Genomic DNA, 72,089 nt, shown 5'->3' on the forward strand with positions numbered 1-72,089 from the left:
ATACATCTCTGCCTAATTGCATTTATGAATAAGTGCCAAGTCTACAATGAAACTGAGAAATAAAATAAATAGTCCCTCTGGATCATCCACCACTATTTAGCTATAAACTTGTTTATGGAGTGGATATAAGTTTCTCACAAACAGGGGTTTAAGAAGGCATTGTTTTCTATTCTGCCCTGTTATTTGTTACATAAAGCACCATTTCTGTTGTGCGAAAGTTTATCTTCCACACAAAAACCCTTTGTTATTCATTACCCTGTCTGTTGTGGCAAATGACATAATTTACAGTGGTGCCTCGCGTTACAGACGCTTCAGGTTACAGACTCAGAAACAGTACCTCGGATTAAGAACTTTGCTTCAGGATGAGAACAGAAATCACTAGGCGGCGGCAGCAGCAGGAGGCCACATTAGCTAAAGTGGTACCTCAGGTTAAGAACAGTTTCAGATTAAGATCGGACCTCCGGAACAAATTAAGTTCTTAACCCGAGGTACCACTGTATGATGTTAATTACATAACTTGTGGGTGAAATTTTCAGGCAGGCATAGCAGCCCCTTCAGAATCAGAAATTCTGTCAACTAAGTCCAGGGACTTTTGTCCTGGGGACATTTAAAGTATTTTTTTAATGGGAAACATCTACAACATTTTAAACTTTAGAGCAGAAGTGGATGAAATTTGCAGGCAAATTCAGCCCTTCTAATTGCATGAAGTCTGCCAAATTTTAGAAAGATCGCTGTAGTGGTTTTCTTGGAACACCAACCACTACAGTTTTGTGATAGGTAAAAAAGGAATCAGTCCGCCTCCCTCAGTGTTTTGTGGGCAATGTATGGGGGGGGGAGCAGGCATAAGAGAGGTGCCCAGTTAAAAATAAATAAACCTTCTAACTTACAGAATAAGAATTCCAGGGGATTTTGTGCTAAATACATTTAAAGTTGATTGGTAGAGCAGAACTAAAAGGGAAACACCTTCCAGGTAAAACTGTTCGTTACAATTTTGACCAGATATTCACAACAGAGTTCTCTTTCTGTCCTATTCCCAGTCTAGTGTTTACTCACTCTTTCCCCATCACTCCACCCTGCTGTTATTGCTTATATGATCAGCTGCTGCTTTTAGTAGACACTTGTTTTCAGCTATTTTGGTTTTTAATAACTGAAGACTCACAAAGCAAGGGGCCTTGCTTTGACTTATGCCACTTCATCTCTGTCAAGCCTCACATCCCTCCAGGGCCCTCTGCTTCAACCCAGGATTTGGGATTCATTTGAATCTGATGCATTTTTTATTTATCTAATTATAAAGTTTGGCATACATGCATGCAGAAAAATAACAGAACACTTCTCAAGGTGTGTATATTAAATCCACAGTTCTTAATTTATGAGTACATCCTGAAATTAGAACACAGCTGAAAATAGGCACCATGCACAGTATGAGTCTGGATTATAGTTGGGGGGAGATGCTGTTTCTTTCTGAATAGTGAAAAGCGTAAAAAGCAAACACACATAGAGAGAACTCCAATGAGCCATTCTTCTGCTCTGCAATACCTGTCAGCTTAGATGTGTGGGTATTATACAGTGCTAATGAGAAAGTGACTACAGACTATCAGTGCATTAATTTTCTAATTAAATATGAGCTGTTAACAGTTCTTCCATAATTATGTAAGGCACGTGTCAACCCTTGCACTTCACGAACATTTTTTTTTATCATGGGGGAGGGAAATGCCATGAGGTCAGAAGAGTGGCAATTGAGCACTAGTTAGATATTTTGTGCATTAGGTTGAAGGGAAACAAAATATCTGTATTTTTTTTTCTTTTCTTATCCAGAGCTCTTAGACTCTATTATTCACATTATATCAATTATTAACTAGAATTATGTTTATTATTTCTCATACCCGTATTACCTACCTTTGAGAATTTGCAGTATTCAGTACAGCTCGAGATATGCTATTGTTTTCTAAATGATCACATCCCTTTAGTGCTGCATTTACTTGGCCACATCTATTTGACAGATGCAGCCTAATGTACCAGCATTCACCATTATGGAAATTTAGCTTGTGGACAAATGGTTTTGTGCCTGGAAGTTTGCAGTGTATAAATGCCAGATCTAAGGACATATCTATTCTACAAATTAGTTTACAACTCATTCCCTCTTTCCAGGGAGCCCTAAGAACTGCAGTTCCCCTATAGCAATGGGCAATCTCCTCTATTAGATTCAGAATTGGCTTGCTCTTTTAGAACATTCTTGGAGAACTCTCAGACAGAGTTTTTCTGTGATTTTGGAAAGACTGAGCAGCTGCTGGCTCTTCCCTGAGGTTGTTTCCAACTTTCTAAACTTAAACTGGTGAAAAGAAACCTGAGGTAATGATGGTTGAGAGAAACCTAGGCTATGATGGTTGAGACTGCATCTTTTAAGTCACAAGCTTCCAAGAAGCATTAGATACATGCTGAGAAGCTTTGAAAAAGCCCAGGAAGTGAAGCTTTTCCATTTCTCCTGGCTCAATCAAGCTGGAATGGAAAACTCCAGTCTTTTGGCTTTCCAGTCACAAGGGACTGGGCCATTGCTGCTGCAAAAACCATTTCATTCCAGCCCAGTGAGAGATTTGGGTGGCACTAACTTAGGGACCTAGGACTTGCTGATCAGAAGGTCGGCGGTTCGAATCCCTGCGATGGGGTGAGCTCCCGTTACTCGGTCCCTGCTCCTGCCAACCTAGCAGTTCGAAAGCACATCAAAGTGCAAGTAGATAAATAGGTACCGCTCCGGCGGGAAGGTAAACAGCATTTCCGTGCGCTGCTCTGGTTCGCCACATGACCCGGAAGCTGTACGCCAGCTCCCTCGGCCAATAAAGCGAGATGAGCACCGCAACCCCAGAGTCGGTCATGACTAGACCTAATGGTCAGGGGTCCCTTTACCTTTAACTTATGCCCATTACAAGCCAGGCCCAAACTTTGGGTAAGGGTTGGATCTTGGTTTGCAGTGGATTAAAGGAGAAAACCAAGTTAGCCATTTAACCTTTCCCCATAATAAAACTCAGCACGAATGACAGTTATGCAAGGTAGCTAGGAATCAGTCACATGGTATTCTCAGCATCCAGAACTAAAATGACAACACCAGGCTTTCATGGAGAAAGTCACAAGAGTTATGGTGGTATAAAAGCAACGTAAGTTCACAGTTTAGATATATTATATTTTACTCTTCTACGTATAGACCGGTATAGAAGTAGAGAGCACTGGAAAAGGAAGAGGGGAACTATAGAAAGAGAAAAATGGAGGATGAGAGGTGGAAATACTGAAGCAATGAAAAGAAGCTTCCTTCAACGTTACTGACAATCATTCGTAGTTATCCTTTCTTACACATTCCATTCTTACATATTGCCATTTTTCCTCCTTTCTTTCATTATTTCTAATAGACAATACTTATTGGGTCTTTACAGTGCCTCTTTAAAACCCACTAGCGTTGTGTTTACATCACAGTTATTTTCCAGATAACCCACAAATTTCTCCCAGTCTTGAATAAACTTTTGGTCTTTGGTTCCATAATGATAATTTTACTATTTATACCCCACACATCTTACTGGGTTGCCCCAGCCCCTCTGGGCAGCTTCCAACATATATACAAACATAATAAAGCATTAAACTTTTTTTAAAACAACAACAACAACCTTCCCTGTACAGGGTTTCTTTCAGATGACTTGGCGGTTGGATAACTCCATACTCTTCAGTGAAACTAGGAACATCCTAAGGAAAAGTGGGACATTCCAGGATCAAATCAGAAACTGAGATCAAATCAAAATCTCTCTAAATCAGAGACATCCCTGGAAAATAGGGACACTTGGAGTGTCTGGTAACATTGGGTACCACATAGAGATGGATGACTTGGCTGTAGGAATCCCATGGTCTAGATGTTAAGCAAACAAACAGCAGGTGGTAGGGGGTTAAATTCCTCTTAGCGGAGATGTCCAAGAGGAATGAATTTTAGTTATTATTTTGATGTTAACTGCCCTGAACCCAGTCCTGGCTGGGGAGGGTGTGGTATAAATAAAATTTATTATTATTAATTATAATTATTAGTTACTATTGTACAAATGGAGCCTGCAACAAAATGTCACAGCATGAAGTGCTTTTCTCCAGGATTATAACCAGCAAGCCACATTTTCCAAGGATATTCCATTCTGACCTTCCACTCCCCAGCTTTACATACACACACATACACATATACACCACACAAACACACCACACAGAGTGTTCTGTGGTTCTTGGCTTGCTCAGTCCTCATAGGTGATTTTTTTACACACACACACACCGTTTTCATGTACATCTACAACTTTGGATGGTGATTCAGCACTCAGAAAATGATTTTGCTATTAGTATATAAAGGTAAAGGTACCCCTGCCTGTACGGGCCAGTCTTGACAGACTCTAGGGTTGTGCGTCCATCTCACTTAAGAGGCCGGGGGCCAGCGCTGTCCGCAGACACTTCCGGGTCACGTGGCCAGCGTGACGAAGCTGCATCTGGCGAGCCAGCACAGCACACGGAACGCCGTTTACCTTCCCGCTATAAAGCGGTCCCTATTTATCTACTTGCACTTAAGGGTGCTTTCGAACTGCTAGGTGGGCAGGAGCTGGGACCGAAAGACGGGAGCTCACCCCGCCGAGGGGATTCGAACCGCCGACCATGCGATTGGCAAGTCCTAGGCACTGAGGTTTTACCAACAGCGCCACCCGCGTCCCCGCTATTAGTATGTAGGATGTTTTAATTACTTCTACAGCTAAACTAAGAAGCTTAGAAGTTTAGCACAGGAGGTGGGAGACTCAGATGCTCAACACATCTGCCTTGCCATTGGTTTCGAGATTCCAGGAGAATGGATTCAGCATCTTAACTACAGAATTGGTCCAAATGACTATAAAATCATAAACCACTTGATTGCCAAGTAGTTAGCAATACAATGTGCATGGCAATGTCCTCGGCAAAATACAAAAAACCGCAATTAGTTCTTCTGTGATATCTAAGAGAACCAATGAGATATTTCTTAAGTTTTTTGTATGCTGCAGAATACAATGCAAGCCTTCTACTTTCATTACAGTATAACTGCAGGTAAAAAGCATAATGGAGTCAAGTACAAATAGTTCAGCTGAAATGATGAATGAAAGCTTACTTCTTTCACAATGAAGAGGAACAGCAATCAGAAAATATTGTTCTATAAATAATGAATGAGAGGCCTCTTGGGAGGATGAAAATTCACCCTGCTATTATTCTTTCTTTGTCCCATTTCAGTGCTGAATGGCAGTTAAGTAGCTACCACCGCTAGTTCCAATGGATGAGCATCCTCTTGCAAAATCCATTATCCTATGAGACTTAATTGCTCTGGGGCAGTCCCAGTAGCAAAGTAATGAATGCCACATCAGAGCCCCCAGAGGTAGAATATAGCTATAGGGTAGTACATTCCCACTATATCATGAGCTGTACCTCAGCTGCTCCTAAGACAGGAATCCCTCAGGCTTTGCAGGAACACAGTTTTATTTGTCATGAAACCGAAAATGCAAACAAGGCTGAACAGAAAGGCTGCGTATACACTACACAAAAATGCAGTTTTTCTCAATCCAGAATTGTCTGTGCTTGTCCTCAATATGCTGCTTCCAATCAAGACTGATTCCAGATCCTACCACCCACCAGGGCAACTATGGTTACTTGATGTGCATTTGAAAACCCTCCCCATGATTAGGTTGTCCATTTCTTTTCTTCCGTGCACATGTGAATGAAGAAGCAAATGGTGATTCAGATCATGGTATACACTCACCCATGTCATTGGGCAGGGTGGATATCCTCACCCCACCCCATTGCAAAAAATTTACCAACAACTGTTTTCAAATGGAGACAGTACAGGGTAACACAGAATCAATCTGCAATGAGCTTTTGTTTTTGGGATGAAACCACTTTATCAAGAACCAGTTTCCAAGGGCAAAAAAGTATGCTTTGTAGAAAAACAACAACAACTAGTCACTCTCCACTGATTCTAGAATAAAATGCCATGTGCAAAAGGCTTCATGGTGAGGAGCAATGAAAATGGATTGCATGAAGTCTCATGGTTATATTTTTTTTCTAATTTTCTAGTATCAACAATAAATGTGGCCTGTGGCCAACCAGAAACCTGTGGAATGAGTCATATGCAAATCATGGACAAATTTTGAGTAAACTGTGACAAGCAGAAACTGAACACAACATCACTTTCCCCATTTGTGATTTCCAGCAACTGGGAATTAGAGGCATACTGCCTCCAACATTTGCCTTAGAACACAGCCATCATGACTAATAGTCACTGATGGACTTTTCATCCAGGAAAGGTCAGCAGAGGCTAATCTGTAGGTCTCCAGAGGTTGCTATATTCCAAATGCATTCTGCCCAGCCAGCATGGCTAATGGTAGGAAATGATCAGAGTTGTTGTCCAACAACATCTGGAGGACAACAAGTTAACCATCTTGGATTTGTGTAGCTGGTCTCATTGTAGTTTTCCTCCCTCAGCTAGAGCTGGATGGTGGTGTGCCGGCTCAATCTTCTGCTGAAATGCTTTTGGTCATTGCTAACCCAAGTTCTGACTAGTGTTGTCCTTGGTCACTAAGTCCATATATAGTAGTATTGCACCAGTTCTGTGTCGTTCACTCGGCAAAGTAACACACACACACACACCTTTGCACTACTCTAGTTATACTAGGTACAACATTAAGTTAGCAACATTAAAGTTTTCCAGATTCATACACCTTGAATTTAGCTGTTAGTTTCTAAGTGCACTTTGGCGGCCTGACTTCAGCTGGATGTCAGTTTACTCAAAATATGTCCATGATTTGCATATGACTCATTCCACATTCTTCTGTAGCATTGCATCTGTAGCTGACATATTTTTTAATTAAACAATAACAATCAAAGCCAGCAGTATTCCCCAGAATTAATGACTAGCTGGGAGAGCCAATTGCCTAAGGCAAACTAACCAATCATTAAATTCTCATCAAAAGTGCCCTGGGCACTGGTCCCTTTGCTGTTCTAATCAGTCTGGATTCAGAGTCAAATTGACTGCTTTACTTTCTTTCTTTTTTTAATTCAGTGCTGCCTCTTGCATTGGAGTACCAAGAGCTCAAATTAATGTCCTTAGAGCCACTATTGATTTTATTGACTTTATGCACTGGGCACATACCATTTTTCACATCGAGCTCTTGTCTCACCAGATAAAGTGCGCACTCAAATAAAGGAACAGCTCTCCTTCAGCCACCTCTTCTTTGTCCCTTACTGATTTCTCTAAAGAGGCACCCCAAAGAGCTCTATACCAAAGTGCAATCAGGCTGCTTATATTTTGTTTCATAACGTTCATGGATCTCATTTGTGGCTATCAGTGCCACTTGGAAGCTGCGGTCATGCTAAGGGTTAAGGGACATCATGGTCAAAAGTAATCCTCTTGGGAGATTGGTTGCCACCAGAGATGCCAGCTTGCAAGGGCGATTGGTGGGGACAACGTTGTGTACGTGATGTCAGGACATCGGTCAGAGCCTGGGGTAGAACTGAACATGGCAGCCATGCAGCTTCAATGGCCAGCAGCTCCTTCACTGTCTCCTCTTGGCGCTGCCACCAACAGGGGGGGCTACTTCAACTCTCTTTGCCCTCTGCGGCAGGAGGAAGGGGAGGAGCCAGCCACTGTGTCCACACTGCATTCGGCTGTGCGCTTTGCCTTCACACTTTTTGGACATGGGAGCCGCATCCCCAAAAATATTGGGCGTTGCCACATTTGTTGCTATTTCCCCTGGTTCAGCAAGGAAGATCCATCATGTACAGAAGCAGGATATCTGTGTGAATTCCTTCTATATACCTTTTTGTATTATCTCGCTTTCTCTTTCCCTGCTGAATTTAGCTTTCTTTAAAGGGTTTTAACCCCTTCATGGATCACTGCCTTGCCGTAGCGAAGGGGCTTGAATAATTCAGAGAAGCTATGAACTATGCCGTGCAGGGCACCCAAGATGAACAGGTCATAGTGGAGAGTTTTGACCAAATGTGATCCACCTGGAGGAGGAACCGACAAGCCACTCCAGTATCCCTGCCAAGAAAACTCCATGGACAAAGACAACAGGCATCTCCAATACTTTGGCCACCTCATGAGAAGAGAAGACTCCCTGGAAAAGACCCTGATGTTGGGAAAGATGGAGGGCACAAGGAGAAGGGGACGACAGAGGACGAGATGGTCGGATAGTGTTCTCGAAGCTACCAGCATGAGTTTGACCAAACTGCGGGAGGCAGTGGAAGACAGGAGTGCCTGGTGTGCTCTGGTCCATGGGGTCACGAAGAGTCGGACACTACTAAACGACTAAACAACAACAACAAAGGGTTTTATATCAGTTGCAAGGGAGCCATTCACAATAACCGCAGTGGATAAGCAAGAATTACATTTTAAAATGAAATTTCACTGCTATGTATGATCATTAATATGATTCCATCTATTAATCTGATCTTCTTCCCTTCCACCTCTGGTACCATTCCAAAAAGTTTATGCCTGTCTGTCCAAGGCTCAGCCCCCCCCCCTTTTCTATTATTTTCTTTTTTCAGTGGGGCATAGTCTCCAGAGACCTTACAACTCTTTAAACTCATCTAGCAATTCTGACAAACTTGCCTTTGGCAAAGCAGAGGTGATGATGCAATAGAGAGAAGCAATTAGAACAAGTTTAATGTTTTGTTGCAGTTCATTAGCTTTTGAAGATAACTAAAAGAAATCTACATGCAACCAAACCAAAGTGAAAGATTGAAGTTTTTCCTGTACTGGGCACAATCTACACACACTTTTCCTAATTTTTTTCTACACAACTTTATTAACCTACTTAGATTGTCTTGTTAGAATCTGATTAAGAAGTAGGCAGGAATAGACACAGATGCAAAAAAAAGTCTAAACACATAGGACATATGCTTGCACAGGGCCAATTAAAATGGATATGAGCTTTTACTAGTGTCAGACTAGAACCGGCAAGGTCCAGGTTCAACTTGCCACTCAGCCATGAAATGGTTATCATGGGCCAGTCACCGTCTCACACCCACAGGAGACACACAGGATTATTGTGAGGATAAAATGTGGGGGGCAGGACAGACTATGTATGCCACCGAGAGCAGCTTAGAGAAAAGACAGTATATGGATATAATAAATCGCCATGATCATAATTTCCTAAGCATGCATCCTTGATGTTAAGGCATTAATTGGGGTTTGAACAAAGGTGTAGCCTCCCCCCCCCAACAGGTTCCAAACTACCTTCTTCACTGTACATAGAACCTTAAACATGACCTATGTCCACAACTGGCATCTATCAATCTTTTCTGTGGTTGACAGATTGTATGGACAGGGCTTATTGATGCAGGTATCTGCAGAGGAGTTGTGTAAGGGAATGGTTGGATGCAGAGGAATGATGGAAGGAAACAGCTGGGGAATCACCAAGGGAAGAATGCTCAGATCCCAGGAACTGGTGGTGGGATGACAACGAGTAGTCAGAGAAGACTAGGAAGAGGAGGTGTTGGAAGCTGGAGAGGTAATAGGGTTTAGTGAGCAAGGATAGTCCGTGGCAGGGAAAAGTCCAGAATCTGACTGGTGTCTCTCCCTCCAGCTGCAACTAGCTCCCCTCCCCCCTGGTCTCCCAGAGTCAGAAGAGGCATGACACGGGAGGAGCAAATACAGACACACAGGCCAATCTCAGATTGCTTGGGGGGGGACTCTGAAGAGGAGGGGATTTAAACAGTTGTTGTGAGGCAGGGAGCTTCAGTCTTCGCAACTTCTTCATGGGGGCAAGAGATGTGTTGTGGTGCTCCTTTGGCTTGACACTCCTGTGCAGATCCTGGTTTAGCTAATAAAGAGTTAACTTCAGCTTGCTTGGGTCACATATTGCTGGCTCATTCCTGTCATCTTGGTTCACACACATGCTGTGGGGATAGCAAAGAAGCTCTTGCATCCCATCATCTGAAAAATATACATTTTCAGACTGTGGCTAAGGATGGATGTTTATTGTCACTTTTGCATGCCTCATTCATAAGTCCTTTTCATTCAATTTCTGCATTACTCCACAATTCATTTTTTTAATGCACAAAATCTGCATTTAAATAATTTTTCCTCTCATATCTCAAAGAGAAAATGCTTTTTCTTTAAAAACACACATTTCCAGATACATTTTTTATTTTACTTTAAGATGAGTACTCTTGAAAACATGAGAAATCCAATGGATGTCCATCCATTTAAGATCTGTGGATCAGATCAGTTCATGTGAGAATTTGCAAATACCAAAGTCCCTAAGCATTTTTAGCTGTTGGTGACCTGGACCTATGATAACTGCCTATCCTTTTCATTTAATCCATAAAGTGTAATAAGCTCTTTATGCCAACAGATGTTGTCAGTGAAGTTTCACTGTGATTTCAAGCACTGGACAAGCATGAGTGAGTGAATGAAAGAAAGAAAATGTCTGAAAACTGGCATACTAAAAACATTATGTAAAATTCTAACACTTCAACCATCTCTCCCCCCATCCTCCATCCACCATGAGTACAAAAATATGATAAGCAATAAAAGGAAAATATACAGAACTGAAATAGAGGCAACAGACAACGGCAGGCAGAAGAGAAAAATGCATTTGTTCTACAAACAGAAAATATAATTGAAAATGAACAATGGAGAAAGATGTTCAAATCAGATAAAGAAATGCTAGCCAGCTGACAGTAACTCATTGGAATCTTACACATATTTACTCAGAAGTAAGTCCCACCATATTCAATGGGGCTTACTCCCAAGTAAGTATGTACAAGCATGCATCAATGTGAGATAAACTTTAATCTTAAACTGTAAAGTTTTTTGATAATTGAATATAATACATTAATACCATATGTTCCAGTAGTCAGTTAACACTATCACCGTATGTTGGTTTTGGCAAAACATGTCTTACAGAATAAAAAAAAGCCATGGGGCTTCCATCCTCTGTATTATGTGATCCTTTCTTTTCTGTAGAAAGTAAGGGCTATATTTTGATAGGTTATGTCTAACTAGGGCCAACTCTTCTAACACCTTTCACAGCCAGTCGTGATCTATTTTTAAACATGTCAGCAATCTGAATTCTGCTGTGTAAAAAATAACTATAACATATTTCTCACTGTACTTTTTGTTGTTATTTTGCTCGTCTTTCTATCTGTCTGCTAAACTTGTTTTAGTCTAACATGGACACAATTCAAAAATAATTATCTACTGCTGCCTGCTTGGAAAGTACCTACACAAAAGACAAACAAATAAATCTGAAACCCAGGTACAACCAAAATCAATGAAATTAGTTCCTGAAAGCTACCTTCTGGTCATGGCCAAGAGCGAAATTCCGATATCCAAGTCAAGCATAACTGTGTCATCCCTGTTGATTTGTTGTTCCTCTGATTACCCTGAGGCAAAAGGCTGACAGACATATTCATTCACAGAGTTTTTTTCTACAGAGAGGGCTTTGGCTCCAATTTGAGCAAGGGCCTCTCAAAGTGTACACTTTCACTGATACCCTAGGTCTAGATGAAATGGGAATGTTAAAGAATAAAGAAAAGAAAAGGGACAGGTAGCCTAAATTGCGTTATATTTGGTCTTTCCACCACACACGTTCTGCATTTGAATTTCAAATGTAGGCTCAACTTCCCCACAGGCTTGAAATATATGGGGGGGGATGGAGTCAGCTTGTTATTATGAGGCGGAGCAGTTATATTCACCCTGTTTTAACAAAACCAAAGCAGCCTTTTAATGTAGGAACACTGCTGGCTCATAATGAATAGCTCTAAATGCTCAAAACTAGCACTCCCCTATGTAATTTGTCAAAAGTGAAGCTGGCATCATTCTAAATCATGTGTGCGGGACCATTCAAAGGAACAATATGTTCTGCTTCATTTCTCAGAGCCATGTATATGCAGGAATCATTGTCCCTATAATTTATGGTACTGCTGTGTACACAATAAGCAGACTTCAGGCTAAGGCAGACAATGGTGTCATGAAGAATGCATTCATTTCTTCTAGAAATGGCATCTGCTTTATCTAGTTCCTTGCAGATTCTGTTTGAAAAAACATGACACTTCAATACCACTGATATAATGTCTGGGGATGCAGCAGGGAAAGAGAATAAATAAATAAATACTGTTTCCATGGAGCATAATTAAGGGTGGAGGTAAGTTGAAGGATGTTGACAAAATTCACCCCCTCTGGGCAGTATATGGCAAGATTTGGGGGTGCTGGCTGGGAATTACTGATTTCCAGGCTTGATCAGGAACTTGTTAGATTCTGATGGGCTCTTGATGAGTGGTAGAGCACATGTTCAGCATGCAAAGTGTCCCATTTCTTTGGCATCTCTGATCTGAAACTTTGATGAGTCACTGCCAATCAATGTAAATAATAATAAACTAGATAGACCCTGACCAGATATGTGGCAGCTTCCTATCTTTCTGTGAGAGCTTTTTGTCCAGGTCTGGAAGTTTTTGGGTCATATTTAGGATCCGTGCATTTGTACATGAAAAGTGTTGTGCCATTGTTGTTGTTGTTGTTTATGAAACAGCTTTTACAACTGTCTCAAGGCAATATATAAAGCCAGCTAAAATAGTTTTAAGAACAGTACAAAAATAGCCAAACTAATGTATACGTATGGGTGGGATGCAGGATTTTCTTCTTGTTTGCTTTCCTTTTGTTGTGTCTGAGGGGTGTCTATGAGTGTCCTTACATACTAGAAATCATTTCGCAAGTGGTCTGTGGTCTGTAGCCTCCCTGTGCTTCCGTCAAAGACATTATGAAATATCTCCCTCTCTTGCTCTTTCAGGGAACCAGGGAGGATGCAAGTCCTGGAGAGGAATTTGCTGGAAAGAAGAAAACATAGATCACGTTTGGCCACCTGACAATGATAATGTAAGTTCAAAACCCCACAGTGACTAAAATGCCAAAGGAATTCTTAAGTTCCCTGAGAATGAAGCAGAAAATGGATGCTTCTTTCAACAGAGAAAGAAAGCTTTTGAGAAACTAAAGGACAGAGTTCAGCATAGCTCTACTTTTGATATTTGGACAGTTGTTTTACCACATCTGAGACCTTTCTATTAATTTACCCTTGGTGTGACTCATGATGAACAACACCTAGATACTGACAAAAATGACACTTCCTTATCAAATCCCACATCCTTATCTCCTCTGCTGGACTGTGATGACTTTGCGTAGCCATGTCTGCATCTCACTGAGAAATGGCAGTCCTGCAGATTATAGGAGAAACTGGAATGGGGATATCTTTTTGGGTGGCTTCCCAGTGTGCCATGTAATATATTATTAAGAAATAGGGGAATGAATTCATTTGCTCTTGCACAAGTCCACAAAAAAACTGCCCCACAGCCCTAAATTCTGCTAGACTTACTCAGCCCTTTGACATACCACTTTTTGTGAAACATCCTACCTCCATTGCTATAATGATCCCACTCCACAATATAATGTAAATTGAATTTTCCAATTTCCATTTCTTGCTTCTTCATTTTGAATGACATGAATAACCATTCTTGTGCCTCTCTCCTTTCTCGGCGTAACCTTCCACAAACAGTACAAATTCTGACTATATATATATATATATATATATATATGCAGGTTTTGGTGTCTTCGGGTGTCTTCCCGTGTAAGAGTCGGGGTGTCTGTGCGACGTTTCGACGAGGTCTCACTCGTCATCTTCAGGCTGGTGCTTTCGGCTTCTTGTTACTGGAACAACGTTGGAGGCTATACACCACACCCCTCAACAGTATTTATAGGAACTCAAACACCAGACTCTGCTCTGTTCCAGTAACAAGAAGCCGAAAGCACCAGCCTGAAGATGACGAGTGAGACCTCGTCGAAACGTCGCACAGACACCCCGACTCTTACACGGGAAGACACCCGAAGACACCAAAACCTGCATTCCTATACCCGTGAAAATCTACGAAAGCATATATATATATATATATATATATATATATATATATATATATGCTTTCGTAGATTTTCACGGGTACAGGAATGCAGGTTTTGGTGTCTTCGGGTGTCTTCCCGTGTAAGAGTCGGGGTGTCTGTGCGACGTTTCGACGAGGTCTCACTCGTCATCTTCAGGCTGGTGCTTTCGGCTTCTTGTTACTGGAACAGAGCAGAATCTGGTGTTTGAGTTCCTATAAATACTGTTGAGGGGTGTGGTGTATAGCCTCCAACGTTCTGGGCAGAGAGGAAGTTCCTAGATTAGTGTGCCTTTTCTTCTTTTGTTCCTTAATTACTTGAGGGATATCTTGGGTGATTTCATGAGTGATATTCTGAATACCACTGGGTGGGTCATTAAGTGTAGATTAGTTGCTAAAGCTTTTGTGTCTTGACCTCTTGAGCTTGTGAAGAGTTTTTCTGAGAAGATGGCTGTGCTGCATTTAGTTGTGCTCTGGCTTGGCTTCGTGTATAGGGGCGAGCTGTGGTTTTGTGCCTTGTGCCAGCCAGATCTGTGTAGGGATTGCAGGGGGGTGCAGCATCCAGAGGTGCCACTATAGTTTGGCTACTGGATGGAGTGTGTAATATGTCTGTGGAGAGGGTCTGGGTTTGGGTCTGGTGTGGTTGATTGGTGACGGCGTTCTGTGTGCCTCTGGTTCTGGTGTCGGTTTTTGTGGGGAGGGCTAATTTCCAGATGTCTAACTAAATGCAGCACAGCCATCTTCTCAGAAAAACTCTTCACAAGCTCAAGAGGTCAAGACACAAAAGCTTTAGCAACTAATCTACACTTAATGACCCACCCAGTGGTATTCAGAATATCACTCATGAAATCACCCAAGATATCCCTCAAGTAATTAAGGAACAAAAGAAGAAAAGGCACACTAATCTAGGAACTTCCTCTCTGCCCAGAACGTTGGAGGCTATACACCACACCCCTCAACAGTATTTATAGGAACTCAAACACCAGATTCTGCTCTGTTCCAGTAACAAGAAGCCGAAAGCACCAGCCTGAAGATGACGAGTGAGACCTCGTCGAAACGTCGCACAGACACCCCGACTCTTACACGGGAAGACACCCGAAGACACCAAAACCTGCATATATATATATATATATATATATATATATATATATATATATAGTTTCACGCTGGAGATTTTAAACTGCCATTTGAAACGTGGCTGATTTTTCTCAGCAAGTATAGCCAGCGATAGTGCAACCCCCGATAAGATCAACATTACATTAAGTATAAGTTTAAAGGAAGAGTTTAATATGATTTAACAGTTGTAGCACAGAAGATAAGATTGCAATCAGGTACCTGTGGCACTGAAATCTTATAGAATGATAAACAACAAGGAGCTGCATGCTGTATCCAGCAAAGTTTCTGAAATCTAATATTTTATAATAATCTCATTAACCTATCAAGTTTTACCTTCTTTCTTCTACTGATTATTTCATTGTAGATTATTTGCTCTGATTTGATCTCCAACCTGCACATTTGGTGTGTTTTTTTGTGAGATATAATGGCAAGGATACATCACTTCCATAAAACTGAGGCACAACCCAGAGTAGCTTCAGATATTCTAAAAATGCAATGAGGAAAGTAGCCAAAGTGAGTCAGTGAGATAGAAACCAAGCATCAAGCACCACGTGTGTGTGTTTTAAAACCTTATTTCCTTGTATTGCACACAGCCAGTTCCCAGAAGATCCCAATTAGGCAGGCTGCCAGTAATGGAACGACAAGAAGCTCTTACCAATGTCTTTTATTCAATATTCACAGAGAGAGAGATAGAAATGCCGCTTCTTGGGTAATGGCGTTGTTCCGAGTAATCTCCCCACTTCCCTTCTCAGTTGTCAACAGCCCCACCCTTATGGTGTCTGCTTAGGGACAACTGGCTCTGGGCTCTCTGCTCTCCTACTTTCAATGCTTGCCGGGTTCTGGAAGAAGGGAGGTCTGGAATATTCTCTAGTGATAATGTGTCAGTCAGCTGTTCCTGCTCTGCTTCTCTCATTATTTCCCAGCTCTGCCCCTCTTCTGTCCCTGAGCTGTGACCCTCTGCAAACCACTGTTGTAAGTCTTTACTGTCCTCCTCTTCTCAGGAAGGTTCAGGAGAAGGGGGAGGCGGTCTCCACCATTCCTCCTCCAACGTCCAGTACCTGACAATCAGCCACACTAAGATGCATTCTGGACCACATATGTGCTGAGAAGCAACCTGAGTTTCTGATCCTCACTGACCCCCACACTGGCAGGACAACACATTAATCAGATCTAATTCAAACTACAGGTGTATTTGCAGTCATTATTCTGAATGAGGTTGGAAGGCTGAATGAGCACCCAGGTTATTATAAACTGTTGCAGAGTAAGTTTTTATCTCACCAAATGGAAGACCAGAACAGCTGTAAAGTTTTAAGCAGTATCTTTTACTTAACTGCACTAGCCAATAGTGCTTACAACATAAGCAAAGTGGAAGCATGAAGCAAGGTGGAAGTATCCTCGGGGGCCTAGATACATTAACACTTTAGTTAATGTATCTAGGTTATTGTTATCATCATCACCACCACCATCAATACATCACCTTTCCCCCAACAGACACAGATAAAAGAAGAACAGCTGAAAAAAATGGGAAGGAGAAAACAACAATTTTTAAAAAAAACATTAATAGAATTAAAACTATACATATGTATAAGATATATTTAAAAAACACAGAAATAATTACAATAAAAACAACACAGCACCAGCCCATAGTACTGTGGTTATTAATTAAAGGCTGTTGCTTATTCCAGCATAAACTAGCCCTAGCTTACATACCCCTCAAATGTTAGGAGAAACATTTGTGCCAGTCAGTGAAACAAATACCAAAATGTCATCTGATTTGAAGTGGCTGTAGGCAAAGATGAAATGTTAAAGGAAACATTAAACGAGAACGCATAAACTAAAAAATAAAAATGTTCTGTAAATCTGTTTGGCATTGAAGAGGGATAAAATATGACTCTAAACCCATATTTATAATAGATAAAAAGTTTTTGTCTGCCAATATGAGGATTTGTAGAATTGGTGTGCAGCCGGTTGAGGAGCGGGGGAGGGGGGAGAGACTTTATTACAGTTCAATATATATTCCTCGTTGTCTGTCTATTAAAGCTGGAAAACAGTATCATTTCCAGATTCAATTCAGAAAAAAAGCTGCACTAAACATTGTGCCAGGATATCTCTGTTATAACTGAAAGATTAATGGCTTGAAATATATACCCAAATTTTATGAATTTTAAAGGTATTCATTATGGTACAAAGCCACATCAACATTTAAATTAAAATCTTTGAGCCTCAAGGAAAGTATAAGAAATGTGGTCTTGTACAGCTAAGTCTTTTTACATGGCTGTTTGTTGTAAGTAATGAGTTTGCATTTGCATGCAAAACATTCACTATGAAAAAAGAACCAAGCTGCTGTGCTTACCTCACAGGCCTGGCCCCAGTGCTAGGAACTGCGTCTCATCAAATTGATGAGATTGCTGCCTCTGAATATTATTAGCTCTGGCTGCACCTACTGGCTGCCCTGGTTTCTAGCCTATTAGTCCCAGTGGGCTTGGAGTAGAGGGAGGAAAGAGGACAATGGCAGCAGTGCTGCTGCTGCAACCAGTGGCAGTGAGGGACATCAGTTCCTCACTGTGCCAAGGACCCCATGGTGACTGACAGACCTGTGACCCCATGTAACCATCCTTTGGTTGGTCCACAATTAAGATCCCTAAAGCTAGTGTTTTGGTACCCAAATTAACCAGTGATGCTTGTTTGATTTCAGACATGGGAACTATCTAGTAAACAGACAAGTTTAAAAGCTGGGGAAATGGCTAACTTTTAACTTTAACTAGTTACAGTGTTTACTTTATCCAGTTAAATTTTCCAGCATTAGAACAAGTCAAGATCACAAACCTACTTCAAACCAAAGTTTAAAGGCCTGGTAATCCTAGTTTCCTGGTTTGGATGAGATGGGATATTATGGTCAATTATTAGAGACTTCCTGACCAATAGTGAGGGCATGCTGAGAAGAAGGCACAGTTTACATGAGGAAACTGGTAATTTCAAATCTTGCCTTGGTAAATCAACATATCTGAAGGCAGCTGCAGATTAATGGCTTTAAATGCAATCCAAAAGTTTGGAACTTCATTCTGTTTCCCTCACACTAAAGGTCAACAAAATTTATGATGCGGGTGTGATACTGGTAGCGATATATTTTATGAATGAGGCCTACAGAGCATGTTCAGGGCAGTTTGGCAACATCTATTTGGTTCTTGCTTTTTTAAACTAATTGACCATACACTATCAATAACAAAGCCATCACCACTTGGGCAATATTAATTGCTTTCTTGCTAGGGAATTCTATTATCATACTTTTAATTAAACACAATGCTCCTTTTTTCATTTAGAATAACACAACCTCTTCCTTGCCCTTAATTCATAGAACAGCCCACCCACATGGATACAATATGATAATGCATGCAATAATAATTCATACTTTAGTATGAGAAGCAACCAAACCAAGGAGAAAATGTGCCCCTTTGGTTCCTCTATTTGTATAGGTATGAAGTGGGGTATACATATATCGGATCTCTCCCCTCAATTTATTCAGCAGTTGGGGGCTGCCCCTGCTCTAGGCAGGCCAGAATATTTACTTCATCTAAGTGAGATCAGTGCAGCAGCCCTTTGAGAAACTATTGGAAGAGTGGTATGCTGCTGCCAGATTGGTTTGTAGCCTAGGTTTGTAAAGCAAGCCCTTATTTGGTAGAGGGTGGGAAGTTAAAACAAGATAGTGCTTTGTACTGACAAAATACTAGAGAGACATAGCCGAAATATCTCATAGAAAAGAATGGAAACACCATAAATAGGCCCTGTGTGCCTCCTCCACAAATGGTCTGGAGGGTGGCAACATGAGAAGGGGCCTTTTCTGCGGTGGCTCCCTGCTCACGGAATGCTTCTCCAGGGAGGCTCACCTGGCACCTTCATTACATATCTTTGGGGACCAGGTGAAAACCTTTCTCTATAACCAGGACTTTGGCTTTGGCTAATTAACATTCTACTTTCTCTTAAATATGTTTGTGAGGGGGGATTATTGGTTTGTTTTTGTTCTTGTTTTTGCTATATTTTGTGTCCTCATTTTTTGTTTTTATGTTGTGAACCACCATGTAATCTTTGGATGAAGAGTGGTATACAAATTTAATAAATAAATAAACAAACAAATAATAAGAACTTTCCTAGAACCATTTGCCTTCATTAAGATTCAAATGTTTGTCCTCATATAATCTAATTGCAGAAGGAATCAAATCACCCTATTCCTCATACATAGTTTTCAAAATGATACTTGACACAGTTCCTTGAGAAACATACTAATTTGCTGTAGGAGACTGCTGTGGATATTATATTGTGTGTTGAAGAGTGACCATTAAATAATAGAAGCCTCTTTTTTGTTGTGAAGTGAAATTTGACAGCAATAATTACCGCCATTAAATGCTGCTCTCTTCTTGTTTTTAAGGTTATTTGCCACCCATGTTTAGATGTTAATTTCCTGCCATTTCTTCTGTGCTTGTTCTTTAATTAAAGTTATGCATCATTGCATTAAGTGAATTCAGACAATTTTTAAAATAGAACAGAGTTGTTAACCTCTAACATTAATGTGTAGAACCAAATAGAAGTTGAATAACTTAGGGGGAACAGACTCACATTTTAATGACCTAATCCTTGTTTAGCCAGGCATACTAAATAAGTGAAGTTTAGAGTTTGGTGTCAGAAGAAAATATATTCTTGCAGCAAAGTAAAAATTCTCTTGGGTTAAAGGAAGGCCAAAGTTAAGCTGTAACTTATGCAATAGATTTTTTTTAATTGCTAGACAAAACTGAACATTGTGCTCTTGCTCCTGTATGGTTTGGGACATAGCAGTCTTCAGGCCTTCCCCCAGACATCACTAAACATGTGGAGGGCAGAGGGCTAGGAGATTGACCCAGGAAAGGGGGCCAGCATTTTTTTTGGGGGGGTGGCACCCACAGGGTATGAGTCAGGGTGGGGGGAGGGGTCAGAGAAGTCTGAAACAGAGGAAGGAGTGCAGGATGTATCAGAGGCAGAGGGATGGGCACAGGATTTGTTCAGGCCAGTTTGTTGTGGCAGGCCAGTTGACTCTCCATCATCCCCCATCCCTCTGTCTCCTAGAAGAGGGAAGGGCAGTTACTGCTTCTATGCAATAGAAGCCTCCTGCTGTGTATGCACACCCCATCGGATGACAGTACATTAGCTGATGGGGAGAGTGTGGTCCCACTGTTGCTGCAACTGCTCCACAGACCACAGACCTGGAGACTGCTGCCTAGAGGCTAGAAGCATGTGCGTGTTCTTCTGTCAATACAGAATTAACTTTTATATGTGTGCCTTCCTTGGCTGGGGTTCCTAGGACATTTATCATTTGGTGTATGCAACATGTATTCAGGGGGGGGAAATCTCTAAAAGGGAAATATGTGAATCATAGAATTGTAGAGTTGGAAGGGGTCATACTATTAAAACAGGTAACCCTAGATCCATCTCTGTCACTAGAGGCCCATACGGGAGTGATAGCTTGGCCCCATGACTGTGGGTGCCCAGGGCCACGGGTGCCATGCAGGGTGCATGGCCCGGCACTGAAATTTGTGGGTGCCTGGCCCCTTTCTGGGGAATTTTGTGGGTACTCAGGCACCCAGGGCCCCAGGGAGTTGGCACTTATGGGCTCATATGACCTCAGTGGCTAGAGGAGTACAGGAAACTTTCTTCTCATGACCATCTTTCCATTCATATATCTTTGGATCCAAAACAATGTATCCAAACTGTTTTGATTACTTTAAAGTGACATAAAAACCCTGAATGTTACGGTTTTTGTAGGGTTCTTATACTGCTACCCCACACCGAGTATTCTCTATGCAATTCCACAAGCCACCTTTGTCCATTAATTGTGGCTTTTTGGTGCTAATTAAGATAAATTAGCACAAGAACTGATTAGTGGAAGCTGAATCACACATATTATTGTATGAACATCTTTTAAACTCTTGGAACAATATATCACTGATATGCTTAATAAAAATTGACTTGCCACTTGAATAGTATGAATGTGGTAGAAAGTGCAAGCTTTCTGACATCCAGTTTTATAGATTGAGCTTTAACTGCAGCAGTACAGTGACATGCAGCTAAATCCTGATCTGCACTCCTAGGAAACAGGCAGAACTGGCTGATAAGGATGCAGAGGTTAACAGCTTCAGGTCATCATTAAAATGTCATATGCTCATCTGCTAAAATTCACAAATGTTATACAAACTGATGATAAAATTATTGAGCAAACTGTGGTGTGTTTGTTTTTTTAACGTTCTGTGGATATATTTCTCAATGTCAACACTCAAGATACCTAGTGAACAAAATGAATGAGAGGTTCTTTTCATACCTGATCCATTTTAAATAATGTGTATTATATTAAAATATTATATGAGTGTGGGTGGGTGTGCATGAGGAAAAAAATACAGTTCTTGAAGTGGGGAAGGATGTGAATGGCATCCCTAAAACCATCCCCCCTTTCAATTTATATAATTGAATTTGACCCAGTTTGCAATGGACCATCCCCTTTTCCTTTTACTCCCAAATAAACCCAGGGGTGCACAAGTATCCTCCTGCTTACTCCATAAGGAATATTCGTAACAAATTATCACAATAATTGGTTTAAATAAAGCTTGATGGAATTTTGCCAGTTGTTGCTTCAGAGCACGCATGATTTTTTTCAATTGTCACTGGGAGGCAAAGAAAGCTAAGAGGTAGTGAAGGGCAATCTGAATTCCCCGTATTGATTTGCTGTAATCATGAAATTCTGTGCTTGCTACTTCGAGTCTAGATTGTATCTTCTGAACTGGATTTGCCTTTTCCCTAAACATGCATTAGATATTCAGGTGAAAGTTATTGGCCAGGGCAGCCAACATTAAGCTTAAAATGCTTCTTTAAAGCACATGCACACATATTGAGATGTTCAAATAATTTGCTTTTTTAAAAAGTATACAGAGATATTCTTTCCCAATGTGAGCTCCAATGCCTCCCTCTCAGACACAAGCTGTGGGTAGAGAACTATTATGGGAGAACTCAATTACCATAATTTTGCTAAATGCGGGGAGTACTGATTGGTGGAAGTAGCAATATGGCAGATCTCCATCTCCTCTGTCCCCCATGGAGATTTTATTGTAGTAGCCCTGTTGATTAAACCGACCACAGTAATAAGTTGAATTTAATTATGGTTGCAAAATTGCTTCCATTTATTAACACGCTAAGTACTTGTAGATCAAAGGAAATTTCATCTAATTGGGAAGAGCACACTATCATTTGTTAAGCAGCACTCCCCACTGAGCTCAACAGGAAGTTCTGCTTAAAAAGTGATGGCATGATACAGTGACATATTGACGCCAGATAATGCTTCCATTAAGCAAGGGAACGCTCCCAGTCTTCACAACGTACTCTGCAAGTCATTCCCTTGTACAGAGCAATGCTCCCCACTTGCATAAAGGATTTCAATATGTACAGTGATTCCAGGCTTTAAATCTGTCCTGTGTAATTCTCCCGTCTTCAGCCATAGGCACTTACGGGGAGAGTCCACTGAAATTATTCTGTCTCCTACCGTTCTACAAACATAAATGAAATAAATGTGAAATAGAGAAGTGGAAATGTGGACCCAACTTTGCTATGGGGAAAGCAAATGAACCAGGAAAGAGAAAAGGCTGCTTGCCGATTTCCTATTTCACAAGTTTGGGGAAATGCAGGCAGCAGAGAAAAAGGAGAGTTGGGAGTGGACACAGCTATTACCTGGCCTGCGGTAGGAGGAAGAGATAGAGGGAAGAAGCTGGGCTTCTTCACTGTAACTTTGGAGTATACTATGGAGATTGAGGTAGCAGCATGTTGGCCAAACCAATTTTGACTTCCTTATGGAACAACAACTGGGGACAATGCTTGCTGTCTCCTTCTACCTGCTGGAACCAATTAATTCACCAAGACTCCAGAGAAGCCAAAAACAAAAACAGGAACACCTCTTTTCAGTGGTTTCCTTTTTATTTTATCCTGGGTTTCTTTCAGCTGAGAAGTTTTCAGGAAATGCAAAAAGAATATAAGTGACCAAATAATGTAGCTTATTCACAATGTGCTCTTGTCTTTGTTAAAATGGAAATGGGCTAGAACTTCATAGGAAAGGGGGGTTAAATTTAAGTCAATTAGGTATGCTTGCCAGTTGAAATTCATTTATTCCCAATAGGGGATCACTGGCTGAATTGCAGATGTTGCTTGCTTTAGATGTGGTACTGTATTCTGTGTTGGCTATTTGCAGTATGGTAGCGCTGCAAAGAGCTTGCTGGGGAGACCATGCATTTAAAAGGGACTCAAAAATAACTTAAAGAAGGTTTTAATAAGAAAAACAAAAACTCCATTTACACTAAATACATCAACAAACCAAACCCAACCACCAACCCATCCCCCAGGGTAATGAGAGAGCTAGGTGCTGCTCCTTATATACTCTACCCAATTGCTGACATAGTTTTAATCAGTACAACTCAGCAGCACCTGCTATGTTTCACAGCTGTAAAGCTGGGTCTCGTTAGTTTGCTCTGGCCCTTGCTCCGGCCCCTTAAAGACACACACATCAGGTGGAACAATGATGAACCTTTACATTTAAACAAACCATTCAACAATCTGGGCTTAATTGAGCAACCTGTTGCTTGTGACTGGCATTGTTGACTCACACAACAGGCCCTTTCCCTGTCCTCCACAGTGGGACTGGGACTCTCCTTGTGTAGAGCAGAGTCAAATTACACTTACTTTCTTGGGTCAAGTGCAGTGCTGAAGCTGAAGTGAACTTGTCTGTAACACTCCCCAAACCAAACCAACTATCCCAGGCTTTCTCACAGAGGTCTCCCCCCTCACACATTCCCTATTTGCATAGTTAATTGACCCACTTTGGGGCTGCCTCCTTAGCTCATGTGGCCATGGTGGCTGGGGATGATTATGGGGAGATGTAGTCTAGCCATATCCAAGGTGGGGAAGGCTGCGCTAGCACTTGTTCTAAACATACAGAAAGGTGGGATTACTACCCTATGCTGCTAACAAATTAATTTCTATGAAAACAAAATATTTTCCAAAAGTTTCAAGGCAATGTCCAACTAAGTACTTACATCAGCTCGACTTCTGGCAGCATAATGGAACTTCCCCTCCATCTCCTTGTATCTGTTCTGTGGTTTTCCCCAAATCTCCAGAGCACATGTAGGGAGGGCATAGGTGGCATGCGGAGAGAGGAAAGAGAGGGGAAGTTTCCTTATACAAACAGAAATCCTTGAGCTAACAGAGCTATTTCGTGTTATATGTGTGTGTGTGTGTTATTGGGTATTATATACATATCTATATCTATAGCTTAGAAGCCAATGTTAGGATGTTCCAAAGCAAATATCCACTTTCTTCTTATATTTATATCCTGACTTCTAGTTCAGTTGAGGAGAACATACATGGATAACCTTTTCTTTGGCTGCAATATTTTAAGGCAAGTTAGGTGCTGAGTTGGCTAGAAATTCAAACACCAATCCATCTTTCCATTCACTTTCATCATCAGTTATTAGTACCCATCTCACATACTGTATCTTATTTTTCTGTCTCTGTTATGTCAGCAGCAGAAAATTGATCATGGGATTGCATGATACCATAGGCTGCGGAGTAAACAATTGCACTGCCAGAAGTACAGAAACAAGGAGTTTCATAGAGGGCGGAATGAGAACAGTGATCTTAAAGCTCTCTACAAACTGCATCAAAAGTAGCATGGAAGGCAAGTGAAAATCTCTCTCCCTGGGCCCACTCAGCTAGAAGAAGCCTCTCTTGGAATCTCTTCTGTTCACAGAATGGTAATTTAGGATTCAAGCCATTGTTTCACAGGATCTGCATACCAATTCTAAACCAACTCTAATAAAAGTTCTGTAGGGCATTCCAAGAACCCACCATGAACACCTCTAGTTCTCTGTGAGAGTAGCTACACACTACCAACCCTAGCAGGGAAGGCATTTTAATTGTGGCTCTGTGGTAAGGGCACATGCTTGGCAGCTCAGTGGTTCCAAGTTCAACCCCTGGTATCTCCAGGTAGACCTTGGAAAGACTGGAACCCTGCTTGCCAGTCAATGTAGACCAGGTATAGGCAAACTCCCTGACCACTGGTCCTGTTAGCTAGGCATGATGGGAATTGTAGTCCCTAACATCTGGAGGGCCAGAGTTTGCCTATGCCTGATGCCTTTGTTGACTAACTGGGCTACATTCACCCTTGTCCAACCATCCAGGAGCCACGTGCCAGCTATGGGGGAGGCTACCCCACCCAATCTCATGCACACTCTCACAAGCACACAAGGACCCATAGTCCCCTGTGCTCAGTTGATCCATACAGATTGGGTTGCTGTGAGTTGCTGCCCCCTCTTCTTTTTTTTCTTTTTTAAAAATTTATTTATACTTTTCAGATATTGAACATTTAAAAACTTGACTTCCTTCCCCCTCTTCCTGCAGTTCCTTAAATTTATTTTTAATCCAAATTAACTTAATTTACTCATTTATTTATCCTCTTTATATGTATACTTTTATGTAACTGCAGGTTATTACAATAATCCTGCCAGTGTATCTGTCTAACAATTTATCTGTAAATATTCAATAAACCATTTCCATTCTTGTATAAAATGTTTGTTATCTTGATTTCTTATTCTTCCGGTAAGTTTTGCCATTTCTGCATATTCCATATGTATTTGTATCCATTCTTCCTTTGCTGGGACTTCTTTTTGGGCAAGTAACATTCATGCTTCCCTCTCTTCATTCATCAAATGATCGATCTGACCAGGAAGTGGGGGGGGGGGTTTGAATCCTTATCAGAGCTCTGGGCTCAGTGCACCTGATGTCTACTTAATGTACATACATATATATACAGCTTCCTGCATATATTTCAGCTATATTTATGTCAGACCTGACTCCAAAAAGTTTTGTTTTAATCCTTGCAAAGGAAGCAAGATAGCTCATATATGCTGCGAAAGACAGGTCAGAAAGCAACAAGAGGACAAATGTGCCACTGGAATGTTCAATATTAGATGATGATGTATGCAGATACTAGGATAATACTAAAAATGCAGGCATGTTCCTCACCTGTCATTAGCTGGCTGTGCTGTAACATTACAAATAACATTTCGACATGTAAATACACATAATGGCTTATTAAAATTGTAGGTTAGATTGTGATGGCAATATAAATAGATAAATGTCTGCACACACCAAACATACACAAATCAAAGCAGAAAGAGAGCTCTAATGGACAAAATCCTTGCTACGCCAGCCTATATTCAGATAAATTTGAAAAGAAATGGAATGCCTTTCATTTTGGTTTCTTTATTCAAGCTTTACCAGCTAACGATGCTTGCCCAGTATATCCTGCCTTGTTAATTAGCAGTTTCTGAAAATCCAACCGTTAATGTGTTAAGTGTGTTGTTCAGAATATCTGAGGGGTGTGTGATTCACGGAGAGATTACAGGCTGCACACTAAAATGCACTCAGGTAGGAAATGCAATATTTGGGGGAAAGGTTTGTATCACTTGATATTCCCGTGGCTTATTCCAGGCTCTTAAGGATTCCAGGAGATCTTAAGCTCTAGCTGCCAGCCTACTCTGGATAAAGGCTTCGTTTTTATTTTATTTTGTATTTTGCTTAATTTTCTATGGGAATGACAGGATGACAGAATAACCCATCACTCCTAAGAGAACTTACTCTACCTGCATTGAAAACACAGCAGCAAGCGGCCTCATGCACTGACTGTTCAGGTTGTGGGTGGCTGTTAGAGATGGGATAGCCTGGGAAAAACTGGAAAAATGGGGAGGGGAACAGGGCTATCTTTCCAAAGCCATTCCCCCCCCCCAAAAAAAAAAAGAACTGGGGGAGGGACAGTTTAATATAGTTTGAATATTCCACACACTTTTTTTTACTTTTTTTTTGGGGGGGGACAGAAAAAACCTGGTTTTTTCTGGGGGTTTTCCAGGCCTTCCCAAACTCTAGGCTGGATATAGAGTTTTAGAGCAAAATCAACCAATAAAATGCTGCAGGGCTCCCACTGATGGAGTTCATTAGATGAACCCCACCTTCAGATTCTGAATGAATCTGGATTAATCATGAACCTATATCTTCCCAAAGTGAGGGGAAATGTCAAACATAGCACCTACCATTTTTGAACTATTCATTAGATGTATTTACTCACAGCCTGGGTCCATGTATTCACACTGTATTGCATGTGTTTTAGTGAAAAATTAGGTCAAGGGCCAAATGCAAGAGGAGCATCCAAGAGTTCCCTTGTGTTTACATGTTGACTTCTGGGAAATCTTTCCCAGAACAGGGGTCAACTGAATTGCTCTCATAATAAAGGGATGTAAAAAGTGAGGTCCTCCAAGGATTTATATTTTGGATGGTGCTTTTTAAGTTGTCCATAAACAATCTAGAGATATTTTATTTTATTTTATTTTATTTTTATATACCACTTAATCAAACAATTGCTAAGCAGTACCCATAAAACAATATAAAATAATTATCAATAATATACAGATAAAGTTAGCAAATACTAAAAGCAGTGATGCATAACTAAATTATGTGTCTGGGTAGACTTTCTAAAATAGAGCAAGTATCTAAAATGATAGCTAGGATAGCTGCCTAACAGTAGGGAAGGAGTTCCAAGGCTTAGGTGCTTTCACACTGAGAGATGGACTCCTAACGGATACAGAACGGACATAATATGGCACTTCTAGATGTGTAAGTTTCACACAGATCAAAGCACTTGTGGGGCAAGGTGATATTTCAAACAAGCTGCTCCAAAGGTGTTGTGGACTTCTTATACTAATATTAAAACCTTGAACCTTTTTTTACTTTCTTACTTTTTTCCTGCTTTATTATTCATTATCACATCTGTACAACGTAAACGTTCATTCATTATTCTCCATAAATCAAAACTGTCAAACATCACAACAACAACGATAGTAAAACCTTAAATTTGACCCTGTAACAGATTGGCACCCAGTGCAGATCGTTGCGTAGAGCTCAGTCGGTAGAGCATGAGACTCTTAATCTGAGGGTTGTGGGTTCAAGCCCCACTTTGGGCAAAAGATTCCTACATTGAAGGGGGTTGGACTAGATGACCCTCGTGGTACCTTCCAACTCTGCAATTCTGTGACAAAAGAGCCCGTCTTAAGCTTCTTTCTTTGCCTTGGCTTGGTGGGTGCTTGGCAGGTGCTCTTCTGGCTTGACCTGTACATCTGGGTAAACACTGGCAGTGAGGCCAGGCTGGTACATGCATTGGCTTCACATACTCAGTGCTCTCTTATCAAGGAGGGAACCATTTGCTCCTAATTCTTGGCTCTGGGGTGTCACAGACTGTGGCCGTGAACCTGCAAAACCTCACCTGCCCATAGTTTCTGAATCTGGCTAAATAGGTTGCATTTCTTTTTAATATATTTTATAAACATCACCTTTCCGCTCCCTCTTTGCCTCTCAAGTCTGCTTTAGGGGTGGCATGGGGGGGCAATGTGTAAAAAGCTCAAACTAAGGATCAGAATTAACCTCCAAATGCATTCACTCGTTGACCTGTCTACCACGACCACCTGTATGAATTCCAATTAGTGTCAACTGTCATGGGATTTTCCTTTCCTTTCCTTTCTGTTATACGAGCCACTAGCAACTGGACTAATTTGGCAAGTTCATTCACTAGAGTTCACTTAAAAGCTATCAAGTGGTGACAATTTTCATTTACTGCTTGTTTGCACTAGATTCAGACCATTGCCCTGTAGATGAAATGGCCTGCAGCTAATTAACTGGCCCAATAGCTGTATAGTTCTTAGACCAACCTATATTAGATTTGCTTTAAATGGGTTGCCAAATGTATGTCACTTAAGATTCCATTATTATAAACTTGCAGGAGCAGTTGCATAGTTACTTTCCCTTTTACTCCTTTTCTCAGAATTGTGCCATGTCTTCCATTGGACTCTGATATTTCCTATTCTTATTTGGAGCTTGGCAAAGTAGTATAATAAATATGATATGATATATGATATGATACTGGAATGCTGGTAAGTTGCCCTCCTGCTCTCCCTTCGTGGTGTTCTTTATTTTGAATTTGGCCCAGCATACCCATCAAATAAAGAACCATTCCCCAACAGCTGATCAGATAGAAGGCTGACCTCTAAAAGTGAGACGCACTTTCGCACTTTCGGAACTGAAAGTTATGCTTTGTCAAGGAGCTGTCAATGAGCCAGGTCAACCACAGGGCAGGCACACACACAGCAGGCACAGAATGCAATTAGCTCTTTATTAACAGAAAATAACAACACAGCAGAGTCCTCTGGTTTGCTTAATCCAGCTAAGAAGTTGCTGAAACTGACCACTCTACTGGACTCCTTGTCAGGTTTTGAATAAACATACACAAATTTATTGAGGGTCAACATAGTAGGTAGATAATATAAGGATGTATACAATTTTATAATATGCATAAGTTAACATTGGTTGAGAAATCAGAGAGGGGAGCGGAGGGAAGTTGTAGGGGTGAGGGAGGGAGGGTCTGTTGGGGAGGTGGGAGGAAAAAAATGGGGGGGATAATGAAGACGATTTCTTCGGATAATTTGTTATGTGAAAATTGTCAACAATATTATTTTTTAAAGAAAAAAAAGAAAAAAGAAACTGACCACTCTAGCCTCTAGCCTTTCACTCTGGATCCCAAGCAGACAAAGGCTGTGTTGAGGAGGCAAGCTCCTCCTCTGGGCCTGTCTGACCCATTGCTCAGCAATGTGGAGGACTCTCCTCAATCCGGCTGTCAGAGGGGGAGGCGAACCAACAGGACTGGGGCTGTCCTGCTGCTGCTCCCAGGGTCCTCCCCTGCTCCCAGGGACAGCTCTTCAGTGTCCTCCCACCAAGATCCAGGGTCTATGCTATCACTCTTGGGTGAGCAGTTCCCACCGCTCTTCCTCATCCAATCAGTCCATGGTATGCTTCTTGTTCCATGAGCCACATTTTCATCTGTAAGCAATGCTAATGATAGCATAACTTTGCATTTATATAGCATTTGGGGGGTATTTGTGGTGCTTCAGATATATTAAACCAGTAATCCTGAGCCAGACACTGCAGAACCTTCAATCCTTAGCTACGATAAGGTTGTCATGGGCAAGTAAAGTGAGCACTGCATTTTATTGGCATTGGTTTCTTGTGCTAGCCAGAAGCCATGACAAGTCCATAAAATCAGAAATATTTTAAAATACAGAACAAACAACTACATTATAGAACACAAACTTCCTGAGGTTGCCCACATATACAATATGTCTTCGTACAGTATCATATTGTAATGACAATCAACAACTGCAGAGGGCATCATCATTAGAGAAAGTGGAAAAAGTTTCATCAAATAACTAGTTCTAAAATGTTCTGATTTCAAAAGAGGGTACCAAGGAGAAATTTCTTATTAGTTGCAGATCCCTTTGGAATTCCATCCAGAAGAGCCAATCCCTTAGCTGCCACTTATCCAAGTTCATAACAGAATTCAGCTGCTGGATACAATAATAATCTAGAATACTTTGACAGTTTGATATCCACAGTTTAGTACCCCCCAGTTCCATATAACACATAGCCGGAAAATGTTCCAGAGGGTAGAGATATGAGTCTGTTAAGGTACTTTAACTGGGAGCAGTCCACTTTTGCCTTTGGCAGTGGCCACCTAGATAAAGAGACACTGATATTCCAGTAGGCAAAGAGAATGATCTCCTCACAAATTTATTCTGCTTTGTTTCTGACACTTTCATGGTGTTCAGATCAGGGCCCCAAATTTCAGCACCATACAACATTTGAGAGGTCACTTTGCTACCAAAACGTCTCAGTGCAGGTACAATCCACTGACCATCATTATTATGTTAAATTTTCATCAATGCTTCATTAAAAAAAAAAAACCAGAAAGAAATGCAATTAACAGCCTAGTCCAGAGATTTTCAACCTTTTTGAGCCATGGCATTCTTTCTGTACCCCCCCATGGGGATCAGGAGCCCAGTTATGGCACCCCTTGCCTGCAGAGCTGGCAGCTTCTCATCCTTTTTTGGACACCTTCCCTTGTGGAGTTCCCTCAGCTCGTCTCCTCTCCCCTCTCCTTGGGAGTCCTCTGGGCAGCTACTACTGCTGCCCCTGGTCTCTGAGCTTCTCCACCCCACCCCAAAGAGAGGTGCCTCCTCACACTGCCCCACAGGGGCCTGGGAAGCATCCCCTGGTCAGCTCCAAAGGCATAGTTCACCTGAGGAGCTTGTAACCAGGGCTGCTGCTGCAACAAACAGCTGTGTAAGCCTTTGGGAGGCAGAGATGTGAGAGGGCATCAGAGGAGGGAGAAAGGAAAGAGGGACAGAGGCCAGTGTTGTGGCATCCCTGGCCATCATTCAAGGTACCCCAGGGTGCCACAGCGCATGGGTTGAAAACTACTGGCCTCATCATATGCACATCTATTTAGAAGAAAGTCCCATTGAACTTCAGTGGGGCTTACACCCAAGTAATAGGATTGTAGTCTTGGTAAAACAGGAAAATTTGATTTGCTTTCAAAACTGATGCTTTATTAAAAATTCACCCCACCACGGTGCCACTATTTGCTTCCAATGATTTGTCTGAGTTCAGATGCTGGCTTTGGAAGTAGAACATGCATCATGACCTATCAGCTGAAGCCGACATATTCTCCTTAACAACCACTGCCGGGCAGACAATTCTGATAGAGACATCAAAGAGTTCTGTAGAGCACAGTGTTGCGAGAGAGAAATGGGAACAGGCAATGGGAAGAGAGTGCATGGAGGTTAGTGAGGATAAAAAAATGAACTGTGCAAGAAGCTTACCATTCTCAATTAAATCTGGATTATTCTCCAAATCAAAGTGACTCCCTTGCTCACATCAATTGAGACTGAGAGAAGGGAATTCAATAGATACGCTACTATGGCCTGCCGCTAATCAATCATCCTGATTGTGCAGCTTCTCTTGACAGCTGCACTGGCACAGGTAAAACTGCTGATCTTCTTCTTCTTTTTTAAAAATGTATCTTATAATAACTACACTCTATCAAACCCACATGCACCTGTTGAATTTGAATTTTATAGAACAAACCGTGACTTTTAAAAAAATAAAAAAATAAAGTCATTGTCAATGTGCATGCATAATACTATATTTAAAAAGTGGGAGCATACATTTCACTCTACATCTTTTTGGTTTGTTCACTTGCTTGTAAGTAATGCTATTAATAATGCAGCAAATCTGAATTTGGTCTGAAGCTGATAAGAGGCAGGTTGTCTCAGGCACAGCCTGGTTCCCAATAATAGAGTTTCTTATTGGAAAGTAGCTACAGATTATGTTCAGTATTAGGCATCTGGCAGCACTTGTGAAGGCTTATTGCTTTATAATAAGCAAACTATTATTACTACTACATTTGGCAGCACCACATTTAGACATAAAATACTTTACCTCAGAATATGGCTTCAATCCTATGCCCGCCTACTTTGGATCAGGGCTGCAATTCTATACTCACTTACAGTTCACATTTAAATGCAATTTACTCATTTCAAAACAGCAGGTGAACTGACAAAAAGCTATGCTTCAAAATTCGCCCTTCTCTGAATTTTGCAGTCAAACCAAGTTTACAAAAATGCATAAGATGCTACTGGGATTTATTTATTTTTAAGCACTTCAAGGAGATAAGTTGTCCACCCCCTCCCCTACCTCTTTCCTTGTTGCACTGGATTTTATCTTTAGGAATTTTAAAAACATTAACATAGAGACACAATGAAAAATGATATATCCCACCTGCACTTTGAAGTGATGCCATCCATTCTACGCAAGGGGTCTACCAGCATGAGGACTGTAGTGAAGGAAGGTCATCAAGGTACTTCAATCTCCCCTCCCACCCCCTCTCTTTCTGTCTCTTGAGCAGCACGGGTCTGGCATCTGTAGGGTGGCTGAGAGGGAGGTTGTGGGCACACACCTTGAAGGCTCTATGCAGCATGCCCTGCCCCAGCTCGGCTCGCCCCATGGGCAGCTCACCCCGCCCCCAGGTGCAGGGCGCACGTGCCACCCCGGGTACCCAAGTGGCTAGCTGTCAGTCTGCTCTCTTATTGGTCTTAACTGTTGATAGGCAACTTCAAGGATTCCTGTTTTCCTTTCTGGTGGTTCTTTATCTTTAACCAGATTTAGATTGGAAAGCCCTTCAACAGAGGGTGCCTTTAAAGAGAGGGCTGTCTTCAGTGAACTAGTTCCCTACCTCCTTAAAGAATTATAACCACACCGTATGTGTGTACACCCTGACATAATTTTTAAAAGATGTCCCCCCAAATCTCTTCAAAAGGAAAAATAAGTGATTTACTAGTTACTGAGAAAGAGAGACTTCCCCTGGTAAACAGTGATAATCGGAATATAGACTGCTGTTTGTTTCTTTTGATAACAATTCACATACATTCTGTGAAGAATTAGAAGATGTATCGGACAATTTGCTTCACCTTTATTATTAGTTCATCATACTCAGTCATTCTATAAAGCTATTTTAGAATTGTTCCTTCCAGCTTGCTGCCTCTTGAGTATGTATCTTTTGGAATTTTGGCATCTAACTACAATTCAAAACACTTACTTTTGACTACCCAGTCCCAAAACAACAGTTAGGCCTGGGAAAAGATCAATAAAAACACTCAAGGCAATACAAAGAAGAGGAAGAAAGAACACGCTGGAACGTTAACATAATCCCCGCCATAAATATTTAAGCAACACACCAAACCTTTTCTGTCACTTCAGAGATTTATGATTGTCACTATGGGACAGACAAACTCAATCTTTGTTTGCCTGTTGAGGCATCCTGAACTGAACTGGCTTTAAACAAAACTGATTGTATTGGAGTATATGGAGGGAAGTATACACAAACTGGAAAAGGGGGGGAAACAATGTTTTCTTGCCTTTTAGATTTTCCTTTTGTGCGATAAAAAGGATGCAAAAATAAATGAGCAATGAGAAATCTCCAAAGGTTGGTAGTTCTCAATGCAGAAATCATTCTTAAACTAATTAAAGCTAATCATCATTATGAACTGTGTGCTCACTGGATAAGGTTCTGGAAAATGAAATATTTGTTTAATTAAAGCTACATGCATTTCTCAGAAAAGTGGTAACAAGTTAATGGATTTTCTGAGGTTATTAAAACCACAGAAGTACACTACAGTGTAGCAATTAAGGCAACAATTTAATACCAAACACTGACTGATTGATCAGTGCATTAAAAGTGTATGCAGAAGGGTGAGAGTGTGAAGGCAGAAGTTTTTTGCAGCACCCCATTTTCCCATTTCATTATTTAACAAAGCTTCAATTACATCTGTACATTTGCTATTAATTAGGCTTTAATGACCTTATCACTGGGGGGGGGGGGAGTATTCCAAATCACTGCCTATCCAGAGACCAAACACAATTCAGTAAATCCATGTGTGACAGGTTCTTTAAGAAGGGTTCTGAATGCAGATTTGTCAAGTGTAGAAACTGTATATTTAACATAGCAATTGCTAGTTTCTGCTAAGTTTCTGCTAGTTTCTACTCTTTAATGCCCGTGGAACATTTCCTTACAGCTTATCAGAAAAATGAATCTGACAAAGAATTTAAAGACCTGTCTTACTCACGAAGTTCTCTCATGTCAATGGTCTGCCTAGATTAGGGAAGGGAAACCTGTAGCACACCACAGGTTGTTGACTCAAACTCACATCAGCCTCAGCCAGCATGGCCCAAGGGCATGAAAGATGGGATATAGAGTCCAACAAGATTTGGAGTGCCACAGGAGGCTCAGGAAGGGAAAACTGGAGCCATATGGAGAAGACAGCAGGCTGGAGAGTAAGGAGCTGGATCCCAGAGAGGGACTAAGCAGGTTTTCAGGAAAGGATCACACCCCTGCCTCCGGTGCCTCTTCCTATTAGTAAGCCTTCACCCTCAGAGGTAGCACCTGTTGACAAGTCAGATGCTGAGTGGGCTCTGTCTCCTAAGTCATGAAGGTGCCCAAGAAAACATACTGCCCAGACCCAACCGACTCCAAGGAATGCCTACTTGGTCAGTCTTGGGACTCTAACTGACCAAGGCTGGTTCTACAAAGTATGTCATGCCAATGTCCCAATAGCTTTACTAGCTATCAGCCTGTTTCTGGGAACAACTCAAAGTGCTGTCTATGACATAAAGAGGTCTTGGGACCAGGTCATCTAAAAGACCACATTGTTCCATTTGAGCCTGCCCAGGTTTTGAGATCTTCAGACCTGCCTCTCTGTCCCACCAGCATCTAAAACATGTTTGTAACTCAAGAGATTCTTCTCAGTAGCTGTTCTCATGCTTTGGAATCAAGCCAGGCCAGTCCCCTCCCTGGCGACCTTCCACTGACTAGCAATATTTTTATTCTGATAGGCATTAGCCCTGATATGGTCACTGCAAGTGTTGTAATTTATTAAACAGGACACTCTTTTTATTGGTTTCAGATGTTAATGTGCTGTTTTTATGGTTGATTTGATTGTTATTTAGTCTTTTACTTTTATTCATGTCAGCCATCTTGTGCGCCACTTGGTGGAAGGGCAGAATATCAATTCAACTAAATAAGTAAACCATCTCTGGGATCTTTTCCACAGCTTTCCTTCTAACAATAGATAACCACCATCTCCAAGATATAATAGATACTGGAGTCTAATGCACTCCTCAAGTCCTTAATGTTTATTGTAAGCTGCCTTGTGGATCATTCACTTGAAAGGCAGGGTATAAATCTTTTCAGTGCATGGTGCCTTTAAAGTCTACATTTATTTGGCTTAATTTAGGCTTGCTGTGTTTGTCTTCAGCTGATCTAACTGCTGCTAACACCCCATATTCACAGAACTGAGAAGTGCAAAGAAAGTGTGATCACTGTTACTTAGCACTTTCAGACTCAAGCTCAAGCCAGCCAATTTGTTCTTCTACCTTTAAATCATTAATTCACAGAAGACTGTGTTCAATTATATTGCCAGTTGCAGATGCAGAGTCATTGTATTTCCAGAAACGGATCACTGTTTTACTTCTTGTATTATTTTTCTATGAACCGCCCTGAGACCTGTGGGTATAGGGTGGTATATAAATTCCATAAATTTTATTATTATTATTATTATTATTATTATTATTATTATTATTATTATTATTATTATTATACTAATTTGAAATGCACCCCCCAAAGCACATAGCATGGTTCTCTAAGGGCTGTACCACTTCTGACAGGGGCTATGGACAGTAGTGGGTAGCATGATTGGGTAGCAGGGCTCACCTGTCTTCCTAATAGCTGAGTTGCTGCTGCTTACCAGGAAGAAGAGCATGAAGGATAAAGAAGTGGGATGGTGGGTGTGGTGCAAAAGCACCTGCGGAACCAATCCAGCACTCCTGCTGGTGTGTCTGGACTGGTGTGTCTGGATGCAGGTGGCGCTGCGGTATAAACCACTGAACCTCTTGGGCTTGCCCATCAGAAAGTTGGTGGTTCAAATCCCCATGACAGGGTGAGCTCCTGTTGTCCCAGTTCCTGTCAACCTAGCAGTTGGAAAGCACACCAGTGCAAGTAGATAAATAGGTACTGCTGCGGTGAGAAGGTAAACAGAGTTTCTGTGCACTCTGGCATTCATTACAGTGTCCCATTGCACCAGAAGTGGTTTAGTCCTGCTGGCCACATGACCCAGAAAGTGAACAAACGCTGGCTCCCTTGGCCTGAAAGCGAGATTAGCGCTGCAACCCCACAGTCGCCTTTGACTAGACTTAATCGTCCAGGGGTCCTTTACCATTACCTTACCTTTACTGATCCAACATCCCTAACACCTCCCCTCTCCCTTCTCGTTATAATACTATAAAGGTAAAGGTACCCCTGCCCGAACGGGCCAGTCTTGACAGACTCTGGGGTTTGTGCGCCCATCTCACTCAAGAGGCCGGGGGCCAGCGCTGTCCGGAGACACTTCCGGGTCACGTGGCCAGCGTGACAAAGCTGCATCTGGCGAGCCAGCGCAGCACACGGAACGCCGTTTACCTTCCCGCTGGTAAGCGGTACCTATTTATCTACTTGCACCCGGGGGTGCTTTCGAACTGCTAGGTTGGCAGGCGCTGGGACCGAGCAGCGGGAGCGCACCCCGCCGCGGGGATTCAAACCGCCGACCTTTCGATCGGCAAGCCCTAGGCGCTGAGGCTTTTACCCACAGCGCCACCCGCGTCCCCATTATAGTATTTATAATACTATAAGCACACACAAAAAATGTTATGTAAACTCCAGCTGTCCAACCCAGGTTCAATATCCTCAGACTACTTAAAGTGTGAGCCTAAGCTTGTTTACTGAGAAGCAAGCCCTTCTTATTTCATTGAGGCTTAATCTCTAGTAAGTGTGTTTAGCATCGCAGCCTGCATTTCACAGAAGCAGACCTGGTGACAGGCAGCCAACAATGATGTTTTTCCAAGTCAACATTTAAGTCTGACAGAGGACATGAAACCAAAGCCACAGCAGGATTTCAGGAGGCTTATCTGTTCTTCTACAGTATTATGATGATGGGGGCGGGGGAAATCAAGCCACTATTTTTATGTTATCATAGCCAGTTTGAAAGCAGGATTTGTTCTAGCCATTTTCTATGGCTTTGCTACCCACCAATTGGTCCATATTTGAAGCCTGTTTATTCTTTAAAATAAGCATCACAATATAAACATATTTCAAAAGGTTAGACAGCAGCTATCTCTTGAGTGATGGCTGACAAGTAGTCTCCTGTTTGACTGACACCTGCCCTTTCCAGATCTTGACTAGTGGGATTTGTCAACAGTGTGAAATGTACCTCTTCCTGTATTGTCCTCCGGTCTTGATCTGTAAACAAAAAACTGCTGTTCTTAAATGCTCTGCTTATTAGTCTGCAGCTAAAATTCTGATTTGGGCAATGGCTCCCTCAATGGTAGAAGCTAATAAATGCTGAAAATAAATCTTCTTATTTATCTCAATGCATCAATGCTGTCTTTGCAGTAAATTAAATTTAAAATGTTTCAACTCCTGCAGCTGCAACACAAGTTGCATCGATAATCACTGAAAAATAAAAGGAAAACTTTTTATGAACAGCTCTTTTGATAATGTTTAACAATGCACAATCAAGAGTTAATTTTGCACAATTCTAGAGAAAAAAATTGCATTTATGACTAATTTTACCCTGATTGTCAGGATTTATAACTCTCATAGCGAGAGATAAATGTTGTTAACACCTGAGAGTAAGTGTAAGGAATACATTAATGCATCAGTTGTTATTGCAGATGTGTGATCAAAGATGTTCATATACCACATCAATTACTTTACTGAAAGTAAGCCTAGCTCCAAATATAAAATGAGTCACTCCCAGCATTATAACTTCACTGGAATTAATTTGTGTAATTCCACATTCATAATCTAAAAAACACTGAGAACATAGACATGGTGCCCTTTGCAAAATATGGTGAGAACACAGGCATAGGTGTCTGACAGGAGGGAAGTCTCTCTTCTGATCATTGCAAGAGATCTTTTTAAAAGCAAGCTTCTTCCATCTGGAGGCTCGTTAAGTGCTGTAATTTGGAATCCTTTATGGTGAATTCTGAGTGGCAAGTTGCAATCTGACATTAGGTGCACTTTTGTCATTTCCCTTTTTTCCAGCTTCAAACTTAATTATTTTTCCCCCAATTAAATTGAATTCATACCTTTATAGTAATTTTCAGTTTTGTGTTTCAAAGAGGTTCTCAGTAAGAGCCAATTCAAAGTCTCTCTGTGGAGAAACTTTAAGGCTAGATTGACAGAAATCATACTGGGTTTGACCTAATGCAAAAAAAAGTATTGGATATCCAAAATCTGCTTGTGCAATATTTGTAAGGAAAATGTCCTAAAGTATACTTCTTATTATGCTTCCTAGACTCATTGCTGGTGCTATTATATGAAGCATGGGTACATGAATATATGCTTTTACATCAATGATGTAAAAACACAGTCATACTTCACTTTAATGTTTTTACAGCAAGAAGCATCAATCCCACCTTTTTTTTCTTTTCTGTTTTCCAGAGTACTTCTGTGAAAAAGCAGCGATTTAAGACATGCATTCTTAATTTAAATATACCCCCAATTAATAAGGTTGTGTTCCAGATTTGTCAAAATCTTTAACCAAATTGGGCTGATCTATGCCCTGTCTGGATTGGACTAAAGCAGCTATGAATCACCACAGAACAGGTTGAGTTCTCCCAAAACAATTCATATCAATCTGTAGTTCACAACAGTCTTACAGAAAGCCAGACAGACATTCTCCAAATTGTTGTCATTGCTAATTTCAACGCCATAAAGGAGAACTCCATGGCAAGGCAAGCAGGAGGAAGGGAGCTGGAGAAGGGCTAGAATGATCTCACAATAATTTGGGTTGGAGCAGCTGGACTTTAGCTGGATCTACACTGACCTGTTTAATGTTATTAGAATTATATTAGATAGATTGTTCCGCAACGTCACAGGCCATACTTGTAAAATAAAGTGTTACTTACCTTCACCAAAACAAGGTCTGCTGGTTGCTTTGCAGCGCCCTCTGTTGTCACATTTAATCATGCATAATGAATGTTAAAAGTAGGTTGTCATGTGTCCATATGGTTATCAAAACCGTTCCTTAAGCCTTAAAGTTAAACACTATTAGTTTGTTTAAGGAGGCTAGCCTAAAATGCTCTCACACTACCCAACACTCTCCAATCCTGTTACATGGTGGGGTGGGGAGGCAGTGGTGTGTGTGTGTGTGTGTGTGTGTGTGTGTGTGTGTGTGTGTATATATATATATATAATTTGCAGTACTCTTTTGCAAGTTCTGTCTCTCAGAAAGTGGTTGTTGGTATAAGTGGCATTTATTCAGCTTGCATTTGTTTTCTATTCTTTCCCAAATGAGTCTCAACTTTATTTCTTGTCTGTCTCTTAATACCCCCCCCCTCCATTTTAGCTCCAGTTTTAATGTAAGGTTGATTTGCCACTGTGTTCAATTTTCTCCTTCTGTTTTTATTAGTGCCTTGTGTTGTGAGTTTCTCTTGTGAGTACATTTACACAGTCAAGTACTGAACTATTATAGCAGCAGCCACAGGTCTGTGGTGTTGTTCTTCAGATGATGATCTCCAATTTCTAAGCAGCCACCAGCCGGCCAGCAATACAATAGCTCGTTGTGTGGTACACAATCTTATTCACTTCTCATTGGTAATGATTATTAATTTTACTATTAACATTATTATTTCCAACAGTTAACCACAGACAATACGAAGCAGCCAGTTTTTGCATGGCATACCTTACACAATTTTATTTTATTATTATGTGTGGGTTATATTATTATTATTATTATTATTATTATTATTATTATTATTATTATTAAGCTAGCCAGACAAAAACTTTGTTGGCATATTGCCCAGCTTTTTCATTTTATTACTATCATCCTCATCAATTACTAACCATAGCGAATATTATTATTAGCAACCTACCCTCTGTATGACAGGGTCTCATCTGTGACTCCAATGAATATTTAAATTTCTCTCATTGCTGACAATCTGCCCCTCAAAAGACTCCTTACCTGCATTATTCCCCTGCGCTTATCTTCATGTTGCTGCCTGCCGGATTCTGCCTAATTTAAAAAATACAACCTCAAATGTTTTCAAAAACTTGATAAAAGGTCAAATACAGGATAATGACAATTGACACAACTGACAACTCACAGTCTCAAGGTGGTTTTGTTTTGTTGTTTGTTTTGAAAAAGCAAATTTTAAAGGTCTCTATCATGAAAACCCCTAGAAGTACCTATCTAAAATTTGGCAGGGGGGAGGGGGGCTCCCATGTCTCAAAGGTTTATTTCCCCATGTGGGGGGAAGCAATAAATTTACAGATGTTTTTGGTTTAGCACTACAAGGCAGTGAGACTTCCAGAGATTTCTATTGTATGGATCACAGTTTGGATTCAGACATGGGTTTGCTTGGATGATGTTCAGATTGGGTCTGGCCCGAATCAGGTCCAATCTAGATTTACAAATCAGGGCCACAAACCAGAGTGGCTGGGGAAACTCAGCCAGATGGGCGGGGTATAAATAATAAATTATTATTATTATATCAGGAATTCCACACACAGCCCTTCTAACTAGTGCTGTGTCAAACAAAGTCTGCCCTCAAAAGTTTTCTTCCTCTGTAATAGCAGCTTCCACATTTTCCTGTTTTATTCTCATGGCACTTGAGAATGCCTTTAGAATTTCAGACAGTACAGGTTCTGAGCTTACTTTATTGTTGCTAGGCAGCTAGACATTTATTCGGCATACCTCAGCATCTCTGCCTACCTGCACTTCTGATCTGCTCTGATAAAATCCCTTGAACAGGCTGGTATCTCATGATGTCTTCTCCTGGGCTTTGATTGAATTGTGGGCACTCAGGGGAGATACAAAGTGCAGACCACTTGAGAGATGATTCGTAGAGTGAAAGAAGGAAAGATCAGTATTTTGAAGCATCTTGGAGCAACTTGACAATCCAATAAAAACCTACCGTATGTGAAACAATTGCATCCATAACTTGTTTTTTTTATTAAAAAAAACCAAATACATATATAAATACAATTTCAACTCTAATACAGATATTTACTGAGATAAAAAATCTCCAATTAGAAGACATGTTGAAAGAGGGACATCTACAACTGACACTGAAAATACAATAGAGACAGGGCCTGCCTCATATATAATGTGAGGGTAGGTATCACCACACTAAAGGCCCAATTCTGACATTGTGTGGAACCTCCTGATAAGATTTTGCAGAGCAGAGTGATCGATTGGGATGAAACTACTTTTTACTCAGCCACTTCAAAACTAAGCATGAGGAAAAACCCTGCATTTTCACCCATGAGAATCTTACCAGAATTTTATCTCTCCTTAAATAGTTTTCAAATGTATTTTCTTTTTTCTTTTATCAATGGATAACTGTAAAAACAATGACACTGGGGCAGTTTTTTTGGACAGAACTACTTCTACTTATGATCTGCATGCATTTTGAACATGGTTACCTATACCCAGCTGCTAAAGTGCAGTGCAGAAAATGATTTTTATCACAACCACTTTTGCAAATCTCATGGTAGATGCAGCACTTCCTTCAGGTCATAGAACTGAGGCAAGTTTTAAATATCATAGGAGAACATCCTTTTGTTTGGGAAGACTTTCAGAAGAGTTCTGACCTTATCCAAGTTTGGATAAAGTTGGGTCCTTGTGCTCTTCTGACTTTGTTCACATAGATAGTTTTCAGATTCCTCTTAGGTGAAGGGATTGAAAGATGCTGCTGTTTGAGCCAAGGTCTGAACTACACGTCCTGATGAAAAATTCACCACTAACCTCAATGAATCTTACATAAGCAAGGCTCAAAGGATCTTAGGTTTCTCTGCCATTGAATTGTTTGATTGTCATTACACTTAAAGCAAAATCAAACAGTGTTGGTTTTTTTAAGATGAGTGAAAGAGGGAGAGAAGGAAGCAAAATGCTTTAACTCACTTTGAACCCCAGTTGCCTGAATTCAGTGGCACTCTTGTTTAATGTTCCACAATGTCACCCTTTATTAGCAGGTGCTGTTGGGAAAGGAAGTGGCATACACCGTGACTGTGAAACTGTAAAATTAATTGCTTTCCATGGAATTCACATAGTTAACACCATAACACCCAAAATATCATATGCTGCTGAGTGTGTGGAAGGATTTAAGAGAGATAAAACCAAGAGCAAAGTGAACTGGAATATATTGAAACATCCTTTCTCCACAATCACTTGTACAGCAGTATATCTGGTATCTCCTTAGCCTTACCCAGCTACAGCAGAGGTGGGTAACCTCCAGGTCACAGGGCATCCCATCTGGCTCACTAGTCTCTCCCTGACCCTTGGTACCCCTTTTCCTTCTTGCTGAGCAACATGGGGGAAGAGAAGTTTAACGTTCCCCAGAATTTCCTCTGCCACTTTTGCAAAGAAAAAAAATGATTTTTCCCCCTATGTTATTTTCACACATATATGCATTTCTCTGCAAACTTTCCCCAAATATATTATTTTTTTGTATTCCTGTCTTGGCTGGAAAACTGCATTGTAAAATTCAGAGAAGTACAAATTTCAAAGGACAGCTGTTCACATTATATTTAAAGCTTCAGTGGTACCCTGGTTCTCAAACTTAATCCATTCCGGGAGTCCGTTTGACTCCCGAAACAGTTCGAAAACCAAGACACAGCTTCCAATTGGCTGCAGGAGTTTCCTGAACTCTAGCGGAAGCAACGTCAGACGTTTAGCTTCCGAAAAATGTTTGCAAACAGGAACACTTACTTCCAGGTTTGCGGCGTTCGGTAGCCGATTCGTTCGGCAACTAAGCCACTCTAGAATCAAAGTACCACTATATATCATACCACTTTAAGCGGCCATGGCTTCCCCTAAAGGAATCTGGGAACTGTCATTTTTAAAGACCCTAAGAGTCATTAGGGGACCCCTATTCCCCTCACAGAGCTACCATTCCCAGAGTGGTTTATCAATCACTCTTCCCAGGGAGGCTTCAGTTTGTGTATTATTATGGAATGCGCAACTTTTGTAGGGTTACCTTTGAATGGAAACTGAACTGAATTTCTTTGCCAACCCTATCACAAACTAAATAATGTGAATGTAATAGACCCTTTGACACATAGTTTGGAAGTTGTCTGAATTCTGCCAGATTTTCACATTGCTACAAAGTCACGAGTAAAAGTAGTGGCAAAGAAAATGTGAACTGAGTTGCAACGAGATATATGACTTTTTGCTTCGCCGTGTACTAAACATGGCATGCATTTGCTCAACCCAAATTTGGCTTGGTTGCATAAGCTTGCCCTGAGTCTGTCCTTAAGATCCATCCCTGTGGGAGGCTATATCACTGGGGAAAATTTGAAATATAGGAAATCTATTATGAGGTGAAGAGAGGTCTGGCATAAGGACCTGTCCTTAAAAAAGGGGTATCTGGGTCCATTATTTTTCAGCACATGAAGCTCATAAAGTCTATAAGGGAACAGTGAGGGAAGAGAGTACTGCATTGCTAGTTAAAAATATGTCAGAGAATATACTGCCTTCTTTTCTTTCCTTCTGCAAGCCAATTGTTCTCTGATACAATTCAGCAATTTTAAGTGTTCCATTAAGTTTATTAGCTACTTCTACCCAGAACTGCTGATCTGTATAGCGAGAGTATTCAATTTGTTCAACTATTGCTTCACCTGCTTTTCATCAAAGGCAGTGCTGACAAAGTTTTTGTTGCTTGCTAATTGTCCAGATATCATTCTTTTATTCTCCCCAGGAAAACACGATTTAAGTACAAGTCAGTAGCTTAGCCGCTGCTGATTATAACAATCATCCAATTCAGAACAGAGCAGGATGCTGTGTCAGACCCAGAATACAAGGGTTTTCTGTGTGAAGTGGAGGCTACACAAACAGTGCAAGAAAAGGGAAGCCCCCCCCATTAGGATAGAAAGTGAACTAAAAAGGAAGTTGTCACACTATGAGGATGTAACAAGAGCCCTGCTGCATCAGGCCAGTGTTCCATCTAGTCCAGCATCTTTTTCTCACAATGGCCAATCAGATCCCAGTTGGAAGCCCAAAAGCAGGACCTGAATACACCAGCATTCTCCTCAATTGTGATTTCCAGCAGTTGGTAATCAGAGACCTACAGCCTCCAATAGTAAAGCTAGAATATAGTCACCATGGCTGGTAGCCATTGATAGCCATATTTTCCCTAAAAGGTCAGCCGTGGCTAAATCTGTTGGCCTCCTAATTTCTTAAACACGAAAAGCTTAGGTTTAATCCACTTTAATTGAGCAAATTCGAGAATGCACTTAAACCCACTCCATGCAAAGTATAGAAAGCCTGCTGGCAAGTTCAGATAATCATCTGTAGTTGTTGCAAGCACCCATGTGACTCCACAATATCTTTGTGGCCAAGGCAGCTCCCAAATAAGTACCTGAAGAGTGAGAGGGGCAAAAGATATTCAGTTCTGAGGACCTTGGTTGGCTTCACCCCAGACTACTCCAGCCTCTGTGACTGTGGCTCTTCCATATGCATGTTTGGCAATCTGGTTGGGACAGTAAAAATAGAAGTGAGAGAACTGCGGTGTCCTTCAATTTATATTCCCTCTTTCTATGTTTATTTATGCCCCACTTCCCTGGAAGCCCAAGCATCCTACAGTAGGAAACTCTCAGACTATCTGCCATGCCTAATTTATTGTGTTTTTCATTACCATTTAATGTTTATGAATATAATTCCAGGTAGTGGGAGAAGAGGAGAGAAACAACGCAATCTACTTGCTTGCTGAACAAAAATCTTTACATATATGCATTATTCCTATCGAAATCAGTGTACTTAATAATAAACGAAACAGGATTTTTATTAGATAGCTTGTAGGCAACCTAAAAAGTTTCTGTTTTCTAAAAATTTAATTTTAAAATGTATGTCACTTTGAGAGTCAATATTGTAAAATGTCATATAAATTTGAAAAGTAATTGTTTAATTAAAGTGGAGGAAAAAAGTTGTAAATTAATGCAAACTTTCTCTTAAGTCTTCTTCAAGCCTCACAACATTACTTCCACTTCTTTTACAGTATGAGGTATTATATCTTTTACAATGAAGTTTACAGCTCATATAAGAATGGACTCGGGCAGAATTTTTTTCAAAGTACATTAAACACGCCATTGTCCATGGTGGGGCGGGAAGAGAGAGGTTCACACTTTGGCTAAAGCAAAGATATCACCCCTCCCCCTCCCACTCCATTTATGTGATTGAGAAAAAGAGCTATTGAAAAAGCCAAATATAGGAGGCAATATATTTCTTTGACTGTCACATTTTTAGCTAGAGCTGTTGAAGGTTTTCATCATAAATCTCAAATCCATTAAGTATTTCTTATATATTGCATAGGATACTTACTTTTATTCAGGCTTTCTAATTCCACCCACTGGAAAGACTAAATTGAAATCTGTCATCTAAACTCTGAAGTTATCTTAACTTTTTGTTTAGGATTATTCAAAGTAAATATAGTGCTTATGAAAGTTACTCGGGTGACTTCCGTGAAGACGGATGCATCTTTTAACTATATCAACAAGGATTTTTTATTTTTAAAAAAGGCAGCTTGGCCATCAGGATATATTACATGCCTAAATAAATCGCTGGCACTATTGGAACTTCCATGCATTAAATCTTATTGAGGGCTTTGTTAGAACACTGATTCACCACACTGGGTAGTGGGGGAAGATGGAAATGGTGACAACTAGGAAAAGCTAATTTAAGATAAGGGAATCACTCTTTTCAAAGAACACAAGTTCCTTTAGAGTCCCCTCGTGCCCATCGAGGCAGGCCTGAGGCTCAATTTATATGACAAATTTTCGGTACAAAATTTCATTTTCAATTAATTATATGTGATAAATAATCAGACTGTCATATATACATAAAATGAAGAGTCATTACAAAGATGATAATGATGACAACATTATTTATGTATCGCCTTATACCATACAGTCTGAAGGCAATTTCCATGGGACAAGGGGAGAGAGAGAGAGAGAGAGAGAGAGAGAGAGAGAGAGAGAGAGATGCAATTACATAAAATCACAGGCTAAAAGTGATCATACACAAATTAAACCAATTAAAACCTTCAAGCCCCCCACAGAAACATGAGTACAATGACCATTAAAAACAGCCATTAGAAAACCACAGAGAATGTAAATTAGCAACCAGGCCGGTGGAAAGATATCAGTGTCAGTACCAGGTGCATGTCCCTGAGAAGAGCATCCCACAAATAGGGGGCCGCTACTAAAAAGGCTCTCTCTTTTGTGGTAGACTTTCATATGTTGCCAGAGGGGCACTAAGAGAAGGAGAACTCAGAGGATGATGAAAGGGTCTGTATCATTGGGGCTCAAGCCATGTAAGGCTTTATAAGTCAAAAACAGTACTTTGAATGGGCCCAAAAATGTATTGGAAGCCAGTGCAGCTGGGACAGAATTAATGTTATATGACTGGACCTCCTGGTCCCACTTATCAATTTGGCTGCATAATTCTGCACCAGCTGCAGCTTGTGAGCCGTCTTCAAAGACAGCCCTATATGTGGTCTAGCCATGAGCAATTAGCATTTTTATTATGCTAGGGGAAAGCAATTTGCCTTTGTAGTAAGCCTGAACTGAGATCACATCTCATTGGTAGCCTGGAAATTTTGGCATTGCAAGAGTTAACTAATCATTTCATCCCAAGCCACCTGCTCTGTGGAAATCCTCATATTCCCTTTTCTGCTCAAGCTATATTTGCAAACACATAATACCTGGTGCTTTCTGGGCTCTGGCCATTCAGCAGAACAGGTCTTCAAACTCATTTTCCAAGAAGTGATAAGGTCATTGTACTAAGCATATTGGTTTGCTCAGCCTGGTGCCACTCCACACAGCATATTAAGCTTCTGTTGCGAGATTGTTTCTGAAGGAAGCTGGGAACTTAATCAAGTGTGTAGCAAAATGCTCATTTTGGAGCTGAGCAAAAGAGTCATCCTACATTGCATTGCCACCTGCATACTCACCACACACACACACACACACACACACACACACACACACACACACTCTTTCTTAAAAGTGCACACATTTGCCTTAAGAAGTAAGCTCAGCTGAGAGTTTTTGAGGAAGAAAGACTAGAGTGGGGTGGTCATTTTTCTTGTTTCTATGCTACACATTTCAAATAAAGAATACAGCATTCTGAAAAGTCATGGGGAACCTTTGCACAACCACCTGAAGCTCTCAACTGCAGCAGATGGAGTAGATGTTGTTATGGGTTTGCAGGGGGCAAGGACCCCCTAAAATTCCTGGGAGCCATGTAGCCCCATATTTTCTGAAATTAGTAAATATGGGGTTTGATCAGTGGATTTAGCAAAGCCTAAAAAAATTAGTGAAGCCAGCTTCCTCAGGAAATTGACTGAGAGAGGTGCCATCAAAGCACAAAACAGGTGATGGCAGAGTCATTCCCCTGAGACAAGGTGAGCCATCAGGAACCATCAGTGTCAGATAAGAAGTGGTGCGGAGTCCATACACACCCCAGCTGTGTGTTAGCAAAAGACAATAGCAGAATTGGGAGGGGGAGGTTGCCAGGGTTACAAGGAGAGTGATGTCACCACAAGGAAAAAAAGTGTCATTTTTGCATGAGGCTTGGCCTGCCTTTTAGCAAGGGTTTGGGCAAGAGAATAAGGGGGGCAGATGCCACACAGGCTGAAGGGTGGGCAAGTTGTGTGGAGGAGACACAGAGATAGGGTTGCCATATTTAGGCCATCATAAAACACCCATATATAAAAATTTAAAGTATATACAAATAAACAGCCATTTAAAAATACGTAATAACAAGGATTTTCATTGGCGTTTCTTCCCGCTAAATAGTGCCATTCACCAGTCTGAGAGAGATACTATTGATAAAAACTCAACCACCATTGCAGTTACTTCCAGGTTAATGTCAGACAGATAGAATCTGATATTTTCGTTGTGTCATGATGTTAAACTACCCCCAAAAGGGGACAGCACACATTTGTGTAGCTAGTTGTACAATGGGCATTAGAAAAGAATGTGTTCTAATGTGTCCAACACATCCAAAAAACATCTGCAATGTCTATCATTTCTGGGGATGTTTAAATATCTGCCCTTGGCAAAAGCTGAGGGTGGAAATGTTCAGTCGGGCTAACATAAAAGCCCTGCGTTGGACTGGAATTATTAATTTTGAAATATAAGCAATCATATTATCTGTTGTATTTAAACCATAAAACTGGGGGGAGCAATTTTTATTTACAGCTGACTTAATATTTTGTTTTTCAATGTCCCTTAATCTGATTTGGACCCGGGTGGCGCTGTGGGTAAAACCTCAGTGCCTAGGACTTGCCGATCGCATGGTCGGCAGTTCGAATCCCCGCAGTGGGGTGAGCTCCCGTCTTTCGGTCCCAGCGCCTGCCCACCTAGCAGTTCGAAAGCACCCCTAAGTGCAAATAGATAAATAGGTATCGCTTTATAACGGAAGGTAAATGGCGTTTCCGTGTGCTGCGCTGGTGCCGGCTCACCAGAGCAGCTTTGTCACACTGGCCACGTGACCTGGAAGTGTCTCCGGACAGCGCTGGCTCCCGGCCTCTTAAGTGAGATGGGCGCATGTCAGGGGATGATTAGCTGCTTGTGCTTAAAATAGTGCCCCTTCAGAGTTTGTGCGGCCCCACAAACCTCTGTGTGTGACAGAGCTCCTCAGACATGTCTGCTCTAGTCACTAGTAGAGTCTGACAGTGGCTGCCTGCGGAAGCGCTTCCAGCAAAGAAGTTCCTTAACGGAAACGCGTCTCCTGGACTCACGACGTGGCAGCTTCCGGCGAAGCATGGGTCTCCCTGCAGTTGCTTCTGACACCTCCCCGCTATTTTCGCTGGAAGTGTCTCTCACCCCTTTCTCTCCCCTGCTGTTTCCTGCCTGGGCTGCTGCGTCTCTCTCAGCATTACTGAGATCCTCCTCCAGAGACCCCTCGCTCCCCCTCCTTGTCCCTGCTTTAGCTGCTGACTCTCTCCCAGTCTTTGGGAGCCCTACCACCTCCCTTTCCTCTGATGTCAGTTCCCTGACATCCACCTCCCCTCCAGGGCCCCCTTCTCCCCCGCCCCTACTCTCTCCTCTGGGCGGTGAGGAGCTGAAACCCCGAAAAGAATCCTCTTCATCTTCAGACGTCTCGAACATTTCCCTCCATCGGTCTTCGTTCCGACTCGCTGAATCCTCCTCCACCTCGGAATCAGAGAACCCCTCCAACTCTTCTTCTTCGTCGGTGGTGGCGAAGTATTCCCTCCGGAACCTCGCCACTGGCTGGGGTTTACGAGGGAATCTCTGATGAAAAGTTTCAATCAAAACCTCGTCATCTACATCCTCTGCCCTGACCCAGGTGTTTTCCGACTCCGGCTCCCCTTCCCACATTACCAAATACTCTACTTGCTCTCCCTTCCACCTGGAATCGAGAATTTCCGCTACATGGTAGCTGTGTTCTTTTTCCTCCATAGCTGGTCCCCTATTGACCCTCCCCTCTCTGTCCCCTATATACGGTGACAGCAACGACCTGTGGAACACTGGGTGCAACTTCATGTGGTTCGGTAACCGGAGTCTGAAAGCCACTGGGTTGACCTGTTGCGTGACTTCAAATGGGCCCAGTCTTTTGGGTCTTAACTTCTTACAACCTCCTTTAAATGGTAACCCTTGGGTGGACAGCCACACCTGGTCCCCCACCCTAATGCTTTCCCCTTCCCTTCTGGTTTTGTCTGCCTGCCTCTTATATTCCTCCTTCGCCCTGTTTAAATTAAGTTGGAGCTGGCGATGGATCGCTTCCATTTCTTCAACGAACTGTTCTGCGGCTGGAACGCTCCAGTTCTCCCCTTCCCCCCCTGGGAAGGCTCGGGGATGACACCCGTGATTAGCCAAAAAGGGGCTCATCCCCGTGGACACGTTCTCTGCATTGTTGTAGGCAAATTCTGCCAACGCCAGTTTCTCCACCCAATCATTCTCTCTGTCATTCACATAACACCTCAAATATTGCTGGAGGACACCATTAGCTCTTTCCGCCTGCCCGTTGGTTTCTGGATGACGGGCAGTAGAGAAATTCACCTCTACATGCAATAAGCTCATGAGCTTCCTCCAGAACCTGGAAGTAAATTGTTTCCCTCGGTCAGAAACCACCCTCAAGGGGGCGCCATGCAGCCTAAACACATTTTCCACAAACAATTTAGCGGTTTCTTCCGCTGTGACCGCATGTGAGCAGGCTATAAAGTGGGCCATCTTGGTTAACAGGTCTACCACAACCATGATGGCTGTTTTCCCTTTGGACCTGGGCAGATCAGTCATGAAATCTATTGCCACTGCCTCCCATGGCCTTTCCGGCGTGGGTAGTGGTTCTAATAAACCTGCCGGTGCCCGCCTCTCCCCCTTGGCTCGTTGGCATCGGTCACACCCTCTCACATATTCCCGCACATCTTCCCTGACCTTGGGCCACCAGAATTCCCTGGTAACCAGCCACATGGTTTTGTGTTGCCCAAAATGCCCTGCTGTGGGGCTATCGTGCAGTTGCTTGAGTACCTTTTCCCTCAATTCCCCTTCAGGTATGTATAACGCTCCCTTGTAGTACAACGCCCCATCTCTCTCCTCAAAACCCCCGGGTTTGTCTCCCTCCCTCCTGAGACCCCTGAGTTTGTCCTGGGCGTATTCATCCTGCACCGTTCCCTCTACCAGTTCCCTTTGCCCCACCAATGCCGCCCCACACACCCAGCGGTCCTCGGGAATGACATGGGTCTCTTCGGGTGCACCCTCTCCCTCCAAATATTCAGGTTTGCGTGAGAGAGCGTCCGCCCTAACGTTCTCTGGGCCTGGTACGTAACAAATCTCAAAGTTAAATTTGGAGAACTCCTGGGCCCATCTCAACTGCCGTTGGTTGAGCACTCGCGCAGTTCTCCAATACTCTAGATTCTTATGGTCCGTGCACACTTGCACCTTCTGTTGTGCACCAATTAGCAGGTGCCTCCATCTCCGGAAGGCCTCATGAATCGCAAGAAGTTCCCGGTCGTACACCGTGTAGTTCCTCTCAGATTTGTTCAGCTTTCGCGAAAAGAAGGCACACGGTCGCCACTCTGACCCCTCCTTCCCCGGCTGCAGAAGAAGCACCGCCCCTATGGCTCTGTCAGAAGCGTCTGTTTCGACCCTCAGCTTTTTTTGTAAATCCACATGTAGAAGTTGTTCATCCGAGGCGAAGGCCCTTTTCAGTTCCTCAAACGCTCGCTCCGCCTCCCCCGTCCAAACAAACTTCTTTTTACTGCTGAGACAGTCCGTGATGGGCGCCGTCAGGTGGGCGAAGTTTCGGATGAACTTACGATAAAAGTTTCCAAACCCTAGGAACCTCTGCACATCCTTCTTGGTCTTGGGTGTTTTCCATTCCAGCACCGCTTGAACCTTGCCGGGGTCCATGGCCAACCCCTTGTCTGACAAGCGGTACCCCAGGAATTCCACCTCCTTGGTATGAAACTGACACTTCTCCAGTTTCACCCACAGTCTGTTGGCTTGCAGCCTGCTCAACACTTCTCTGACGTCTCTCACATGTTGCTCCTCATTCTCCGAATACACCAACACGTCATCTAAGAAGGCCACGCAATTCTTGTAGAGCAAAGGCCCCAGTACGTGGTTCATGAAGGCTTGAAAACACGCGGAGCCTGTTTGTAATCCAAAAGGCATAACGAGGTATTCAAATGCCCCCAAAGGGGTGAACATGGTGGTCTTCCATTCATCCCCTTTCCTTATACGTATCAGGTTGTACGCCCCCCTTAGGTCCAGCTTTGTAAAAATCTTTCCTTTTCGCACCCGGGTCAAAATATCATCAATCCTGGGCATAGGAAAAGCCGCCGGCTCTGTCACTGCATTTAGGCGCCGAAAGTCACATACCAGCCTCGGCTTGTCCGTGTTTTTTTTATCCACAAAAAACACTGGGCTACCCCCCGCTGCCTTGGACTCTCTGATGAAGCCTCTCTTCAGGTTCTTGTCAATGAACGCTCGCAACTCCTGCATTTCCCTGTCTGACATGGCATACAACTTGCCTACAGGAAGCTGTGCTCCAGGGAGTAAATTGATCTGGCAATCAAAGGGCCTATGCGGGGGTAGTTGGTCAGCTTCCTTCTCGCTGAACACGTCGCTGAGATCAGCATACTGTGGTGGCACCTTCCCCTTCTCCATTACTTCAGTCCCTGCTAGGGTGGCTTGGGCCCCTGCTGACCCCTTTTCCCCCCTGCAGTGTTCTAAGCAATGTGCTGAACCGAAGGAAACCACTCTTTGATGCCAGCCCACCAGCGGATCATGTAAGGCTAGCCAGCTCATTCCCAAAATAATGGGAGCGCCTCCCAAGGTGGACACATTAAACGCTATCAGTTCTGTGTGCCTTGCCACCCTCATTATCATTGGGACGGTCTGCAAGCTGACTCCTCCTCCCAACAGTTCCCTGCCATCGATCGTGGTCACCTGCAGGGGGTTGCTTAAAGGGATAGTCTGTATCTGATGTTCAGCAGCAAACTCCTTGCTCATAAAATTGCAGGAGCTGCCTGAGTCCAACAGCGCCTTTATTTTTAGGGGGTGTCCATTTTGCAGCTCTAGCGACACTTCAATCACTAGAGCAGGTCGAGGAGCTTCTGGCACGGGCACTTTCACTGCTCTTTGGCCTGGCTGCAGTGCCCTGACTTTGGCAACCAGGCGTTGGCTTTTACCTGCTCCGTTTCTCCCTGCTCTTCCCCCTCAACTGCTCCCACCATCCCTTGCCATTCCTTCCTCTGGGGGCAGACTCTGGCAAAGTGGCCTGGCTGTTGGCAGAGATAGCATTTCCGGGCTCCCTTTCCCTCCTTCTTCGCCCCCTCACTGGGCTTTGAAACTGCGCGCGCGCGGGCTGTTCCGATTTCCATCGGCTCTGCCGGCGGGAAAGCTGGCTCAGGAATGTCTGGAATGCGTAACTCCTTCCAACGTTCCCCTCTCCCTTCCCGCCTCTCCAAGGCTCTTGCCTCCTGGCGCGCTCCAATGGTCAGCGCAGATTTGGTCAGCTGATCCATAGACACCGCCCTGGGGCTCCTGGCCAGCTCGTCCTTCACAGCTGAAGAAAGACCTTCTTCAAATAGCATCTGAATTGGTGCTGCCGATAAATCCCACCCCAATCTGTGAATCAGCATGGTAAATTCAGTCCAGTACTCACGGACAGATCTGCTTCCCTGCTTGCAAGCCATTAGCTGTCTGCGCACCACCCCTTCCTCAATATCGCTGGAAAACATGATATCCATTGCACGAAAGAATTTCATAGTGTCCTTTAGGATATCGTTGTGCGTTGCCATCAGGGGTCGAACCCAGTCCCGCGCCCCCTTCTCAAGATGCCCAATTACGAAAGCAACTCGCGATTCCTCATCAGGGAACTCCTCAAACTGCACATTCAGGGCATATTGCATCTCAGTCCTAAAGGCATGGTAATCCTTGGGGTCCCCCCCCAAACTTCTGCACCAATCCTGGTACCTTTCTGGGGAACTGAGTGGTTCTCCCCTTTTTGTCAGCATCCTGAGCCCTTCTCTCCTCGAGCCTCGCCGTCTGCAGCGCAAGTTGGACCTCCAACGCTCGGTATCTTTCTTCCAAGCTTGGACCAGCTCCACCCCCTGCTCCTCCGGCTCCGTCTCCGGCTGGGTCGCTCATGATGCTTTCTCCTGCACAGGCAGCGTCCAGAGACTGTCAGACTGCTGTCAGGGGATGATTAGCTGCTTGTGCTTAAAATAGTGCCCCTTCAGAGTTTGTGCGGCCCCACAAACCTCTGTGTGTGACAGAGCTCCTCAGACATGTCTGCTCTAGTCACTAGTAGAGTCTGACAGTGGCTGCCTGCGGAAGCGCTTCCAGCAAAGAAGTTCCTTAACGGAAACGCGTCTCCTGGACTCACGACGTGGCAGCTTCCGGCGAAGCATGGGTCTCCCTGCAGTTGCTTCTGACACCTCCCCGCTATTTTCGCTGGAAGTGTCTCTCACCCCTTTCTCTCCCCTGCTGTTTCCTGCCTGGGCTGCTGCGTCTCTCTCAGCATTACTGAGATCCTCCTCCAGAGACCCCTCGCTCCCCCTCCTTGTCCCTGCTTTAGCTGCTGACTCTCTCCCAGTCTTTGGGAGCCCTACCACCTCCCTTTCCTCTGATGTCAGTTCCCTGACAGCGCACAACCCTAGAGTCGGACACGACTGGCCCGTACAGGCAGGGGTACCTTTACCTTAATCTGATTTGAATATTATGATAAATATATTGCTCATTTGAATTATACAAGGGTTCCAAGTCAATACCAATAGATTTGGTTTTGCTATGTAAGAGTTGGAACCATCTGGATTTGTAAGACTTCTTAAGTAAGTCAGAAAGCAGACTCGAAGGTCAGCAACAGAAATGACAATGCAATCAGTATTTTATAGTGCTAGCCCACACCCAGTATTCCATCATGTATATTCCTAGTTCTGCACACATCGTCTCAAACTTGATTGAACTTGGGAACCCCAGGATACGTCTCAAGAAACTTGAGCCTTTTTTTCGCAAGGTGGTTGAGCTTTTTTTTAGTTTTGCCCAAAGTTGTTGAACTTTCTTTTGCAAAATCTCAAAAAATGGAGTTTTTGAACTATTTTTAATGAAATCCACTAAAATCTACACTTCTGACATTGGCTGCCATATGTCCATATTTTCCTGGACATTTCAGCAATTTCCGCCCAGACGCTGTTTACAAGGGCTGAATACTATGTCTGGGAAATTCTGTATGTATGGCAACCCTGCACAGAGATGGCATTTGGGCTGCTTTTGAATCTGTGGGGAGCAAGTCCTTTGTGAGATGCGATCCTCGGAGCCCTCTCTCCATCCAGACTCAGGTGTAGACCAAACATGCACTTTAATCCCTTAGTTTTCTGGAAGTGGCTTTTTGGTCATATAAAAGCTCAAATATAATGCAGAAACTGGGGAATCATTAGGGCTGTCATACGTCCTAATTTTCTAGGCCACTACTGGGATTTCAAAGGCAGAACTGACGTCCAGGGGGAATTTCTGAAAGGTGGGCTGGATCTTAGGCAAGTCAATCAAAAAATTGTGGGGTTGTTTATTTTTTTGGTTGTTGTTTTCTGTTTCCTCTCAACAATTTTGGGATGTTCCTTTAAAAAAAGCTCACCGAAAGCTCGGAGTGTCCTGGTGTTTGCTTTTTGAAATATGGCAACCGTAGAATCACTGGGGGAACAGAATACATTGCTGTGCAAATGCAGCCCATCTGTGAGTTCCATAGGAAACTCTGCCTCTCTTCCCCAGTAATAACTGGAAAACATTGTAGTTGGCATCAAGATTGTTCAGATATTCTTACACATGTATAGTGAACATATGTAAGGGACAGCACAATCCCTCACCCTGCCATTCTTATGTCTTCGATCTGTCTACCTACATGCATACAGACTGTATGTGCACAGGGTCTTAGACACTGTTAGGGACCCCAAAAACAAAACAGTTTGACTGCATATGTAAATCTGTGTGCCTATAGTTTATAGGCACAAAAAAAGCAGGAAGGAGGGTTGTTGTTGTTGTTTAGTCGTTTAGTCGTGTCCGACTCTTCGTGACCCCATGGGCCAGAGCATGCCAGCCACTTCTGTCTTCCACTGCCTCCCGCAGGTTGGTCAGACTCATGCTGGTAGCTTTGAGAACACTGTCCAACCATCTCATCCTCTGTCATCCCCTTCTCCTTGTGCCCTCAGTCTTTCCCAGCATCAGGGTCTTTTCCAGGGAGTCTTCTCTTCTCATGAGGTGGCCAAAGTATTGGAGTCTCAGCTTCACAATCCTCCTTCCAATGAGCACTCAGGGCTGATTTCATTAAGAATGGATACGTTTGATCTTTTTGCAGTCCATGGGACTCTCAAGAGTCTCCTCCAGCACCATAATTCAAAAGAATCAATTCTTCGGTGATCAGCCTTCTTTAGGAGGAAGGAGGGTAGCTCAGTGGTAAAGCATCTGCTTTGCATGTCAAAGTGCCCCAGGTTCAAATTCTGGCATATCTAGATAGGGCTGGGAATGTTTCTTGTGGGAATCTATGGATGGCAGCTACTAGATAGACTAGGTGGCTTTCTGAGTTCCTGTGCTCCTCATGCCATTGGGATGCAACCATGACCCCTGTTTCCAGACACATGGCCACTGTACACACATAGGATAATCAGAGTGGTGCAATGACAATATGGCATTGAGAATGTCCCTGCCCCGCTCTCATTTGCCAAGGGTGGAGGAAACTGACTACAACAGCATCACTTTACAAAGCAAGAAATTGGGGGTTCTTCTGCTATTCACAGCAGCTAGGCATTCTCTGTGTCATTTTACTTTGCTCTCATTGGCTTCATGCCGTGTGTTTTCAGCACTCATGGGAAGGTGGAAATTTTGGCTGTGAAACATATAATCTGATTATCATTCATTCATCTTATTTCATTTCTTCCCTGTATTCTCTTGATGTGTCTTCAGTAAGAGAACCCCACAAGCGTGATGCAGGCAGCTCTGAGATGATAACCCAGGAGGATTTTAAGGCATTCCATTTTATCCACAATCATTCTACCCCCCCCCCCATTTTTTCCTTGTTTAAGCACTCCACATTATTATTCAGCTGCCTCTGTAGCACTAAATTGAGAGGCAATTTTGAAAGGAAAACCAAAAGAAATCAAACAGAAAAAGTAGAAAGGGAGCATGAATCAATTTTATCTAGTACTGAGCAAGAGAGAAAGATTGGGGAGTGGGGGAGTCCATGATTTTTTCAACCATTTTCTATCAATAAATGAGAAAAGAAAGTGAAGCTGAAAATTATCAAAGGGAGAAGAAGAAATCCCCATGGGTTTTGTTGCAGAGATTTTGTTGCTTACGTTCAAGATGACCAAAAGGTGCTTATGGGTGTCCTTTCTTTCATTCTGCCTCCTACCTGGTTGCCCGCATTTGTGAAAGCGTCATGATATCTGCAGGTGGGCTCTCCTATAAGCACCAGAGAGTGGGCAACCTGGGGCCCAAGATGGCTCCCCTGATGGAAAACCATCACAATCTGAAAGCAAGCTCAACCCTGCATGCACTAAAATTCTGAAGAACATTGAAAGGTCCTTGAAAATGAATGAAAGAAGAAGAAGAAGCCTCTTTGTAGAAGACATAATTTGAGAATAATACTAGTCCCTGCTAAAAGCTGACCACCACTGTAGAGGCTAGCTTAGTTACCAAAGGCCTCAGTGAATAAAAAACTCATAGCCTGCTGCCTCAGAACTGATAATGATGGTGCCTGGTGTGTTTCTCTGCAGAGAGCATTTCAGACAGGGGCCCACCACTGAAAAGGCCCTTTCTCATATGGATATAGTGAAGAGTACCCTGCAATTAATTTTAGACAAATAAATGCAGAACAGTGGTACCTCAGGTTAAGTACTTAATTTGTTCCAGAGGTCCATTCTTAACCTGAAACTGTTCTTAACCTGAAGCACCACTTTAGCTAATGGGGCCTCCTGCTGCTGCCGCGCCGCCGGAGCACGATTTCTGTTCTCATCCTGAAGCAAAGTTCTTAACCCGAGGTACTATTTCTGGGTTAGCGGAGTCTGTAACCTGAAGCGTATGTAACCTGAAGTGTATGTAACCGAGGTACCACTGTATGTGTATAAATTGCTATTGTGTATTCAATTTGTAGCTTACATGTCTACTTGGCAGGCACAATTGTTAGGTTATTTATGGGCATGTATCAGGCCAAAATTAGTATTGAGCCAAATATTATTGCCAAAGATAAGATCAAATAACAGTATATATATATACACAAGTCTGTTGGATTATTCCAATTACTTAAAGGACAACATTATTAATTTAAACCTTCTGCTTATACATCCTGTTTATTTTATACAGCTGCCAGGTCTCATAACCGTTCTACCATATACAAAGTCTTACGGTTCTTAACATTTTATTTCTTCCAGACCCCAAGAATATAGGTCACTATTGTACTATGAAGCCATCATTAGTTTCACATAAAACAAATATGCCCATTTTCCTTTCCATATTAGGGTGATAATACAACCCCACACAACATCATCTCAGAGCATTAGGCTGAACAAAATTTGAAGATGTGAAAGTGTGCAAATAGCATTTAAATATCAAATACAAAATTAAAATCTGTGTAAAACCATTTTGTCTGCCTTGAACAATGCTGCTCATTATTCATGTATTTTAAAAATACTCTCTGTAATCTTACACATACTTATGTGAGAGTAATTTCCACTGACCTCAAGAGGACTTAATCCCAAGTAAATGCACTTTAAATTGTCCACGTGCCCAGGTCTGCATGGCTTTATCTAAATAAAGAACAATAATTATACATGATTTTAATGATTGTAAAGGAACAAGCCATGCATAAAAAGAAGTATAGCATCTTCAATGGTTATTATTTCAAGGTCTGTTATAGGTCAAACATTTTCTGAAACGCTATCATGAAGAAAGCACTAACTTGCTAGCCAAGTAATAACAACAACAGAGACCATAATTAGACCATTATTAACATCATATGAAACCATATTTAGCTCTGATCTTTGGACCTAAACACCCACTGCCTCCCAGTATCTTGATTCTTTTACAGAATATGCCTTGTCAAATAAATACTAGATATTAAGGCTCACTTTCACAGCAAGAACTTAAGAGTCCTGCTGGATCAGACCAAAGACCTAGCTAATCCCACATTCCGTTCTCACAGCAGCCCAACAGATGCCTATGGGAAACCCACAAATACATACTGCCTCTGATACTGGAGATAATATAGTCCCCGTGATTTGTAGCCAGTGATAGCCTTATCCTTGGTGAATCTGCCCAATCGCCTGCAAAAACAGTCTAAATTGGTGGCCATTGCTGCATTATGTGGTAGGAAATTCTATAGTTTATGCACTATGTGAAGATGTATTTACGTTTGTCTATCCAGAATCTTCCTCCATTCAACTTCATTAGAAGCGTGTGAAGTCTAGTTTTATAAGAGGTGGAGAAAGACATCTCTCTATCCAATCTCTCTACACTATGCATACTTTGATATACATCTGTCATGGTCCCCACTTGCCTACCCAACAATTACTGTCTTTCTTTCTTTTTCTAAACTAAAAAGGCCCACATGTTGAGACCTTTTTCTTACAGAGGAGTTACTCCAGGCACTTAATCATTTTGTCCTTTTCTACACTTTCGCCATCTCTACAGCATCTTTTTCTGTGGTGCAGTGATCAGAATTGAACCACAATGTGGTCGCCCTCTAGATTTGTATAGCTGTGTTGTGATATTGACAGTTTTCTTTTCAGCCCCTCTCCTAATGATCTCTAACATGGAATCGCATGCCTCCACCTGCTAAATACACAAATGAAATGCTCTTCCTTTTTGAGCAGTTCCATTATATTTGAGCAGTTCCTGGCAGATGCTGAGGGACAGAGCAGATCTTGAAATCAATAAATAGAGAAGAAGCAAGACACAGATGGCAGGTAAAGGGCAGTGTTTGTCTGAAAAATAAGAGAATGGGCAAGGGTTGAGTCACCAGAAGCTCAAACACAAGGGGGAAATCTAAAGGAAAACACATGTACAAATGTAAACCCACCTAAGAGCACATTTAAGGGGGTCAAGGACCTTGACTACAAGTAGTCAAAGGCCAAGGTATGACTTATACAGGACTCCAGAATACAGGAAAGGGCATCTATTTTCATGACTTTCCTTTCTGGTGAAATCCAGGGTGGAAAACTAGGATTACTGTACTGCCTCTTTGAAGAAGAAGAATCAAGGGAACTGCTGGCTCACTAAGACCTGGCTAAATAGCACTTCTTTGGGGTATGTTGGGGCCACTGGTGTTGCTGACCCCCCGCCCACCATAATGCCTAGTAGACTTCAATGTAAGGATGGTGGAGGAAGAGTGAAATTCAATCAAGCTTACATTCAAAAGTATGACTATGTGATATACACTTTCCAAAACAAGATGCAAAGTGTAACAGAGCTATCCTCCCCAAATTTGCACTTATCAGACATTGGTGATGCAGTACTCCAACCAAATAAGGTATACAGAGATCCACGGACTAGTGTAGAGTGTGTGTTAAAATGCATATAAGTGAAAATCACATGCAAAACCAATGTTTCTTGTTCATGTGTAGTCTCTACCAGGAGCCTTGGATTGTGCATATGTTGTACACAAAATATTTTCAAGCCTGCGAGACATAAATGTATGACTTCACCAGCCAATCTCGGAAAGTATTACGGCTGTACAGTTTCAAACACTAATCTTATCACAGTGCCAATTATGTGTTATTTGTATAATACATGCCATTAGAGCTGCATGGGCAGATGTTTGGACTTCGAAAAGTTCACAGCCACACTTGTCAAATGTCACAGTTTGAACCAGTTAGCTTTTTTATTATTTTCACTAAAACAGGAATTTCTAGGCTGAAATTGCTGTCATAATTTGGGATTAACAACATCTGCTGGTGTCTGCAGCAAGGCTTGCTTTGTCCTTGCATATAATTAATGAGATTTTAAAAATAAAGTTTCAGCACCCACATTCTAAACATGTCCATTACTTCAGTGGTGCAGGGGATTCCTTGTGCCCATATAGCGACAATGCTGTCCTCCACTGGGACAACTGGCTTACCATTTGTCAGCTGCAGAGGGTTGGACCAACACAGTTTGATCCATGGCCTTTACAACAACTTGTAGGCAAATCCTCAAGTACAGCCCCATCCTAACTTCTACCACTTCCTTCTGTTTGGTTCTATGGCAGTATGACACTTCACAACATCTGGCAAGGATGGCTGTTGTTGGTAGGCTTGCTCTTCCTCTTTCTGTTGTACTGAATCAAAGCTTGAGACAAGGTCAGCTCACAATCAGAGAGTTCCTTTTCCTTGTTCCTTCCTTGATTCACTAGTGTCTAAGATTGAGCTGGATGGACACTTCCTGAATCCCAAATTTCACATGCACTATTTGGATATGAGCTGCAACATCTGTCACCCAATTGATCACCAGTGTTGATTCGGCTGATCTGGCTAAGGTGGGTTTCCCCTTCCTCCCTCACCGATCCATGTGCATTCCTCCCAAAGCTGTGTGCTCGGTGGAATAGGACGACCATCCCAGATAGAAGGAGTGTACCATTCTTCAGTCAAGCGTATGCAATAGGTGTGCTCCCCTGCTAGAACCTCCAAACAAGCTCAAGGTCCATTTGTAGATGCACTATCCTGATGTGGATCATAACCATAGTGTTCTTAGCATTCTAGACAAGCTAATATTGTTGCATTTTAGAGTGGTGTGTGAAAGTTCTCCAGACGTCTGGTGATGGGATGTAGCTCAGTGGTTGCCTACAGAAGTCAATCCCTGGAAATGCCAGGACTATCTTACCAGACAGTATAGACAATTCTGCACTAGGTGGATTCGACTCTGTACAAGGCAGCTTCCTGCATTCCTAACATACCAATAAGGGTCTTTCAATAAATCAGAGCCCTAGGTAGGCATTCAAAAACAAGCATTGCTAAACACATGATGGAGGGTTGCACTTGCCCAGCCCCTCTCCATCAGCCCAGCCTCTCCCCAATGCTGGCTAAGGGCATGTCTCCAGTGGAGCAACTCAGTGGACATATGTAGTCTATCCCTGTGAGCTGATTCCCGGACCGTCCGTGGGCCAGATTGAGAAGGCAATTGGGCTGCATCTGGCCCATGGGCCCTGGGCTACGATAACCCAGTCAGATGGGCGGCAAACAAACAAAGCAAATATCTGCAGCAAATTCTTGTAACACCAAATAGGTCCAAGTAGGTCCATTGAGCCCTCTTTGCAAATAAAGCAAACTAATGTTTTTTTCAGGCAAAAAATTTGTAGCTGATGGCATTTCACCAGCAAACATCTGAAGCTTGCCTGGCTGGTGCTGGCACTTAGAACATACTGAAAAGGAGCAGTTTCCCTAGCAACTGAACCCAACGCTTCCCCCTGCTTTCTCCGCTTCCTTATTCTTCCCTCATCTCAATTCACCACCTGCATCTCACAAGTTATATTCAGTGTTGAGCTTAAACAGACTCACACTGGGTCCAAGGAATCTGTCACTGGTAATAAACCCCAGATGCTATGTGGAGTGAGTTATCTCACAAGAAGGGTATATTGTCATTTTCCCAGTCTGAGGGGATGCAAAGTATCAGGTGCCTTCAGGAGTGGCTCACATAAGGCATTCTGCCTCTATATTTTTAACTAAGGATAGCAATTTGCTACTGCACTGCAGCAACTGTGCAGATGGTTCTGTGCCTCACCGGGGCATTAGGGAAAAAATGTCATTTCCCAAAGGCTGCCATGGTGGGCATGGCCACTGACAAAACACCCACTTCACAGAAGGCAAAATGGTGAGATTAAAAGACATACTCACCCAAAAACCAGACTGCAAGGCAGGGACAGAGTTCTAGCCCCAAAGCACAAAACATCTCCTTTGAACTCACATTGACAGGAAGATTGACCCCAATTTTTCTCCAAACGCAGACCCACCACTGCAGGCACATGGAAATCACATACTCGGTAGTGCAGGCATTTCCTGAAAAAACCTCCAGGCCCACAGAGGACCCAGAGGCATTCTGGGAAAATTTAAATGGTGGCAAGAGGCCTTGTGGCATGTCCCGAGTTCCTGGTAAAAATAATTAAAAATAGGGACCGAAAGGTAGCCTTGTGGGTGTGAAGCGGGGTTACAGGGTCATGGTCACACCCACAGGCGACACACTGAGGATACCAGAGGTGAGCAGTATCATGAAATATACAAGCTTCTAAGCCAGGGGTCCTCAAACTACAGTCCGCGGGCCAGATCCGGCCTGCCAGCATCCTGAACCCAGCCCTCCCAGCCACTGCAGAACCCACAGCTGTCTTAATTTTTTTATAGCCGTAAAACCAAGTCATCGGCTCAGTGGGGCAGCCCCACATTGCAAGCACCCAACCTAAATTGGAGGTCCCTTTGAGGCACGCAAACCAAATAATAAAATAATAAAATAAAAATAAAGATGCAACATCAATGACGGGAATGCAATGCACACGGTAGCAACGATGGCAAGGCGTCTTCCACCCAGCTGGGCCGCCCTCTTCCTCCCAGCTGACGAGACCCTGAGATGCCATGCCCACCACCAGGAGAGGCAGGGCCTGTGAACCGTATAGTTCCGACTGCCGCTGCAGCTGGGCTCTGCTGGAGGGCCTGATAAGTGGGGTGCCGCCAGGCAGCAAAGGCTGAGTCCTTCCTGGGAGAGAGGGGCACCAACAGAGGTTCTCACTCCTTCCCCACCCCCCACCCCAGAGAGGCTCTTCTTGGCGTGCCTTTCCCCCTCTTGGCCCTCTGAAATCTCGTGGGGGCAGGAAGTGAGAGGTGCGCCACCCTGGATCCAGCTGCAGCTCCCTTAATTCCCACTCCCAGCCTTGAGTGGCATGCAATTAATGCTTCCCCATGTTCCTCTTGGACTGTGTGTCTCCCTGCCTTGTGAGTGCTGTGGGGGGAGCTACTCAGAGGCAGCAGATGAAACCCATCAGCACACAGGTTTCTCCCTTTGCTGCCCTTCCTGGGAATTTGTGTGGGAAGAGGCATGCACGGACAGACCTGTTCTGTAACAATCCTGCCTCCTTTGTTTTTCCTGTTTTTTGTGCACTACAAATAAAATATGTGCAGTGTGCATAAGAATTTGTTCATATTTTTTTCAAACTATAGTCCAGCCCCCAACAGTGTCTGAGGGACAGTGAACTGGACCCCTGTTTAAAAAGTTTGAGAGACCCATGTTCTAAGCTATGTGTAACATCTTCTTGGGAAAAAGAATCACTTGAATAATCGGGATGATATACTTGTGAATGCCACCGAAGTCCATGTGGAATAAAGTTAGAGAAATCTGCATGATATTTGGGACTCGGCTGAGTCCTCAAGGGAACAGCAACTGCATGCAAAGGAATCTCCCAGAGGCATAGCAGAACCACTTTTTCCACCTCCCACATAGTACATCTGCATGGGCCTTCAACATGTGCAGTAGATACAGTGGTACCTCGCAAGACGAATGCCTCGCAAGACAAAAAACTCGCTAGACGAAAGGGTTTTTTGAGCTGAGACGATTTTCCCTATGGGCTTGCTTCGCAAGACGGAAACGTCTTGCAAGTTTGTTTCCTTTTTCTTAACACCGTTAATACAGTTGCGACTTGACTTCGAGGAGCAACTCATAGAACGCGGTGTGGTAGCCTTTTTTGAGGTTTTTAAAGTGGTGATTTTTGAAGCTTTTCCAAAACTTTCCCGACACCATGCTTCGCAAGACAACAAAAATCGCAAGACAACAAAACTCGCGGAATGAATTAATTTTGTCTTGCGAGGCACCACTGTATGGTGTACTTGCCTCTCATATCCCAAACATGCCCTCGCCTTTCTGTGCTCAACTGCTGTGCCTCCAGTGACTTGAAACTAAATTAAGATGCCTGATGTTTAGCATGGATGATTCAAAATAGGTTTCCAGGGTTTTCCCAAGATGACTGCTTGATTTGTCCGCAGGTGATAAAATGATATTATTTCCCACGTTAAACACTTTGCAAGAACATAGATTTTTTTAAATGAAGTACTGCATTACTTTTATTTTGATCAAGAGTACACCACTTTTATGCAGTTTAAAATAAATACTTATAAAATACATCGTTCTAAAGTGGCTGATTGTTGAGGTACTTGTGAAGTAGTAAGTACTGATCTATATGCCTGTGGGCAACTAACTTCGGTCCATACTGCACAATTGCAAAGCAATGCAAGATGCACAGGATCATTTCTTATTTTCCCCAGTTATGAAAGGTTATAATTTCTGGCTTCACCTCTCTACTCCAAATTGGTTTAGACATGGAGTATATAAAGATAAAACAAATGAAATTAGATGGCTTATATTTAAGGTTTCTGAACTTTCAGAACCATTTAGAGCTCACCTCAGCTTTAGATTTAATTGTTTCTTGTTTAATAACATAGAAACCTGTTTTATATTCAGACCTTTGGTACATCTAATTCAAAATCCATACCAGCCATCCCCAACCTGATACTTTCCAGATGTTTGGTATCACAACTCCCATTATCCATGACCATTAGCCATGCTAACTGGGACTCATGGGAGTTGTAGTCCAGACACACATGGAAAGCACCAGTCCAAGGAAGGCTGTTCAACAGGGGCTGGCGGTGCCTCTTCCAGGCTTCAGACAGAGTTCTTTTATAGCTTTATCTTGAGATTCCACAGATGGAACTTGAGATCTTCATGTAAAGCATATGCTCTACTACTGAGCTACACCACTTTCTGATATAAAAAGATGGTTTCCAGAACAACTGCTTGTGCTGGTTGGGTATAGGATTCTCATTTGCTCATCATTGTTTCACATTGGAAGCATTTAGACCACTGCGGGTGCCGATGAACTAATCTCAAGAGCACTTCATTAGAAACATTTACAAAGAGGCCAGTCTTTAATAATGGCAATTCACTGCCATTAATGACAGTTCTATATTTCTAACTCACACTGATAGCAGATTTTAAAATTTCTAGTTTTCTCTTTGGCTGGTGTACAAATGAAGTCAAATAAATATGTTACTTCCCCCCCCCCACTGTGAAAGCTGTCAGTCAGACCTTGAACTAGGCTTTTCAGATGTATCTACATTATCACTCATGTCAGAGGTAGCAAACAAGGTCCCCTCCAGATGTTATAAGACTATCAATTCGCAACAGAATTGTACAGCGTTTCCAGATGTGGTCACACCAAAGATGTGTATAATGGCATTATGATAATGTCTGTTTTATTTTCAATTCCTTTGTTAATGATTCCTAGCATGGAGTTTGCCTCGTAAGAAAACAAGAGCTGTTTTGGATAGTGGAAAACTTGAGGAAATTGAGTCCTGGCAATTAAGGTGGAAATGGTATGTGGAAAAACAAAACAAAGACCAAAAAAGAAAAAAGAAAGAAAGAAAGAAGAAAAAATGAACAACTTTAAAAATTACTAGTGTGCCACTTCTCTGTAAGAAGTAAATGTTTCACACTGTGCAACAGTTAAGTACCCACAGCAGGAAAATCAAGTAACATAGTGAAGTAACTGCATTAGGGGCTTGTAAATGTCCAATACAGTCCAATTTCTTAGAGTTGTGTTCCATCCCTCTATGAAGTTAGGAGCACTTCCACCAAAGATGATTTTGTCGCTCTCTTGAAGTTTCTTAGATACTCTTCATCATAACAGGAGGAAGACAAACAAATTATTCTAATGCCACAGGCTGGACACACCAGAGCTCGGAAGTCGGGACCTATTCTGCATGCAGACACCATCAGATTCACATCATAAGAAGCTAGTCCATTTTGCTCTGAATTGTCTATACTGGCAGCAGCTCTCTAGAGTTTGAGACAGGAGATACGACATTTCTAGTTTTACCTGGAAAGGCTGAAGATTGAACCTGGGATCTTCTGCATGCAATAATGCTCTACCAGTGTTGTTATTGTTTAGTCATTTAGTCATGTCCGACTCTTCGTGACCCCATGGACCAGAGCACGTCAGGCACTCCTGTCTTCCACTGCCTCCCGCAGTTTGGTCAAACTCATGCTGGTAGCTTCGAGAACACTGTCCCACCAACTCGTCCTCTGTCGTCCCCTTCTCCTTGTGCCCTCCATCTTTCCCAACATCAGGGTCTTTTCCAGGGAGTCTTCTCTTCTCATGAGGTGGCCAAAGTATTGGAGCCACAGCTTCACGATCTGTCCTTCCAGTGAGCACTCAGGGCTGATTTCCTTAAGAATGGATACGTTTGATCTTCTTGCAGTCCATGGGACTCTCAAGAGTCTCCTCCAGCACCATAATTCAAAAGCATCAATTCTTCAGCGATCAGCCTTCTTGATGGTCCAGCTCTCACTTCCATACATCACTACTGGGAAAACCATAGCTTTAACTATACGGACCTTTGTTGGCAAGGTGATGTCTCTACTTTTTAAGATGCTGTCTAGGTTTGTCATTGCTTTTCTCCCAAGAAGTAGGCGTCTTTTAATTTTGTGGCTGCTGTCACCATCTGCAGTGATCATGGAGCCCAAGAAAGTAAAATCTCTCACTGCCTCCATTTCTTCCCCTTCTATTTGCCAGGAGGTGATGGGACCAGTGGCCATGATCTTCGTTTTTTTGAGGTTGAGCTTCAAACCATATTTTGCGCTCTCCTCTTTCACCCTCATTAAAAGATTCTTTAATTCCTCCTCACTTTCTGCCATCAAGGTTGTGTCATCTGCATATCTGAGGTTGTTGATATTTCTTCCGGCAATCTTAATTCCAGCTAGGGATTCATCCAGCCCAGCTTTCGCATGATGAATTCTGCATATAAGTTAAATAAGCAGGGAGACAATATACCGCCTTGTCGTAGTCCTTTCCCAATTTTGAACCAATCAGTTGTTCCATATCCAGTTCTAACTGTAACTTCTTGTCCCACATAGAGATTTCTCAGGAGACAGATGAGGTGATCAGGCACTCCCATTTCTTCAAGAATTTGCCATAGTTTGCTGTGGTCGACACAGTCAAAAGCATAGCTATGCTTTTGCATAGTCAATGAAGCAGAAACTCTACCAGTGAGCTGTGGCCATTAGAGTGGCAAGGTTCAATCCCTGGTATAGAAGTGCAATCTCCACCCCATCAAAAGCTAGGAAAAGTTTTGAAATTAGACATTTTTAAAGGGACCTATTCTCTGCCTTCCTTGTCACCTGTCCAGCCAATCTTTCCTTAGCAAGTGGTAGTGGTGGTCCCCACCATTTTTTTATTTTCTTTGTCCAAGAGAAGAAGCAATGAAACAGTTGGGGCAAGCTCCAGACAAACACACCAGCCAGCTTAATTTCTCAGAGTACCTCTGGGCTTTCACAGGGTCCAGAGGCATTCTGGGAAATTAAAGAGAGCAGGTGAAATGTTGATAATTGGTTCTGTGAGTCTGACTGCACCAGTGGGGAGGATTCAAATATGTTTTGGGTTTTTTTTGTCTGCATGGAACCAAGTCTGCTCATGCAATGAGACAGAGGCATGTGGGGTGAAGAAAGGGGATTCCTGTTGCACAAGCAGACCATGCTGTGTTGAATTCCACCTGGTGTGCCTGCTATGTAAGATGTTAAAAACTAAAAGAAGTTGCTGAGACTGCCACTGGTGGTGCCATTATTTGGGGAGCCCCAGTAGCTCTACGACCCTTGACATGTAGGGCCCTTGGCCTCTGTCTGTATTAATCAAGAGACTTACTGGCAGCTAGTTGTGAAGACCCTATCCCAAATTCCATCATTTCCTCAAAGTAGCCCTCTTATTAAACAGGCTTCCTAATTTGGGTCATAAACATTACTCAGGAGGACTCAATGAAATATAATTACCCAATTAAAAAGGCCTGATCAGGGCCAAAATAGGTGGTGAAAATGCTAAAATCTGGCAGCTATCATACTAAAACAAATAGGATTACTAAAATACTACACAAAATTTCTTAGTATTAATTGGTGGGGAAACGTTAGGGATTTATCAATTACACTGTTCACCTAATATGTCGCATTAGAGAACAAGGCAACAATTGGATCTCTATAGCCAATCTGCAACCATACCGATGAGGAATTATGCTAGTTTTGACATTGCCAAATCTTATGAAAGCCACTATAGGAGTACTCCAGAGTAAGCAATTTGAGGATAAAATACTTGCATTGCAAAGCTAATTAACATGCAGCCCTGTACCAAAATCTAAATTAAAATCGCATACACACAGTTTAATTTCAAGCCCTACTGAGAAGCTTAAGATAAAGACCATAAACTGTAAATTCATTTTTCATTTTTGAAATTTTTCTTGCTATTTTAAATGGCTCTTTTTACAGGCACTAATGAAAGGGAAGATAGTCTCCATTGTACCATTTGACTCTTAGAGCTGTGTTCCTGTAACCTAGTTGGAAAACTTTAGCTTATCAACCATTTAAAATTCATAGTTTAAATTACCTTGTAATTTGGCTGTTGGAATCTGACATGCAACAAGGTATAAGATTCTCCAGATCTGATAAAGACATCATTCAGGGGAGCCTTGAATTTCTGCTGTAGAGTGTGGGTCTTTATATTGCTGGCATTAATGGCTGCAACAGAATGGAAAATTAGGGAGAGTGTCAGGAGACAGTGGAGTTTTTTCTTCATTCCCCCCCCCCATGAAAATTGATAATTGGTTCTGTCAGACAGCTGTGCCTTGAAGCAAAAGTTCACTGAAGGTAAAGGCATTTGAGAAAAACGCTGACAGATGGTCATGCTGCCATTGTCACTGTCAAAACAACACTGATTACTGACCATTTTTTTTGGTGTCACCCTATCACATAAACACTAAAGCCTGGCAGACTCATTTGCACTGTCAGTCAAGTGAACCACCATGAAAAGGTGTGAGGACTCTCAGTCCTGCAGGTGGCTGTGGATCTTTCATTAGTAGGACTGTCCATGGAGAGGCTACCAGCAAGCATTTGGGTATGTCAAGGGCTTTACCTTTCTCATCAAAGATTTCAGCACTCAGGGTGCTTCCAGATGGTCACTATTTGGAAGTGGGTTTCATTCATATACAATGGTACCTCGGGTTAAGTACTTAATTCATTCTGGAGGTTCATACTTAACCTGAAACTGTTCTTCACCTGAAGCACCACTTTAGCTAATGGGATCTCCTGCTGCCGCCGCACCGCTGCAGCACGATTTCTGTTCTCATCCTGAAGCAAAGTTCTTAACCTGAGGCACTATTTCCGGGTTAGCGGAGTCTGTAATCTGAAGCGTATGTAACCTGAAGCGTATGTAACCTGAGGCACCACTGTATTGGCAAATTCAGGTTATACAATGGTCTAACAGAGTGGGACTGCAATACTCATCATACCCAAAAATTGGCTATGTTGCCTTGGGTTGAGGGCAGTACAATATATCTGGAGGTCCATCAGCTACACAGAGGGGAGAGGGTACAATGTGAGGAAGAACACCTCTGAATCTCACAATATTTATTTATTTAAGTTTATTTATTAAATTTATATACTGCCCTTCATCCGAAGTTCGCAGGGTGGTTTACAATATCAAAGCACAGAAATATACACCATAGTAACAAACAAAAACAGCAATCTGCACCATCACAGTTTTAAAAAGACATAGATTGGCCTGAGAGGAGGAGAACGTTTCTGCCTGGCACCTAAAGATATGCAACATTGGTGCCAGGTGAATCTCCCTGGGGAGAGCATTCAACCAACAGGGAGCCACTGCAGATAAGGCCCATTCTCATGTTGCTACCCTCCAGACCTCTCACAGAGGAGGCACACAAAGAAAGGCCTCAGATGATGATTGCAGGGTCTGGATTGTGTGCGATGAAGTCTGTCTTGGCCCTTGTGCTGTATCAGAGATTACTCTGTCAGGCTTCTCTGGGAAAACAAAATATAAGTGAATTATAAAAGAAGAATAACTGGAGCAACCAACTACAGGGAATACCTGGGAGTCATCTCTATTGAACTCAATACAGGTTGCTTCTGTGTGGAAATGCATTCTCAGTCTTCAGCACCAGAAATATCAATTTAACCGCTGCACTCCTTGTGGTGTTCTTGCAGATGCCGTCACTTAATTCTGTGATTAACTGAAAACATCTTTGTTAAGCTTCAGCATTACAGTTGGTGATTAATCTAATTAAAATAATTAAATTCTAACTGACCAAGTAATTGGGATGCTATTTATTTAGTACTGATGATTAGTGAAAGGGATAAAATCTTCATTTTTAAAAAAGTTCTTTTGGAATATACTGGAGGCTACAGTGAAGAATTCAGCTACAGTATATATTGAAAGCCGACCAGAGTGGCAACTATTATTATTATAGTTGTTGTTATTGAATAGGATGTCCCTATTTTTATTGGAGAAATGTTGGAGGGTATGTGAATGAAATTTAGTTTATTAGTCTAAAAGCCACAGTTCCATAACACATAGTATGATAACAAGGAAAATTAATGCAATATTCTCCATGTCTAAATGCACATTGACAGCATACTGTACATTTAAAGCACTCTGATACCACTTTAAACAGTCAAGACTTCTTCCAGATAATCCTGGGAGCTGTAGTTTGTTAAGGGATCGGAGAAACATCCAGCAATTCCCAGAGTGGTTTAACAATCAATTCCTCTTCGTGGGGAACTTAGAAAAATGATATTTGAGAAATTTCAGCATGGCTGCAGTCAAATTGAACCAAGGATTAGAGCGGAATGGGCAGTCTGTAGTAAGGATGGTGGATTGGTAGACAAGAAATAGAAGCAGGGGCCAGAGGGGAGTCCGGGTGTCAAGGAGGTTGCCATCCCATTCACGGCAATTACAGTATAAAAACATAATACAGTGGTACCTCAGGTTACATCTGCTTCAGGTTACATCCACTTCAGGTTACAGACTCTGCTAACCCAGAAATAGTGCTTCAGGTTAAGAACTTTGCTTCAGGATGAGAACAGAAATCACACTGCGGCGGCTCAGCGACAGCAGGAGGCCCCATTAGCTAAA

At 42.4% G+C, this 72,089-nt stretch overlaps 1 long non-coding RNA gene across 1 annotated transcript; it reads right to left on the reverse strand.

The window, feature by feature from the left end:
- Positions 1 to 37,690: 37,690 nt before the first annotated feature.
- LOC309514735 lies at positions 37,691 to 45,101 on the reverse strand. The gene is made up of 3 exons (XR_014212152.1): positions 45,016 to 45,101; positions 40,531 to 41,567; positions 37,691 to 38,104 (listed from the first exon to the last, which is right to left on the reverse strand). It is a non-coding gene; the product is annotated as an uncharacterized lncRNA (long non-coding RNA).
- Positions 45,102 to 72,089: the final 26,988 nt, after the last annotated feature.

Source organism: Podarcis vaucheri, assembly GCF_965113315.1.
Source record: "Podarcis vaucheri genome assembly, chromosome: 11".
NCBI lineage: Eukaryota > Metazoa > Chordata > Lepidosauria > Squamata > Lacertidae > Podarcis > Podarcis vaucheri.